This window comes from Dendrobates tinctorius, unplaced genomic scaffold (genome assembly GCF_039654945.1).
Source record: "Dendrobates tinctorius isolate UK_male_01 unplaced genomic scaffold, ASM3965494v1 ptg000063l, whole genome shotgun sequence".
Classification (NCBI taxonomy): Eukaryota; Metazoa; Chordata; class Amphibia; order Anura; family Dendrobatidae; genus Dendrobates; species Dendrobates tinctorius.
The window spans coordinates 6621142-6693230 of NW_027361731.1; the positions used below are offsets into that span (position 1 = coordinate 6621142).

General features: G+C 44.7%; 1 protein-coding gene across 2 annotated transcripts; it reads left to right on the forward strand.

The window, feature by feature from the left end:
• The first annotated feature begins 16381 nt into the window (after positions 1–16381).
• On the forward strand, positions 16382–53202 carry LOC141094258 (uncharacterized). 2 transcript variants are annotated; one of them, XM_073580079.1, is made up of 7 exons: positions 16382–16500; positions 19133–19282; positions 19412–19591; positions 19676–19799; positions 19880–19977; positions 20176–20266; positions 51676–53202. In XM_073580079.1, the coding sequence occupies exons 2-7, from the start codon at positions 19211–19213 to the stop codon at positions 53040–53042; spliced, it is 1932 nt and encodes a 643-aa protein (XP_073436180.1). In that variant the 5' UTR covers positions 16382–16500; positions 19133–19210; the 3' UTR covers positions 53043–53202. The 2 variants fall into 2 exon arrangements, with proteins under 2 accessions (XP_073436180.1, XP_073436181.1); XM_073580080.1 differs by having other exon boundaries at positions 51679–53202.
• Positions 53203–72089: the final 18887 nt, after the last annotated feature.

A 72089-nucleotide genomic window follows, 5' to 3' on the forward strand; every position in this document is an offset into this window, starting at 1 on the left:
CTGTGTGGTGTGAACAGTGACGTAACAGCAGAGGTGTAGCTAGGGTTTTGTTTCGGGGGTGAAGCTTCTGAGTGGCCCCTAACCAGGTGACCTTGATGACAACTGGGTGACGCACCGTAATAGTGGATGTAGGAGAACCTCTAAGATGACCGCGTTGTTACTGAAAATAATCTCTATATAACGACCAATATTGCTGTTACCGCCATATGGTCAGTGGTAGATACCAGTCCTATGGAACATATAAGAGGTCACAGCACAGTTACCAATAATGACTTACCGCTGACGTTCTTTCTGATGGAGTCGTTCACTTTTCCCGTCTTTTCCATCTGGCCCAGACCGATATGACAACTTCTTCCAGCCAGGACTCGTCTGCAGAGAATACAGCACAGACACATTTCACATCTCATATTCCAGCCCCGTCACCATCTATTCCCAACCTGCACAACCTCCTCAACCTGCTGATACCCCAATACTGAGCCGCTGCTGCCGTATGTGTCCCTATTACTGCACCTGATACCCCAATACTGAGCCGCTGCTGCCGTGTGTGTCCCTATTACTGCACCTGATACCCAATACTGAGCCGCTGCTGCCCTATGTGTCCCTATTACTGCACCTGAAACCCAATACTGAGCCGCTGCTGCCGTATGTGTCCCTATTACTGCACCTGCTGCGTGACCTCTAAATTCTAAAACAACCCTCTAGAATATAGTAATGCCGGGTGCAAGTGCCCTAGAAATCAGTGCCCATGTTTTGCCCCCTAGAAAGTAATAGTGCCCTCTGTGTGCCCCATTGACAGTCACAGTAACCAGAGTTCCGCTATAACAGTAAGTGCTCACTTTACATTTTATTATGTCCCGAGTCTTCCCCCGTACAGCTCCACAATACACAGTATAATGCTCTCTTATACACAGCCTAATGCCCCCTCACTGTATATATGCTGACCCCTTAGTATTCCCCAAACTGTTTGATAGCTCCAACACTATAATCTCCATACTGTACAATGGCCCCCTAGATAGCCTCCATAAAGAATAATGCACCAGACAATCCTCAATAAACTGTGTTCCAAATTATTATGCAAAAAGAGTTTAGGAGTGATAAGGTTAGAATTTTTTGTTTGTCATTTAAACTCACTGATGGTGATGTGTGTCAGGGCTCTTTATATCAATGAAAGCAATTGCAGATACCTGTGCAAATGAGTTTGGCAGGTGTGTCCAAATAAAGGCAAGACTACATAAGAAGGCTGTTCCACATTATTAAGCAGCCTACATTTTTTGCCAAAATGGGAAAGAAAAAGGATGTGTCGGCTGCTGAGAAGCAACAAATTGTGGAGTATTTAGGTCAAGGCATAACTACAATCAACATTGCCAAGACACTTCATCGTGATCATCGCACAATCAAGTATGTAGCTGATTCCCAGCACACATGTGTGCGTGCTGATAAGGAAAAATTGAGGACTCTTTCCAACAGGCAATTGCGTCAGGTTAAAAGAGCAGATGCAAAAATGCCTTGTCATAGCAGCAGACAAGTTTTTGAAGCTGCTGGTGCCTCCAACGTCCCCCGAACAACAAGATGCAGGGTCCTTCAGAGGTTTGCAGCTGTGCGGAAGCCATCCGGTCGACCACCTCTATCCACCGCACACAAGCAGAAACGGCTCCAGTGGGCCAAACGATACATGAAGACTGACTTCCAAACTGTTTTGTTCACCGATGAGTGCCGTGCAACGCTCGATGGTCCAGATGGATGGAGTGGAGGATGGCTGGTTGATGGACACCCCATGAAAACACGGCTAAGGCGCCAACAAGGAGGAGGTGGAGTAATGTTTTGGGCTGGAATCATGGGGAGAGAGATTGTCGACCCCTTTAGGATCCCTGAAGGGTTAAAGATGAACTCCATAATCTATGTGGAGTTTCTAAAACAGCACTTCCTGCCATGGTTCAAGAGGAAGAACCGTGCTTTCCACAGCAAGATCATTTTCATGCCTGATAATGCACCGTCTCATGCTGCAAATAACACATCTGCATCTCTGGCTGCTATGGGCATAAAAGAGGACAAACTTACGGTGTGGCCACCATCTTCCCCTGACCTCCACCCCATTGAGAACCTCTGGAGCATCATCAAAAGGAGTGTCTATGATGGCAGGAGGCAGCTCACATCTAAGCAACAGCTCTGGGAGGGCATTCTGTCCACATGCAAAACAATTGAAGCACAAACCATCCAAAAACTGACAAATTCAATGGACGAGAGAGTTCAGAAGCTTCTTTTGAACAAGGGGTCCTATGTGCAAATGTAACATCACCTAGAATAAAGTTTTGACTTGAAAACTGTTTGATTTCATTTTGTAATAAGCTGATAATGCTTATAATTTCACAATTGACCATTTTTTTGTTCAAAATAAAAATGAAAAGGTTGAAAACTCTGCTGTGCATAATAATTTGGAACATGCATTTTGAGTTTTTCTTATTTTTAAAAATATACTGTTTTCATAGGCAGTTTGTTCAAAAACATTGCAATTATACTAGAATAGTAGATGACTGGAAAATAACAATGACTGCAATTCATATAGGTAATTTAGAGAAAATGTGAGGAAACATTTTTTGCATAATAATTTGGAACACAGTGTATAGTCCTCATGGGGCAGTAGGGGGAAAACAGGAGACGTGGAACCTGGGCCTCTGAACTACCCCTCAGGCTAAGGGTGTTCCCTGACTCTCCTTAACTTGGGGGTACACTTGATGGTAGTGAGGCCCAAGTCCACAACCTGTCCATATCTCCTGTTTAGCCCTGAGATAAACCTCCAACCCCCTCCACAAGAGGTGAGACAGGGAAAACATGTACTGCACCAAATAACAAACAAGGAAAGATACCACAGACACCTAAGGGTAAAATAAACTAAAAAACAAGACTTAGCTTCTCTCTGCTGCTAATGCTCCGAGCAGCAGAGTAAGGCACCAGAACAAGGGGATAGCTGGAGCTCCACCACAACACAGCCTGCTCCTGAGTCCAGCTTGGTTGGTCTCCAAATGAATAATATCACAAACAGTGAGATCTCGTGGGATCGGGAGCGTGGAGAGAGGCGGGAAGGCTGCGAGGGACGTCGGAAAGTGAGAATAACAATATATTTTTTTATTATTTACATTCTATCTTCTACTATTGATGCCGCATAGGCAAGCTAATTACGCTTGCAAAATGCTAGTTTTTCCGCGGGAAAATCACGGGAATTTAAAATGTGATTTTTCCCGCGGAATGGAATTCCGGAATTCTCGCGGTATTTTCCGCGAGAGTTCTGCTTCGTGTGAACCCAGCCTAAAGGGACGTATATCCTTCCTAAGTGCCCTAGGTCCGCTGCTATTTACATTAAGTATACCCTATGATTAAGATCCGGGAGGATCGAAACGTCGGGTATTTTTGATACATTGTTGATACATTTTTGTACATATTCTCATCTTGTTTGGGCACATTCTTTGATGGATTGGACACTTTGAATGAATTTACAAATTTTTGCATACTATCAAGCTGTTGATTGCGGTGAATCATTTCTTTTATATATGTTTAGGGCCCCAGTGGTCCAATACACCAGCACCTAATTCTTCTAATACGACCTGAGTGCGCACCATTCCTAAATATTAGTCTACTTCCCTAGACCGCCAATCTATTACTGGGTTGTGTTTTTCCAACCATGGGAGGCCTAAAACGATAGGTACTGGCATTCCCTCCAAGACGTAGCATGACAGGGACTCCTCATGATGAGTCCCTATGCGCAGATGTATGTTATCAATGACTTGGGTCAATCTCCCCTGGCTAAGTAGGACAGAGTCAATGGCCTGGGCGCTTAGGGGTTTGGCTAGCGTCCTACACTTCAGGCCATGGGTCCAGACAAAGTGAGCGTCGACCAGATTGACTATTGCTCCACTGTCCACAAGCATCGGTAGACCCTCAGTCTCCCCGCCAAGCACCACCTCCTCAGGCAGGTTACACTGAGGGGAAGAAATGGAGGAAATATACACTCCCTGGCCGTCTCCCTCCACACGACCTGGGGGACATGGCTTCTTAGCTGGTACAGAAGATTTGGTGCGCATTTGGCAGACTCCGATGAAATGACCAGTCTGCCTACAGTAAAAACATGCCCCCCCAACCATGGTTAACTGCAGGTAACACCGTTTGGGTGCCTCTCACCTGCATGGGTTCATCCGTCAGCACTGATGTGTCCTCCTCCATAGCAAGGACTACAGGGGGCACATTTGGTGTATGCCTCCCTCTGAGGCGTCTATCCACCCCAATGGCAAGGGATATGGCGGCCTCCAACGACCTGGGGGTGGCGTACTGCACCAGAGTATCTTGCAACTTTGGGGACAGACCCTGCACAAAATGACTCCTAAGGGCAGGGCCATTCCACTGTGTGTCAGTGGCCCACCTCCTAAACTCTGAGCAGTACTCCTCAGCAGGCCGGCCCCCCTGCTTGATCTTACGAAGTCGGGTTTCTGCCAGGGAGACACCATCAGGATCTCCATACACCAGCGCCAATGGCGTAAAAAACTCGTCCACTGATTGTAAAGATGGTGAATCGACCGGCAGGGAGAAGGCCCAGGATTGGGGATCACCTTTAAGAAGGGACATAATGATTCCCCCCCGTTGTTCCTCTCTCCCTGATGAACGAGGACGGAGCCTGAAGTACTGTATAACTTACAGGCCTCCTGAAAAGCCAAAAACTTATCTCTCCCACCAGAAAACCTGTCAGTGAGAGATATTTTGAGTTCTGGTTGAGCCTGCACCTGTACCAAGGCCCCAAACCCCACCAACTGCTTAAGTTGCTGCACCACCTCACCACGCAGCATGCTAAGCTCATCAGTGAGGAACCGAAGCAGTGTGGCAAAGGCCTGCATTTGGGCCATTGCTCACCAGAAAAAAAAAAGTGTGGGTTGGTGATAATGTCACGGGGCAGTAGGGGGAAAACAGGAGATGTGGAACCTGGGCCCCTTAACTGCCCCTCAGGCTAAGGGGGTTCCCTGACTCTCCTTAACTTGGGGGTACACTTGATGGTAGTGAGGCCCAAATCCCTGACCTGTCCCTATCTCCTGTTTAGCCCTGAGCTAAACTCCCAACCCCCTCCCCAGGAGGTGAGACAGGGAAAACGTGTACTGCACCAAATAACAATCAAGGAAAGATACCACAGACATCTAAGGGTAAAATAAACTAAAAAGCAAGATTTAGCTTCTCTCTGCTGCTAATGCACCAAGCAGCAGAGTAAGGCACCAGAACAAGGGGATAGCCTGCTCCTGAGTCCAGCTTGGTTGGTCTCCAAATGAATAATATCACCAACAGTCAGTTGCAGCACCTGACGACCCTTTATAGGAAAGAGGGAGTGGTCATCAAGGGTTGATTAAGGGTAGCCAGGGCCCCGGGCTGTAAAGACTCTGTGGGCCCCCGGGTTATGTGAAGGGGTCATGCGATGGGGTCCTCATATACCTGAAACAGATTATTCCAGGAAAATAGTTGCTGAGTGAAACTATAACCTGTCAAACATCCATTGATCTAGTCAATTTACCCTTCAGTTAGGAAGGAAAAAAAACAAACACTTTAAGCCATACTATTGATCAGTTGAACATCTCTGCTTGCTGTCAGTGAATGGCCGCATTCCTACAGTCCAGGAGCTGATTCCTGTCACTGCTGGGGGTTTGTTACAGCAGCACCCGGTCCCACACTGCAGGGGCCTCTCCAGCCCCACACCCTGAGGCCGCCAAGTTCTCGGACTTGAGGCTGAGGGTGTCCTCGATGATGCGGTTGTTCACCTCCAGCAGCATCATTGCGGCTCCGGGATGATTCACCTCACGGAAGGATGAAGCTGCTTCTTGGTGTCCGTCAGTGACAGGCGGCCGCTCCCCACCCAGACTCTCTGCTTACCATGCTACAAGACAGGCAATATGGCGCCTCCCGCTCACTCTTCCACCGTACAACAATATGGCGTCAGTACGGAGAAAAAAAGCAAAACTGCATCCATCATGGCAGAAAAATATTGTATCATCAATACTTCCACCATGGCAGACAGAAATGACAGTTTCTAATTATATTGTTACTAAAAGAAAAACTTTATTTCCACAGTACAACAAAATGGCCCCCGGCAGAGAAGAAAGGCCCCGCGGTCAGGCAGTAGGGCTGTCTGTGAGCTGCCTGTCCAGGGTGATCTCGTCCCAAAGATTGAAATATCAGGAATTCTCAGACTGCAGGGTACACGTGAGAACATGGCCAGGATTCTGGACCAACACAGAGAACATATTTAGAACAATGAGATACTCTCTATATACTATATTCAGTCATCAGAACACCAAAGAGAGCTTATATGCCCATAAAATTAAATATAGTACCATGGTCAAAAATTCACTAATATCAATTATGCAAATAACTTTATTGTATAAACAGGGCAAGAAAAGTGCATATAGTAATCACCATGTAAACACTACAGAGTTAATAAAAACCAGTGGACAATGATGCAACATGTGTGTGGCTTACACAAACATCATTAATATGTGTCGCCTCAGGGAACCAGGACAAGTGTTACACAAAAATGCATGGAATTGCGTAACCTATAGTTCCTCTGAGACACTGCATTTTCACTGAGACACTCCAGACCAGGGCTGTGGAGTCGGAGTCGGAGTTAGTTTTGGTTGGAGTCGGAGTCGGTAGAAATGTACCGACTCCGACTCCAGCTTTAAAAAAAATGTATTAATATTTCATAATTGAACTTTCATATGAATTTTATAAATGTTACTCAAATATATATATTCTATCAAACTATGAACAACAGTGATAAGCAGTTCTGCTGGAGATAGAGACATTTCTTACTTCTTGTGTGTCACTGTTCTCCACTGCCCCTATCTAATCTTATACTTGGTTAACCTCATGCTGCCCCAACCCCCCTACTTACAATGTATGAAATTGAAAGTGAAAATGTGTTGCAAATTATTAGTAGTAAAGCTCCTCCTCTAGACTAGATCATACTAGGTGTGCGTCTTCCAAGCATCTCACAACTGCCTGCTACTCAGAAGAGGAAGACTGTAAGAAGTATTATCCTTTCAACAAACTTTGCATCAGTTAACTGTGAGTACATGAGGAATAACAACAGTATTACTGACCACTATATCAGTTGTACGACCTGGCAATAATTTTGTACAATTGTTTTTAGGAAAAACAATTGTCATTTGGATTGTGAATGCAGAATTAAAAACCTGAGAATGTCAAAGAAGCTCACATTAAATCAGCTGTATTTGATCATTTCACCATCACTCAAGATAGAAAACATTATGTCTGTCAGTGTATGACAAATGATCCAGACGAAAACAAATGCTGTGAAGCCAAGATGAGTACATATTCAGGCAAAGATAAAAATGCTCCTACCAGAGCTTCTAATCTAAAGAGACATTTACAGCGCTTTCATCCAGAAGTACTGAAAGCAGTGGATGAGAAAGACTGCATCCAAACCAATGAACCAGTGCCCAGCTCTTCCAGCCAAACAAAGGAGCAGAGAACTTTGCAGCCATCAGTTGCAAGATATTTTGTCAGTGACAAAGTTACTGTGACAATGACAGTAGATACATTTAAAAAACAGATCATAGAGCTTGTTGTAAAGGATAGTGTGCCTATTTCATTATTTTCACGACCAGCTTTTATGTGTCTGAATGGGGAAATGGCCCGCAAGCTTGGTGTTTCTCTGGAGAGAGAGAGTATTAGAAAATTAGTAATCGAAGAAGCTTTTAAACAAAAGGAAGAACTTAAAAAAACTCTCAAGGGACGCTTTCTGTTTCTTAAAATGGATGCCTGCACACGTCACAGAGTGAACTATTTTGCCATCAATGTCCGATTTGTTTTGACAAAAATGAAATAGTTACCAAGACATTGGCAGTAAAAGACACCAAAGCTCATCACACCAGTGAGTTTCTCCAGGTCTTGGTGGAAAAGGTTCTGCAAGACTATGAACTTAAAAAAGAGCAAGTTCTTTCTGTTGTAACTGACAATGCTTCAAATATGATAAGTACTATTAAGCTAATGAATGAGAGTAATGATGGTGACCAGCAGCTAGAAGAACATTCTGGGTCCACAGACACAGAAATGTTTGAAATAGAGGAACACAGTATTGTAACTGAGGAGCAAACTGAAGTTGCTTCATATGAACAGCAACATGATAGTTTAGATGATCTTGTTGAAACTGTGTCAATATGTTCTTTCATTCATCACATGCGCTGTGTTGTGCATACGCTACAGCTGGCTATAAGAGACAGTCTGCAAGAAGGACATGCTGCTGCACTGTGAGAAAATTGGCTACTGTTGCCAGAACCCCTAAAAGTTGACTCAATTTTGAAGAGACTTGCTGGAAAAGGGGCAATTATTGATCAAGCCACACGATGGGGCAGTACTTACTTAATGACTCAGCGCTTGGTTGAACTGAAAACCTTTCTTGTAGACATGGCTAACCCTCAACTGACGCTAAATGAAAGTCAGTGGAATCAGGTGACTGAGCTGGAAAAATTGCTAGAGCACCCATTTACAGTGACTAAAAAATTACAAGCAGAGGACTTAACTCCAGGTATTTTCTTAAAGGAGTGGAAGAACCTGATGTTTCGCCTGTCCCAAAGAGGAGGGTTAATTGCAAGTGGCATTGCTACATCAATGAAACGGAGAGAGGAGCTACTATTACAAAATAACATTCTTTTGGCAGCTGTTTATGTAGACCCAATGCATCAGATTCTTCTAGATTATCAACAGCTAAGTAAAGGAAAAGAAGCTCTGTTTGAAATAGCAGTAAGGATGAAAGGGTTGCAGAACAGTCAGGAGGAACAAGAAGAATTTGGTTGTCCTGCCACATCTTCACCCTCATCAACTGATGAAGAATTTAATTTCGAAAAATATTTGGATCACAAGGACCGTGCAAAGCATTCCCGCATAGAAGAAGAGTCATCCCCATCAAGGAACACAGCCAGTACATTTCAGCAGAATTTTTCATGTGCACTAAAAGAAATTGAGAAATTTGACTGTTCATCAAAAATAACAGTGCAACAAGCGATTCCTCTGTATCCTGACATTGTCAGAGATGTTGCCCGAGTGGTTACTGCTTTGCCTCCAACACAAGTTAGTGTAGAGAGGTTGTTCTCTGCTCTCAAAATAATTAGATCAGATTTGAGGGCATCCATGAAGGAGGATCTGACAGAGGCAATACTTTTTCTGAGGACAAATTTATAGATTTCTTCTTATTAACTGCATAAAAGTGTTTATTGCATATTTACTTACAGTTTAGAAAAGTTTATAAAAGTTATTTGCTATATTCTAATTGTATTCTAATAAATGTAGTTTTTGCTCTAAGTGGTCTGATTACTTATATGATGGTGAGAAACTGAATAAGCACAATGTTTAATATTTTACAACAGTAAATTTGTTGTTATGAATTGGCCATTTATGAAGGAGTCAGAGCCGGAGTCGGAGTCGGAGCCTGATAAAATCCAGGAGTCGGAGTCGCAACTGTGGCTTACCGACTCCACAGCCCTGCTCCATACCCCTGCAGCACACTTCCACTGGATGTTTTTGGTGGACACCCATACGTACTCATTCACACACAGGTCCGGACCTGAATGTTTACTGCCACGCACCCATTTGCCACAAGATGGTGAACTCTTCACAGAACCTACAACAGAGGCGTCCCCTTGTGTTGTCACACTCACACCCCCACAATGCTCAGAAGGAGTCACCACCCTCCTCTGACCTGTCCTCCCAAGAGGACTAAGACACCCAGGGTTAGCATGTGGTGAGGGTAGAGATGTGCCCCTACTCCCTGGCAGCACCTCTGCTACCCCCACTGGAGTAGAAGGGGATGGTTGTAGAATGATGGCAGAGACAGTAGCCCCCAGGCAGCAGCCCTCACACGACTGACCCCAGCCGACTACTTCCCTAGACCGCCAATCTATTACCGGGTTGTGTTTTTCCAACCACGGGAGACCTAAAACGATAGGTACTGGCATTCCCTCCAAGATGTAGCATGACCTCCACAGGCAGGTTACACTGAGAGGAAGAAATGGAGGAAATATACACTCCCTGGTCACCTCCCTGTTGTGAATTCTCTCTCTGGCTTCCTATGGTGATTACTGAAGATAGTGGAGCTTGTTATGAATGAGTCACCGGAGGAGGAAAAAACAAAAATGCAAGCTAAGTCCAGAAAACCGGAGAGGTTGGTAGCTAGCGGATTGCAGACCCCTGATCCTATTCACAACAACTAACAGTAGCCGTGGAGTGTTCATATGGTGGTCCTAGACGCCTCTTCACAGCCGGAGAACTAAATAAGCCTAAAGAAAGAAAGGGGAAATCTAAACTGCCCCAGAGCAGACCCCAAAGCAATAGACAGCCCCCAACATGTATTGTCGGTCAAAACAGATGAAAACACAAACACAGACAGAAAGACAGGCAGAGCAAATGATGGGGCCCAACTAACTAGATAGGAAAGGACAGAAAAGATGCTGGCTGCAATCCGCAAAAACCCTACCAAAAATGTCCCAACACGTCTGATAGGAAAAATGGCCCTGAAGTCACTAGACTTCAAAATCCCTATATCAGCACTCCAATATATTCTGAAGACAGAGCAAAAGAGATTTAACCGATCAGGGACAAAAATGGAAATTCAGCAGAGCCCCAGCCGGGGCTGGCAGAACACAAAGCTAAGCAAATCAGACAAAATCTCATGGAACAATAACAGAGCAAAGCTTAGCTTTAGAAGACAGGAACTGAACTGGAGGCCAAAGCTCAGAGCAGAGAAATCACCAGCAACCCTACAGGGCGTCGGTTGCCTTATATCCACTCAGAGATTCCGGATGTCCAATCGCAATCCACCTGTTCAGGTGACAGGTTTCTCCCATCCAAATCAGTTTCACCACCTCCTTTCACCAGCAGAGGGAGTTCATCGGACATCAAAGGTGAACGAGAAAATGAGCTCACAACAGTACCTCCCCCAATCAGGATGGGCCCGATGAAAAGCACGAACCAATCTTTCGGCATGAATATCAGATGCAGAGACCCAAGAATTATACTCCTGGCCATAACCCTTCTACTTACCTAAATACTGGAGTCTCCGTCTAGCCAGACGAGAATCCAGTATCTTCTCAACCTCATATTCCACATTACCTTCAACCAATACAGGGTCAGGCGGTGCCACCACAGGAACTACTGGCTCAACAAGCCTCTTCAACAGAGACTTATGAAACATGTTATGGATCTTAAATGTAACAGGAAGAGCCAATCGAAAAGAGACCGGATTAAGAATCTCCAAAATCTTGTAAGGTCCAATAAATCTAGGTTTAAACTTTGGAGAAGCCACCTTCATAGCAATATTTTTCGATGATAAGAGATATTCTTTGATGACAACCAAACCATATCACCCACCTTAAACCGGGGACCAATGGTCCTATGCCAGTTAGAAAACTGCTGGGCCTTTTCCTGGGAGAGAGACAACTTATCCAACACTTGGTCCCAAATCTGGTGCATTCTCTCCACCACAGTGTCAACACCTGGGCAGGCAGAAGACTCCACCTGCCCTGAAGAGAATCAAGGATGAAACCCAAAGTTACAAAAAAAGGTGACATCAAAGTGGCAGAACTAGCTCTATTATTTAAAGCAAATTCGGCCAAGGGCAAAAATGAGACCCAATCATCCTGATCAGCAGAGATAAAACATCTCAAATAAGACTCCAAAGTCTGGTTTGTTCTCTCCGTCTGCCCATTGGTCTGAGGGTGAAACGCAGAGGAGAAGGACAACTGAATTCCCAGCTTGGAACAAAAAGTCCTCCAAAATCTAGAGACAAACTGAACTCCTCTGTCAGATACAATGTTCTCAGGAATCCCATGCAAGCGAACCACCTGTTGCAAAAACAAGGGCACCAACTCTGAGGAAGATGGCAACTTAGGAAGTGGTACAAGATGGACCATCTTAGAGAATCTGTCACAAATCACCCAGATAACAGTCATTCTCTGAGAGACAGGCAGATCAGAAATAAAATCCTTTGAAATATGGGTCCATGGCCTCCTGGGCACCGGCAAAGGCATCAACAACCCACTAGAGCGAGAGCAAGGTTTAGACCGGGAGCAAGTCCCACAGGACTGCACAAAATTCCTGACATCACGAGATAAGGCGGGCCACCAAAAAGACCGACTCACCAAATCTCTAGTACCAAAAATACCTGGATGACCAGCCAGTGCGGAGCAATGAACTTCAGACATTACTCTCTTCCTCCACTGGTCAGGAACATACAATTTTCCAATGGGACAATGCTCAGGTTTGTCCTCCTGAAACTCTTCCAGAGCATGTCTCAAATCGGGGCGAAATGGCAGAAAGAACTACCCCCTCTCCTAAGATGGTAGCAGGCTTGGTCACAATAGGAGAATCCGCAAAGAAACTCCTAGAGAGGGTGTCTGCCTTGACATTCTTAGTGCCCGGAAGAAAAGAGACCACAAAACCAAAACGTGTGAAAAACAAGGCCCACCTAGCCTGTCTAGGATTCAAGCGTTTGGCCGACTCAAGGTAAATCAAATTCTTGTGGTTAGTGAGGACCACGACTTGATGTCTAGCTCCCTCCAACCAATGTCTCCACTCCTCAAATGCCCATTTCATCGCTAACAGGTCCTGATTCCCCACATCATAGTTGCGTTCAGATGGGGAGAACTTTCGGGAAAAGAAAGCACAGGGATTAATTTTAGATATTACCGGATCTTTTTGGGACAAAACAGCTCCTGCACCAATCTCAGAAGCGTCCACCTCTACCTGAAACGGGAGTGAGACATCAGGTTGCCGCAAAACCGGAGCAGAAGTGAACCTCCGCTTCAGCTCCTGAAAGGAAGAAACAGCCTCTGGAGACCAATTCAGCACATCAGCACCCTTCTTAGTCAAATCAGGCAATGGTTTGGCAATACCAGAAAAATTAGCTATGAATTTACGATAAAAATTAGCAAAACCCAAAAACTTCTGGAGGGCCTTCAAAAGAAGTGGGCTGAACCCAATCATAAATGGCCTGTACCTTGGCCGGGTCCATTTCAATAGTTGACGGAGACAAAATAATTCCCAAAAATGAAATCCTCTGTACACCAAAAAGGCATTTCGACCCCTTAACACACAGGGAATTCTCCCTCAAAATCCGGAACACAGTCCGAACATGTTCCACATGAGAGTCCCAATCCCTGGAAAAGATCAAAATATCATCCAGATCGATGATCAAAAACTTATCCACAAAGTCCCGGAAAATATCATTCATGAAGCACAGGAAGACAGAAGGGGCATTAGTGAGCCCAAAAGGCATCACCAGGTACTCAAAATGTCCCTCCGGAGTATTAAACGCCGTCTTCCATTCATCACCATGCTTAATGCGATTAAGATTATACGCCCCCCTGAGGTCAAGCTTGGTAAACCAACAATCACCTTTAACTCTGGAGAATAGATCAGAAATCAGGGGTAACGGATACTGATATTTAACAGTAATTTTATTGAGGGAACGATAGTCAATACAAGGCTTTAATGAACCATCTTTCTTGGCCATGAAAAAAAAAACAGCACCCAAGGGTGAAGAGGATGGTCTAATATGACCCTTCTCCAATGACTCCTTAATATAATATCGCATAGCCTCATGCTCGGGTACAGATAAATTGAAAAGTCGACCCTTGGGAAATTTACACTCAGGGCTCAGCTCAATTGCACAGTAATAACTCCTATGAGGAGGCAAAGACGCAGACTTATTCTCACTAAATACATCATAATAATCAGCCAGATAGTCAGGAACATCATGCGACTGGGGAAAGGTGGAGAACACAGGAGTGTCACTAAGAGCACACTGACAACCCCAACTCACCACAGACACAGATTTCCAATCCAAAACTGGATTATGGATTTGCAACCAGGGAAACCCCAGAACAATGATATCATGCAAATTATGCAACACCAAAAATCTGCAATTTTCTTGATGGTCTGGGGTGACCCGCATTACCACCTGGGTCCAAAACTGAGGTTTATTCTTCGCCAAAGGAGTAGCATCAATACCCCTCAAAGGGATAGGCGTCCACAGATGTGTCATAGGAAACCCACAACGTTTAGCAAACTCCAAGTCCATCAGGTTCAGAGCCGCTCCTGAATCCACAAAAGCCTTAGCGGAAAATGTGGACAGGGAGCAGATCAGAGTAATTGCCAGAAGAAACTTAGGTTGTACACCACCTACAGCAAATGTGTGTGCAAAACATTTCTCTTGTTTAGGGCAGACAGAAATATTATGAGAGGCATCTCCACAGAAAAAACACAGCTTATTACGCCTTCTGAACTCCTGACGATGCGCCCTAGACAAAACTCTATCACATTGCATAGGTTCAGACATTTGTTCAATAGGTGGCAACATTTCTCGTATAATTTTACGTTCACATAAACGCCGATCAACCTGAATGGCTAATGACATAGAATCGTCAAGACCAGAGGGAACAGGAAATCCCACCATAGTATCTTTTACGGTTTCTGACAAACCCTTCCGAAAGAGAGCTGCCAAGGCACCATCATTCCAGGTAGTAAGGACCGCCCACTTTCAGAATTTTTGACAGTACAACTCTTCAGAATCCTGACCCTGGTTCAATGCCAACAGGGCTTTTTCAGCTTGATCAATAGCATTAGGTTCATCATACAACAACCCCAAGGCTTGAAAAAATGCGTACACATTAGTTAGAATAGGATCATCAGGTGTCAAAGAAAACGCACAATCCTGGGGATCGCCGCGCAGCAAGGAGATGACAATTTCGACCTGCTGCGCAGAGCTCCCCGATGAGCTAGGCTTCAAGGCAAGAAATAATTTGCAATTATTCTTAAATTTCAAAAATTTAGACCGATCCCCAAAAAACACATCAGGAGTAGGGATCTTTGGTTCAGCAGCATGTGAATGGGCAAGATAGGCGGAAATTCCCCGCACTTCAGCAGCGAGCTGCTCCACACGATCAGACAATTGCTTAATCTCCATTAAGAAAAAAATCCTCCTATGGCCCCAGAGAAAAAGAGGAATAAATATACATTAAAAAAAAAAAATTTGTGACACTTTTTTTTTTCTTCTTTTTTTATAATTCTTTCCTGCTACTGAATACCCTAGAATCTGCGGTATGGCTGGTGATTCTGTTATGAATGAGTCACCTGAGGAGGAAAAAACAAAAATGCAAGCTAAGTCCAGAAAACCGGAGAGGTTGGTAGCTAGCGGATTGCAGACCCCTGATCCTATTTACAACAACTAACAGTAGCCGTGGAGCATTCCTACGGTGGTCCTAGACGCCTCTTCACAGCCGGAGAACTAAATAAGCCTAAAGAAAGAAAGGGGAAATCTAAACTGCCCCAGAGCAGACCCCAAAGCAATAGACAGCCCCCAACGTGTATTGTCGGTGAAAACAGATGAAAACACAAACAGACAGAAAGACAGGCAGAGCAAATGATGGGGCCCAACTAACTAGATAGGAAAGAACAGAAAAGATGCTGGCTGCAATCTGCAAAAACCCTACCAAAAATGTTCCAACACGTCTGATAGGAAAAACGGCCCTGAAGTCACTAGACTTCAAAATCCCTATATCAGCACTCCGATATATTCTGAAGACAGAGCAAAAGAGATTTAACCGATCAGGGACAAAAATGGAAATTCAGCAGAGCCCTAGCCGGGGCTGGCAGAACACAAAACTAAGCAAATCAGACAAAATCTCATGGAACAATAACAGAGCAAAACTTAGCTTTAGAAGACAGGAACTGAACTGGAGGCCAGAGCTCAGAGCAGAGAAATCACCAGCAACCCTACAGGACGTCGGCTGCCTTATATCCACTCAGAGATTCCGGATGTCCAATCGCAATCCACCTGTTCAGGTGACAGGTTTCAGCCATCCAAATCAGTTTCACTACCTCCTTTCACCAGCAGAGGGAGTTCATCGGACATCAAAGGTGAACGAGAAAATGAGCTCACAACAGGAGCTGGTTAGATTGAGAGTTCTCTTTCTGGGCTCCCTCTGGTGGTTACTGGAGGTAGTGTAGCTGATCTGATTGACAGAGGCTTGCCACCTGATAATGAGGAAGACGATTGGAGATCTGGGGTTTCTGATTGGGATTTAAGACAGCTGACTCCCTCTATCCCTGCTGGTGATTTTTTTCCTGTGCCTCCTGAGGTCTGATGTCTTCTGCTCTTTCCCTGCATGCTCAGCTGAGTGGTTCATTTGCTATTCTGCTTGCATTTGATCTGGTTTTGTTTATCTCTGCTTTGTGCGGGTTGGCTGGCTGGGGCTGTGCTGAATCACCGCCCATATGTTACTGCATGTGCCAGTTTGTTTTGTCCCCTTTTGTATTGGTCTCTTTTTGCTTTGCTTTCAGAATATACCAGAGTGCAGAGTAAGGCACCAGAACAAGGGGATAGCTGGAGCTCCACCACAACACAGCCTGCTCCTGAGTCCAGCTTGGTTGGTCTCCAAATGAATAATATCACCAACAGTGAGTTGAAGCACCTGACGACCCTTTATAGGAAGGAGGTTATGGTCACACCTGCTGACTGACTAAATATGTAGTAACACCATCGGCCACCTGAGGGGAAAAACCCAGCAGCAGACTCACTAAACTTGTAGTAACACCAGCGGCCACCGGGGGGCAAAAACCCATATTAACTCCCGAGGGCCAGAAAGAAAAAAGGTTTACATGAGACTCCACACTCTGACACAGATCCAAAAATGGACCGTGACAATAGTCCTCAATATAGTATAATGCTTTCCCCATAGGCCTCCATATAGTGTAATGCACTCCCCATAGGCAGACTCTATAGTATAATGTACCCCATAGGCAAACTCTATAGTATAATGCAGCCCCCATAAGCATCCACTGTAGTGTACTGCAGCCCTTAATAAAATGCATCCCCATAGGCAGACTCTGTAGCAGAATCCAGCCCCTAATATAATGCACCCCCCATAGGCAGCCTCTATAGTATAATGCAGCCCTTAAAGGGAACCTGTCACCAGTTTTAACCTATATAAGTTATGGCCATCACCTTTCAGAGCTGATATACAGCATTCCATAATGCTGTATATCTGCCCCGAACCCGATGTGTAAGAGAAGAAAAAGACCTTTCATTATACTCACTTGCAGGGTGATCCAGTCCCAGGGATGTCACAGGTCAAAGAGCCCCAGCACCTGCGCCCTGCAGTACTTTGCTGTACCCTCAACAGGGCAGATAAGTACACCTGCACAGGAGCGCGATGTCGGGGAGCCTGTGTGGATGACGCAGTGATGCATCATCCACATGAAGCAAGCAGGAGAACGGCGATCATCGGAAGATGGGAGGCGCTGGACGAACAAGAGCGACACCCCTCGGACTGGACCGCCTCACAGGTGAGTATAAAAAAAGTTATTTTTCTCCTCTTATTGGCTGGTTTGGGGGCAGATATACAGCATTATAGAATTCTGTATATCAGCCGTGAAAGGTGATGGCTATATCTCTTATCGGCCAAACCTGGTGACAGGTTCCCTTTAATATAATGCACCCCCATAGACAGACTCTATATTATATTGCAGCCCCTAATATTATGCACCCCTAAAGGCAGTGTAACAACCCTGCCGGCATCACTGCATGGCCTCCCATTCCCACACACCAACTTAATCACTGCTCCATGCCATACTGTGAGTTCTGTCTGCTGCCGACTCCATGCTGTGTGCCTCTTGCTTCATGCTTGCTCTCTGCATGTTTCCTGGCTGTATGCATAGGGGGGCGGCACCAGAACTCTCTGGTTCTTTTGGAATCAGGGTGCACCTGGCTAATGTGTCCCTGGCCAATTACCAAGAGGCCTCTAGTATTTAGGGCAGCTCCACCCGGTGGTAGCTGCCTGAGCAACGCCTTTACTCAATTAGTATCTTGCTGCTGAGTTGCCAGGTCCTGTTCTGTGTTTCACCTTCTCTAGAGGCTTGTTTCCTAGTCCGGTATCTGTGCCTGTCTACTGTGCCCTCCAGAAGGCAGAATATCCTGGTCTCTGTGTCCCTGTTCCTAGCCTTGCCTTGTATCCGTCCGCCCTTCAGGAGGCAGAATATCCTGGTCCCTGTGCTATTGTTCCTTGTCTTGTCTCAAACTTGTCCTCACTGCCCTCCAGGAGGTAGTATATCTGGGTCTGTGTATCTTTGTTCCTGTATGTGTGTCTTTGTTCCTGTACCTTGTCTTATACTGTTACCTTGTCTGAACTCAGTCCTACCTCCATCTGTCAGTCTCCTTGTCTGTGGCTCCTTTCCCTGCTGTGTCTATCCTTGTGTCCTCTCCATCTGCCTGTGCTCCGCACTCTTGCGGCTTTGCATGCTCTGCACTCTTGCGACTCTGCCTGTATTCCGCACTCTAGTGGCTCTGCCTGTGCTCCGTACCCTTGCAGCTCTGCTGGTGCTCCACACTCCTGCGGTTCTGCTTCGCTCTGCTTCAATGTATCCATATACTGGGTAAATACTTTCCATTTGGTGCCTCAACACTTCACTATAATTATTTTAGGAATATTTTCAAACTTTTTTTTTGTGTTTTTCATGTAATATATGGAAGCTTACATGTAGACATTGGCATCAAATAACTCCTGTCTTGATGTTCTTACAAAAAAGCTTTTATAAAAGCCTCAAACTCCTGTGTGTGACTCAGACATAAGATCTAACGTGATAGAAGATTACAGTTCGGGGAAGACGGGAAACATTCATGTACTGTAGATGGCCGGTGGTGATGGAGTCAGTGACGGACTCTGGACAAATATGTTTCTAGAGCCGTAGTAGAAGATGAAGATGTCGTCCTCATCATGAAGGAGTTATTTCTCCTGTCCCGTGTAATGAATATCTCCTGCAGTATTGCTAATGCCGATTCCAGTGTCGGTAAATGAGACGAGAATTAGCGTTATGGAAGATGAGTCTGAGAAACGTATTCAGCTGCCGACTCCGAGGAGGAAACTGCTTGTTGTCTGTGGCCTAAATATTTAGGTTTTATTAGTATATGTAAAGAAGAAAATAAAATAGTGTAAAATAATAAATCTCCTCATATGTTTCCCTTATTATCTCCAGTAATTGTATTACACAGGATTTTTATGATGTTACATCGGCTCATCTTCTTCTCATTCAGGTCTCTACAATATCAGATCCTCTCAGTGAAGATCTTCTACAAAAGAGAATTTTCCTGATTTACCCATCAAAGAAGGATATGGACAGAGACAAAATGACGGAGAGGATATTACACCTCACCCTAGAGATCCTCTTCCACCTTATTGGAGAGGTGAGAGATTCTGATGACGTCACATTACATCATTCTTATCTATGGGAATAACAGATGGACAGAACTGGAGAGGTGAAGACTCTGGAAATGTCTGTAGTGAGATTTATTAATGTGTCTCTCCATAACCAGGATTACACAGTAGTGAAGAAGACGTCTAGTGAGCGCTGCCAGGACCCTGTGTCTGAGGGATGGAGAAGAACCCTGAGCCCAATCACTGGACTTCCACCTCACTCCCTGATACATGAGGACATCAATGACCAGAAGATCCTAGAACTCATCTACAAGATGATTGAGCTGCTGACTGGAGAGGTGACACTGCTGGGAATGCTGGGACATTATATAGTAACGCTATGAAGGTATCGGGGGGGATGATGGTATCATTGTATGTGTCAGGTTCCTATAAGGTGTCAGGATGTCGCTGTCTATTTCTCCTTGGAGGAGTGGGAGTATTTAGAAGTACACAGAGATCTGTACAAGAATGTCATAATGGAGGTTCCCCAGCCCCTCGCATCTCCAGGTAATAGACAGGACTAAATATACTCAGCCTATATCTATATGAAAAGAATGAATTCAGTCCCTGTATGTGTTTCCCTACAGATCTATCCAGTAAGATGACAACACCAGAGAGATGTCCCCGTCCTCTGCTTCCACAGGACTGTAAACAAGAAGATCCTAATGTTCCTCAGGATCATCAGGTAGATGGAGAGAAGTTGTCATGAGATCTCAAGTATGATGTGTAGACGACTGTGAAGGTCTTGGGCTCAGTCTTGTTTTATCCACCAGTATTATATGGTTTGTACTTGTGTAATGAGAGCGGTGGAGATGGCAGGATTAGAGCTGATCATAGATGCGACTTCTCCATCTGTCTGTGACTTTTATAATATTTGTTTCAGGGTGAAGATCTGACCCATATTACTGCTACAGAGACATATGCGAGGGGTGATGAGTGGTGTAAAGAGGAGATTCCTACATATGACTACCCAGGTGAGTAGTAACCACTAAATGCAGAGATGTCACAGATTCTTCTCAGTCACCGGCTGTGGCCTCTTTATTGTTGGTGTAGTCCGGCCGTATTACCCTGATCACCATTTTACCTCTAGACCACAACATTCTCCCTCAGCCAAAACTGTTCAAATGACTTTGGGCATTGAAAGCTCTTTTCTATAGAACTTATCACCTGGAGGATCCACCTACCCCCTGAGATTAGAAGACGCTGACCGTTACCTGCCCAGGTCTGTAAACTACAAAGTCAAATGACAGCGTACATAGAATGTTCTGATAAATTAGAAAATCACTTGAAGAAAAGTATTATGATGGGTCTGTATCAGAAATCGGAGGGTAATGATGCTGTTGGCATCCTAGATCCTTAATATCTTATTGGATGAATCTACCTTCTCTCCCTTCTGTGCTGCTGAATGTGCTCATATGGTCCCTACAAGACCAGGTCCAGTCTTTCTGGCCAAAATTTGCTTTTATGATCGACAACATTAAATGTGCAGTGTGTGTCAAGTGTTAATTTCTGTACAATAGCAGCAGTTTCCCTTTTTCCTGACTTTCAGAGCCAGACTGGGATAAAAAAGCAACCCTGCCACACAAACCCCACCAGCCCACATACTATAACAATCCCCCCACACCCGATCAGTGGATTTTGTTATACTTTGTCCTGCCCTTCAACACTCACCTTAAAGGAGTTATTTGAAGTTCATGTGTGAATGCCACCTCAGTGCGCATGATCGACCTCTTCTTTAGATCACAGGTTCTCGGGATCATGGAGGTCCCACTGGTCGTACCCCAGCGACTACATAGGTCTCGGGATAGGGGATTACTTTGCATAATCCATTTAAATGGCTTTTCCAATATGTACACCATATTTTTCGGACTATTAGACGGACCTAGGTTTTAGAGGAGGAAATTAGGGTAAAAAAAAGACTGACGCAAAAATGTTGTCAATTCTTTACTTAATATCACCTATCCAGGTAAATATGGTCCTCTCATCTCCATCCTGAAACACATGGCCCCTCATCCCTATCCTGGTATGCATGGTTCCCTCATCCCCATCATGGTATGCATGGCCTCCTCATCCCTATCTGGCAGGAACTATCGCCCTCATCCCTATCCTGGTATGCAGGGCACCATCTCGTCCTAGAATGCATGGCTCCTCGTCCCTTTCCTGGTAGAAATGGTCCACCTCAACCTTATCCTGGCAGGAATGATCGCCCTTATCCCTATAATGGTATGCATAGCCCCATCCCTGTCCTGGTCTGCAGGGCTCCATCCTTTACTGTAAGAAAAAGTCCTGATTGGGAGAGTTTGATGAGCCGGACAAAATTGCAGACAATCTTCTAAAGCTGAGGTCGAAGTTTATTCAGAGATGCACGGCAAAATAGAACAAAAAATCAGAGAAGTTGAAATATGCGGGCAAAAACAGGAATTCAGACGGGCAGAGATTCGCTAGGAAGTCTGGCGGTGATAAGGCCCCAGCCCTGGCTATGGTGTGGCACAGCGGCATAATGGCGGTGGAATGGCCCCGAGCAACAGTAACAGGGGCTTTTTATACATTATGCAAACAAAGGAAGCTGTATACATATTATAGCAAAAGGGCGTATATGGTTACATCATATCTTTTTGGACAAAGGAAGAAGTAACACAATATTACATCATTAATTAACTCTTCACCAAACCACATTAAAAACACATAAATCCAATATTATCTCTAACTACTATCATTAATCTTATTACTGCTTTTAGACTAAACCCATAAATTCATACATTTGACAATTGTAGAAGTCTGTTTCCTACTAACACTATCATAAATACACATATTTACCATATATTCGTTGGTTCTATTTTCTCATTGCCCTGAGGCTGATACAATTTACCTATATGAACATCTGCTAAATTTGTTAATGGGCATGATCTCATTTTACATCGTCCATCTGCTTTTACAGAGTACATCGTATTAGTTCTATTGTAAAAGTTGAATATATTCTTTCCTAACTTTCACAAGATGGCTGCCAGGTTGATCATGGCAGCTCAGTATATTATAGCTGACCATTCTCTTACATATCCCCCTCTTGTACTCTGTCCAGAGTACAACATACAGTACTGTAAGGTTCTTGAGTGAATTATTGAAAATAAGAATATTGAGGTAATTCAGCGCTTCATACACGTGTGTGTGTGTGTAAGGGCAAGAGTCCCTAAAAATAGCACAAACACATAATAAAAAAAATTCAAATATTAGTCCCCCAAAAAATAAGTTGCACAATAGTTAAGTCTTTTGGTCTTTTTCTCCTCATTCTTTGGCTTCTGGATTTTCCTGATCTTCTCCCCCTCTCACACTATCAGAGTCCCACTGTATAGTGTGAAGCATCTTCTCCCGATCATCCAATAAACTCATGGTCCTAGGAGTCGAATATGCAAATCTTCGGCTGACCTGGAGAAAATAGAAAAAAAAAGTGGAGTATCAGTCCTTACCATAAATCTCAGTAAGATAATTAAGAAGTCTACACTGATCGATATGAACAATTTTAACACCTTTTGTAGCTTGATTTGTTAACCCTGTGCACTCCTAAAACTGTGGGGCCAATTTCTTATGAGTAACAACTAAAGTACCTTCTCAATTAGCTTCCCAGGGTCCTATTTTTCTTAAATTTTTAACCATGACCTGAGCTCCTATAACGAATTTAGACTCATAGGATTTGTCAGTAGGATCAGCACAACTCTTCGCCATTTGGAAAGCAGCATACTGTTGAAGGCGTGTAATGTGCTGCTGCACTTGCTGTAACCATTGATCCCTCTGTACTACGGCTTGTTGCGGGCAATGTCACTTGGCAACTGGACAGGCATCTGTCTTCCTGTCATTAATTCAAATGGGTAAATGCTGGTAGATTTGGATGCTACTGCACGGATGGCTAACAGGATAGCTGGTAGATGATTAATCCAATCATTTCCTTTTTCTTGGATCATTTTGGACAATTTGGACTTCAGGGTCCTGTTCATGCGTTCTACCATCCCTGCCGACTGCGGATGATAGGGGACATGAACCACTGCTGGATCCCCAGCAGAGCACAGAGATGCTTCGTAACCTGACCCACAAAGTGAAGGCCATTGTCACTTTCAATGATTTTATGGAAACCCCAATGTGAAAACACATTTTTCCACAAGAGTCTGGCCGTGGTAAGAGCAGTATTATTAGTGGCTGGGAGCGCCTCTACCCATTTTGAAAAGACATCTACCAGAACCAGGGCATATCGGAAACCACCTTTAGCAGGAGGGAAGGGAACAGTTAAATTAATTTAGATGGACTGCCAGGGCCCCTCTGCTACTTGTATTCTGCGGAGATGGGGCTTGCTTTTTCCTTTGGAGTTATTCTGTAAACAAATAAGGCATTCATCATGTATCTCCTGGCATAAAGCTCTTAATTGGGGATGCCACTTTTTTTGTTGGACAAGCTCTAATAGAGCCTCTGGTCCTGGATGAGCAAAGACTGAATGATTAAATTTGAGCAAAGACTTAATCATTGTTGGTGGAATATAAAGCACTAGCCTGTCATTAACCCTTTTGTAGTACAGGCACTCCCCCTCAATGGGCAGGGGATTTGAACAGGGATGAGTCTCCATCCTTCTCCTGTGCCTTTACGAGATCTTGAAGAGGAGAAAAAACAAGGGGGGGCTCTCAGGGTGTTTTAGTGACTGCAGCGATGATTTCTTGAGGATATTTGTCATCGCCTATAAGGGCAGCTTCCTTGGCTGCATGGTCTACATATGCATTGCCAAGGATGTGTGGGTCAGGAATCAACCTCTGGTGCCCCTTGGTTTTACAGAAGGACCATAAATTCAGGAATTCTTTGCCCCGCTGCTCAATTTGTTTGAGAATTTCTGCATGTTGCAAAGGCCTATTCTGTGAGTCTACCATCCCCCTCAGGGCCCATACATTGAGATACAGGGTGAGGGAGGAAACGACATATGCTCTATCACTGAAAATATTCATTGGCTCTGTGCACACAAGAATGACCTGTAAAGCTGCTTCCAATTCAGCTCTTTGAGCGGAGAAATGACCAGGGAGTTTATACTGCAGGAGCAATGGCTTAGCTGGAAGCCACACAGCGAAGCCGGTGACGTAATGCCCCTCATGCCAATATCGAGCTCCGTCGATATAGGCACAAGAAATTCCTTCTTGGAAATCTGCTTGGAAGGGGGAGGGAGTGACATTAGCCTGTTAAGTTTGACAATCGTGACTTTTTCCTGCATATTGCATCATCTGGGCTAAGTGATATTTCTCACCCACTTCAACTTGTAAGTCTTTAGTCTCAAAATCAATGATCCATTGGGCCATTCTCTGTGAATTAATACCTGAAGCTTTTCCTTTCAGCAAAGTTTTTAAAGTGATATGCAGGGTTTGTAAAATTAAAGGAGGAAACCCCACTATATGTCTCACTTGATTCATAGTCCAGTGCACGCCCAGTAGGTGCTTCATGCACTGAGTGAATCCTTTCTCCACGGGGGTAAGCAACCTAGAGTAGTAACCTAGGGCATACAACTGACTAGACACTTCTGTGCTTTCTTTGAGCCATTTCTGTAGAAGCACAGAAGAAATAGAGACATCACTGGTATGAGTCTGATTGTAAAAAGGCTGGGAAGGGTCAGGGTTAATCAATGCAGCAGCTGCCGTAAGGGCGCGCTTCAATCCCTCAAAAGCCTGTAAGGCGGCTCCCTCCACATTGACAGGAGCAAAATCATCATTAACATCTTTCAATAAATCATACAGTGGTTTAGCCAGATAAGCAAAATCTTCAATAAATTCTCTGGAAAAGTTGATAAGACCCAAAAATTTTCTGAGCTCAGTAATATTAGTTGGTATGGGGACAGCCTGAATAGCTTTAACCCTGTCATGCATGGGTTTCTTTCCTTCTGCTGAGACAGACACACCCAGAAATCTAACCTCTGATTTCATCACTTGTACTTTGTCTAGACTCATTTTGAGTCCTGCATCTTGTAAAGCCTGACAAACATTTTCAAGGGTCTCTTGGTGTTCACATTCATCGACAGTTTGAATCAATAGATCATCCACATACTGTAAGACTTTGTCTCCGTAGCCAAGGGGTTCTAATACTTGAGCCAATGCCTGATGGAAATACACAGGAGAACTGTGAAATCCCATGGGCAAATGTGTGAACAAGTATTGCACAGTCTCAAAAGTGAATGCGAAGCGGAGGGCAGATTCAGGTGTTAGGGGTACTGAGAAAAAGCCATTTGCAATGTCCAAACAAGAAAGCTCTTTACAATCACTCCTCAGCTGTGACATAACTTCAGGGGCAGATGCAACAAGGTGAGCAGCTGAGGGAGTGTACTTATTTACAAGTCTCAGGTCTACTACCATTCGAAAACTGCCATCTTCCTTTTTACAGGTAGAATAGGACTGTTACATGGGGAATTACCTTTCACAACAACACCTTGCTTCTCTAATTCACTGACTGCTACCCTTATGTAAGGGATTGCGTCCTCCGGAATACGGTACTGATGCTGGAAAGGTGGCAGTTTTTCACCATCAATTTTAACCTGAGTTTGCATTAACCCACAATCAGTTTTCTTTGAGATCCACAATTCAGGGAACCTTTGCTTCAATTCATTTTTCAAAGCATCATTGTCAGTATTTTCAACATTTTCATCAGCACCTAATCCGAAACTAGCAATGGGGAATTTGTGACTCCCCTCATCCTCCTCCACAGGTACAATTACAGAACAGATAGTGGCTTCTTTATTCCGCCACAAGACTTTGTTACATAAATCAACAACAATTCCCATTGCTCCCAAAACATCAGTTCCCAAAATAGTGGACCGTAACTGTGGGTTTACCCAGAAAGCGCATCGAAGACCCCTTTGCTTCGATCCCCCTGTGTCCTGAAATCTCAGGTTCACTGGACAACTTTTTACTACTTGAATACAGGAGCCCTCAAATCCTACCAAAGTGGTAGTCTCAGGCAGTCCAGGGGGTGACTGCAATTTGTGTCTTGTTACTGAAACTGAGGCTCCTGTATCGATGAGGATGTTTTCCCAAGGCAGCCCCTCTATTCTCCCTCTGACATAAGGTCTCCCATCGCTGCCCAAGGAAAGGTGGTCAAGGAGGGTAAGGGGAACAGGGGGAGCACTCCCATCAATCAGTGTTACCTGCCATGGGAAGCCCGAAAAATCCATCATCCCCATCTGGACACGACTTCCGTCCAACAGCTGCCACCTCCCCCCAAAGAGATCCTTAGTCAGGGTCCGGTCCTCATGTTCCTGTAGCTCCCTAATCAGCGGAGCATAGGGACGAGGAGGAGTGACCCCTCCCTGAATAGCATGGACCTCCGGGTGCAGATGAGTGAAAGCTACTGGGGAAGGAATAGGAGCAGAAGTCTCCTGTGAGACTGGGTTAACCATTTGAAGACCATTATACTGCTGATACTGCCTAGGGTCATTCACTGCTGGATACGGAGGTCTAACTCCAAAAGGTGGTCTAGAGAACTCCCGGGGCTGTTGGGGGTTAAATGGTGCCCGGGGTTCTCGGCGTACAATCCCTGGCACAAGGTTGGGACAAGAATGTCTAAAGTGTCCTAACTGTCCGCAAAAATAACACAAGGGGGACCTCTCATGGGATCCCGTGGGGGGCTCTGCCGAACGGGATCTGCCCATTCTCGGCAGCTGGCCTTATCCCCCCGGCCTCCCTGAATCAGCAGATACACCCCGAGGTGAATGGTACGCAAAAACATTAGACTCATCACCCTTCACCTCGGATTGCATCATTCTAACATTGGTTAATAAAGCCTCCACCACGTCCTCAATGGATTCAGCATTTTGCAAAACTCCTGATTTTAAAAACTCCCTCTAAGGGAACCTTTTTTACAAATTGTTCCATCATAGCAAATTTATCACCCTGGTCCATAATATCTAAGGTCTTATCAAACACAACGCACCAGGCTGCAACTCATTTATCTGCCTCTATCCTGAGATCACTCTCCTTTCTAATTTTAAAGGAATCTAACAATGCCAGAGAGGGCTTTCTCCCCCCTAACTTCTGTGAAATCACAAACTTCATTCTTCCCTGCGGCTCTGTCAGTTCACACTGAACACCCTTCGCTTGCTGGGCTCTAAGATGGGACATGAACTCAGGGGGCACAAAAGAAATGAAATAATGGGAAGCATCTTCCTTACATTTAATTTGAAATTTATCTAGCCATGACTCAAAATCAAGAACATTATGAAGCACTCCCTTACTTTCCTCCCAATTAGGCAAATTTTTAATAAATTTAAGATGGACCAGGGACATTTGGGCAGGGATTTTTCTTGAGGTCGAAGCAGTGTCAAATTTATATTCCTCCTGGGATAAATCATCTCTTTCCTCCTCCTCCACTGCCAACCCTTTACCCAACTGTGTCTGCATATGCTGAAGCTGCCAGGACAATCTATCCTGTGTATTTGTATATTCTCTTATCCAGTCTCCTAACATTGACTTCCATTCTGAGACTGTGTCTGCATCAGCCCCGCACTTCTCCACTGCAGACTCCATCTGTGCTATAAGTGCTGTCAAAGTCTCCAACTCAACCCCCTCCTTTTGTGTTTCCTCTGCTGGTCTCAATGTCTCATTCAACTGTTCTAATCTCTCCCCATACACTGTCCCTCCCCGGGTGACCCCGTACACATACTGCGGTTTAGGCTGTCTATCAAGAGCCTGATCATAAGTTATCACTGTCTTACACAAAGCCGCTACTCGGCTATTAGTCTTCCCTAGCGAATTCTTTGTATCTAGTTCTCTGTGGTAAACCAACGCATACAATTTAACCACGTGGTTTCCACATTAACCCCCTCCAGCTGGGGTGTGCCAGCATATTTCTCTGCCTGCTTCTGTAACCACTCCATATTTACAGTGGTCTACAAGGATGAATTTTACTCTGCTCTAGTATCAACAAATGCAATTTAAGCAAAGTTAGATACTCACACCTCTCTTGAATGGAAGACCTCGCTGCAGCTGTTTGGGGTCGACCAGATATCAAAAGAGGTGCAGCCGTGATTCCAGCCTCACGCGTTACGCTTGCCAAGCATCTCCCCACGCCCTTTTAAAGCTTCTTACTACCCGGCACAAAAAAGTTCTCACGTCCTTGTGGATAGCTTCTTCTTAGTTGCTCATATATTTTTTATAGTCTTTTTTTCTTCTGTACTTTTCTTATAAAAAAATCGGGCAGGCGGTCTCGGAGCAATCACGAGAGGTTCTCCTTCAGGCTGGCTTCCTTTGATCGGTTTCACATGTGGCCACATGCGTTTTTTTGTTTTTTTATTCACTCTTCCAACCTCAAACTCTCATCTGCAACTTCTTCCAAAGGTTCTTTTGGAGGCTGCTCTCCGGAGCCGCTCCTCCTGGCTGGCAATCGCCACTTGTAAGAAAAAGTCCTGATTGGGAGAGTTTGATGAGCCGGACAAAATTGCAGACAATCTTCTAAAGCTGAGGTCGAAGTTTATTCAGAGATACACGGCAAAACAGAGCAGAAAATCAGAGAAGTTGAAATATGCGGGCAAAAACAGGAATTCAGACAGGCAGAGATTCGCTAGGAAGTCTGGCGGTGATAAGGCCCCTACCCTGGCCATGGTGTGGCACAGCGGCATAATGGTGGTAGAATGGCCCCGAGCAACAGTAACAGGAGCTTTTTATACATTATGCAAACAAAGGAAGCTGTATACATATTATAGCAAAAGGCCGTATATGGTTACATCATATCTTTTTGGACAAAGGAAGAAGTAACACAATATTACATCATTAATTAACTCTTCACCAAACCACATTAAAAACACATAAATCCAATATTCTCTCTAACTACTGTGATTAATCTTATTACTGCTCTTAGACTAAACCCATAAATTCATACATTTGACAATTGTAGAAGTCTGTTTCCTACTAACACTACTAACACTATCCTAAATACACATATTTACCATATATTCGTTGGTTCTCTTTTCTCATTGCCCTGAGGCTGATCCAATTTACCTATATGCACATCTGCTAAATTTGTTAATGAGCATGATCTCATTTTAAATCCTCCATCTGCTTTTACAGAGTACATCGTATTAGTTCTATTGTAAAAGTTGAATATATTCTTTCCTACCTTTCACAAGTTGGCTGCCTGGCTGATCATGGCAGCTCAGTATATTATAGCTGACCATTCTCTTACATTTACCTGTTACGATTAGTCCCCATCCCAGTCCTTGTATGCATGGCCCCATCTTTATCCTGATATGATTGGTCCCATCCTTTCCTTATACTGGTATGCATGGCCCCATCAGAAAAGATAAAAAAAAGCGTTACACTTACCTTCCCAGCGCTCCCTTGCAGCGTCGTGTTCCTACGACAACAGCTGCTTTATACTTGTAAGCAGCGCTTGGCAGGGACGTTATGCACTGCTTTCAAGCCAAAGAGCAGCTGCCAGAATACTCACTGCTCTCTGCATGCCAGGACTGTTCATCGCAGAGAGCAGTGAGTATTTATTGCTCTTCAGTATCGCGCAGTGTCAGCTGGAGCCTTCCTGCTGCTGCCGGTGGTCATGTGTGCTGATACTTGAGAAATTATTATTCTGAATATTCATGTATTCAGTCGTCCATGATAGCACCACCTGAGAAGGGGATCCGCCCTCCAGGAACAGGAAATCCTACAGATACATAAGGGTGACACCTCTCCCACGCATCAGTTGGTTTCCTGTTCCTGGAGGACAGGATTCCCTCCAGATCATGCTATCATGGACGAAGGAATCCCCAGGCCGGCTGTCCGACTCAGGTAGTGGGGGGGGTCTCCTACCTCAGGCAGTGCGAAGCTCCCTGGAAGCGCCACGGTGACCCGCGCAGGATTTCACGGCAGTGTACGGGGCAGGTGGGAGCGGGGTCCGGTGGATGCCCGTCTCCTGGGCTGGCGCCGGCGGGTAAGTAGGGCTTTCTCCCAGAATCCCAGTCCTTACCCCAGCTGGTGCAGCTCCCCTCGCCTAGGATCGCGGTCGGGGTCGTGCGGCTGCGCTCGGCGGTGGCGTCCGGGGAGCACTATGTGTCGGCGGAGCTGGTGGCCGGCTCATCCTCATGCGTGCCGGGCCGGGGGTAGCGCGGGTGAGAGGCGGGGCCGGTGGCGCCGGTGGTCTGCGCGTCATCGCGCCCGGACAGGATGTGGCACGGCGGGGGGGCGGGGCCGGTGGTCTGCGCGTCCACGCGCGCCGGACCGGAAGTGGCACGGCGGGGGTGGGGCCGGTGGCGTTGACGGCCTGGGCGTCGGCGCGCGCCCCCGGCCGGAAGTGGCGGGGCTGGTGGCGCCGGACCGGAAGTCGCGTACCGGCCGGCTTTCTCTACCCGTGCGTCGGCGGCGTGGGCGCCGTCGACGCGATGGGGCGGGGAGGAGGCATGGCATGCGGGGGGACATCGGGGAAAATGGGGGGGCGAAAATCAGCCCCTGGCCACGTCACCTGTGAACCCGGATTTCCGGGGGGAGAAAAAGGGCACAGATGCACTGCTGAGTGGCTTCAAGCTCAGAGGCAGGATGGACGAGCCAGAAGCTCCCGTGCCACAGCTGGACAAAGAGCAGGAACGTACCTCAGAGAGGTCCCAAACCAGCTCCCAGCAAAAGAAGAAACGAACTGGACAATCCGGCCACAGAAGTTCCTCCAGGCCGATGGATCCAGCTCGCCCCCCCGTGATCCGGTACCTACGCCTTCTGATCAGGGTAAGAGATCTTCGAGAATGTGCCCTGATGCAGTGTCCCCCTTATGTTTTTCCTCCTATAGGGGAAGAAATGTACTGACAAGGCAAAAAACAGGGAATGCGCCCTTTGTAAATGCCCCTTGCCGGAAGCCTACCCTAAGAGGCTGTGCCAGTCATGCATACGGCAAATGGTAAAAAAAAAAAAAGGGGGGCGTAGTCCCAAAAAGTTACAAGCATACTTCCTTGCTCTATCCCCCCTCCTGTAGGTGGCAGAAGAGACCCCTGACTTTGCTACAAGTCTAAGGGAAATAATCAGAGCAGAGGTTAAAGCCCTAAAATCCGTACCCCAGGGGGAGTCGTCTAGGAAGAGAAAGAGGGCGTGAAGACTCCTCAGAACCCTCCACTTCCGCGTCCGCATCCTCTTCAGAGGAAGACGCCAGTCGTTTCTGCCTAGGTCTTGACCAAGTGGACAAACTAGTCAAGGCAGTTAGGGCTACCATGGGGGTAACAGACGCCAGACCTGAACGGTCAGCACAGGACCTAATGTTCGGGGGTTTAGACCCCAGGAAACGTAAGTCGTTCCCGTTAAACGATAAGGTCCAAAATTTGATTAATAAAGAATGGAGGAAGCCGGAAAGGAAAGGCTCCCTACCACGAGCCTTTAAACGGCGATATCCCTTTGAAGTTCCTGTGGTAAATAAATGGGACAAAGCCCTGAGATTGGATGCAGCAGTGGCTAAGGCGTCCAAAAAATCCACGATTCCCTTTGATGACATGGTCTCTTTGAAGGATCCGCTGGATAAAAAAGTGGACTCCTACTTAAAAGGCACATGGGAAATGTCAGCTGGGGCCCTGAGACCGGCAGTTACAGCTACCTGCATGGCCAGATCTATGATGGTCTGGCTGGACCAATTAGAAACACAGCTAGTGGACAGAGCCTCAAGGGAATCTATCCTAAAAACCCTACCTACCATCCAGGACGCGGCAGCCTTTTTAGCCGACGCTTCAGCAGACTCTGCGAGAATGGCGGCCAAGGCTGCAGGGCTATCAAATGCAGCCTGACGAGCTATATGGCTGAAATGCTGGCCCGGGGATATCCAGGCCAGATCCCAGCTTTGCTCCATCCCATGTGAAGGAGAATATCTATTCAGACCAGTCCTGGATGAACTCCTGGAGAAGGCGGGCGATGATAAAAAGAAATTCCCTTCCCTACCCACCACTTCCTATAGGCGTCCCTTTGCTAGGAAGAGATTTTTTCGGAGGAGGTCGTCCAGGGATCGGGGCAGATGGGAAGATAAGAAAAGAAAAGGTACTGGTTTTATGTTTGGAGGGGGACGTCAAGAAGCATCCCGTGAGTCCAAGAAACCTCCCCAATTACTAGAGGCCCCGGTGGGAGGTAGACTATCGGCCTTCTACCCAGCCTGGTCGCGGATCTCGAACAGTAACTGGATCCTGGGGTTGGTGGCCGCAGGCCTAAAGCTTGAATTTGCCTGTGTCCCCCAGAACAGCTTTAGAGCCACTCCGCTTAGATCTTCCTTGGCGGAACAGACTGCCCTAGAAACTGAGGTTATTGATCTATGCCAGAAGGGGGTACTGACAAAAGTACCAGAGGCAGAGAAGGGCGAAGGCTTCTACTCCCCCCTATTTTTGGTCCGTAAACCGGATAATTCCTACAGGACCATAATTAATCTGAGGGCGCTTAACAGATACCTAGTCATTCGACCTTTCAAAATGGAAACGATCAGCTCCACCATAAAGTTGCTGTTTGAAAATTGTTTTATGGTGGTGTTGGATTTAAAGGACGCTTATTACCATATACCCATCTATGCGCCTCATCAACGTTTCCTTAGAGTGGCAGTTCATTTGGAGGGGTTGTTACAGCATTTCCAATATGTCGCCCTTCCCTTTGGTATAGCAGTTGCCCCCCGGGTGTTCACTAAAGTTATAGCGGAAGTTATGGCCCATCTACGGGAGGCAGACATCCTAGTAATCCCCTACCTGGATGACTTCCTAATTGTAGGAAAAACAGCAGCCCACTGTCTCGATCAATTGCAGAAAGCAAAATTGGCTTTAGGAAGGTTAGGGTGGCTATTAAATATCAAGAAGTCCGGTCTACAGCCCATGAAGGTCTAGCAGTTCTTGGGCTTAACCCTTGATTCACAAAATCAGGAATGTCGTCTTCCTCCCAATAAATTGGTCCGCCTACGCCAGCAGGTCTTGAACACCTCTAATAGCCCTTCCATGTCTCTCAGGAAGGCAATGTCCCTCCTGGGTTCTCTCTCATCCTGCATCCCCGTGGTCCGGTGGGCCCAGTTCCACACAAGGGTGCTACAGGGCGAGGTTTTAAGCCACCAAAAAATCCTGGGCGGGTATCTAGAAGGTCGGTTGACTCTGTCCCAACACACTTTGAGATCACTTGAGTGGTGGCTAGAAGAGAACAATGTAGCCAGAGGAGTACCCTGGGAATATAACATAACCCGGGTAGTCACCACGGACGGAAGCCCTACGGTTGGGGGGCCCACATGGGGGAAACCTTAATTCAAGACCTGTGGGATAGTCATCAGTTGGAAATGTCCTCCAACCTGAAAGAGCTAACAGCCATAGAGCAGGCAGTTAAAAACCTTCTTGTGTATCTACAGGGGCACCATGTTCGTATATTCTCCGACAATCAGGTCACCGTGGCTTACATCAACCACCAAGGTGGCACTCGGTCCAAGCCCCTGATGGACGTAGCAGAATGGCTGTTCCAGTGGGCAGAGCAACATCTCCTATCTTTAACAGCTCTGCACATAAAAGGAAAGGAAAACACCACGGCAGACTTCCTCAGCCGCAACCTCCTAAAGCAGGGAGAATGGTCCTTAAAAGCGTCCATCTTCAACCAGGTAGTACAAAAATGGGGACAGCCAGAAGTGGACCTCTTCGCCACCAGAGAAAACAGGAAGGTGCCTCAGTTCTGCTCCCTGAATCCCAGGGAGAACCCCCTGGCAGTAGATGCTCTTTTAATCAAATGGGACTTCAGGCTAACATACGCCTTTCCTCCCCTGACTCTACTACCCCTAGTGATGAGGAAATTCAGGAAGGACAAAGCGAGGGTTATAGTGATCGCCCCGTTTTGGCCCAGGAGGGCATGGTTCTCATGCCTGAGGACCATGTCGGTATCCAACCCTTGGGTCCTACCAAACATCCCAGACCTCCTGTCCCAGTGCCCAGTTTACCATCCTCAGGTAGCTGGCCTACATCTGATGGCGTGGATTTTGAGTGGGCACTGCTAAGAGAGAGAGGTTTTTCCCCGGCCCTAATTAACACCCTACTTAAAAGCAGAAAGCAGGTTACAACAAAAATCTACGTCAGGATCTGGAAGAAATTCCTTCAGAGTTCAGGGGTAGTAGCTGGACAGCCCACTCCCATAGCGCAGATCTTAGAGTTCTTGCAAAAAGGTCTGGATATGGGACTCTCCACCAGCACCCTCAAGGTACAGATGTCGGCTCTTGGGGCACTGTTCAACTGCAACATTGCCAGCAACCATTGGATAGGTTTGTTAAAGCAACAGGCAGGTCCAGACCGTTAGTAAAAAATAAATTTATGCCATGGGATCTAAACCTAGTTCTTACGGCCATGACAGAGGCCCCGTTTGAACCTATATCATCAGCCTCCACAAAAAACCTATCCCTTAAAGTGGCCCTCCTGGTGGCATTGACATCTGCCCATAGAGTGAGTGACATCCAGGCACTATCTAGACTCCCTCCTTACATACAATTCAGGGATGATAGGGTAATTCTTACTCCCGATCCGGCATACCTGCCTAAAGTAGCCTCCTGTTTCAATAGATCTCAGGAGATAGTTCTTCCATCCTTCCTCCCTAATCCCACGAACGATAAAGAAAGGAAATTACACACGCTAGACGTTAGGAGATGTCTCCTAGAGTACCTGACAGTTACCGACCCCTGGAAAAAAGATAATTCCTTATTTACTTCCTATCAGGGCACTAGGAAGGGCCTTAGGGCTACAAAAAGTTCGCTAGCGAGATGGATTAGGGAGGCCATTTCTTTAGCATACACCTCAAAAGGCAAACCGGCCCCTGGCAAGCTGAGGGCGCATTCCACCAGGGCCATGTCAACCTCGTGGGCCGAGAGATCGGAGGTCTCAATCGACCAAATATGTAAGGCAGCTACTTGGTCCTCTCCGAGCACCTTTTATAACCATTATAGACTAGACCTGAGTGCTTCCTCAGACCTCTCCTTTGGTGTCAGGGTTCTGCAGGCTGTAGTCCCTCCCTAAAGTAATTATTACTCTCTGTAATTCTCTCAGGTGGTGCTGTCATGGACGACCGAATAAAGTCGTAGTTACTCACCGTTTAACGGTATTTTTCGGAGTCCATGACAGCACCCGTACATTACCTCCCTTTAGTATAATTTGGGTGTACACTTCTTCCTCTTATATGTACATGGGTAATTATTAGTCATGTAGAGTATTGTATATAAATTATGCTATTAACCATTGTGGTCCTCTTGTGCTCTGTAAACCAACTGATGCGTGGGAGAGGTGCCGCCCTTATGTATCTGTAGGATTTCCTGTTCCTGGAGGGCGGATCCCCTCTCTCAGGTGGTGCTGTCATGGACTCCGAAAAATACCGTTAACCGGTGAGTAACTATGACTTTCTCTTAATATTGGCACACATGACCACCAGCAGCAGCAGGAAAGCTCCAGCTGACACTGCGCGCTACTGAAGAGCAATAAATACTCACTGCTCTCCATGCAAACAGTTCCAGCATGCAGTTCCTTTTAACCCCCCACTTCAGGTGCAATCCCCTTTAATCCCCTCCCATCATCATCAGGTGCAGTCCCCCTTTAACCCCCCTCCCCACATCATCATGTGCGGTCCCCCTTTAACCCCCCACTCCACATCACCATGTATAGGCCCCCTTTAACCCCCTCCCTGTTATGAATGAGTCACAGAGGAGGGAAAAACAAAAAGCAAGCTAATCCCAGAAAACCGGAGAGGTTGGTAACTAGCGGATTGCAGACCCCTGATCCTATCCACACAACTAGCAGTAGCCGTGGAGCGTGCCTACGGTGGTCCTAGACTCCTCGTCACGGCTGGAGAACTAAATAAGCCTAAAGAAAGAAAGGGAAAATTTAAACTGCCCCAGAGCAGACCCCAAAGCAATAGACAGCCCCCAACATGTATTGTCGGTGAAACAAGATGAAAACACAAACACAGATCGAAAGATAGGCTGAGCAAACGATGGGGCCCTCACTAACTAGAAAGGTCAGGAAAGAAAAGCTGCTGTCTGCAATCACGCAAAAAACCCTGCCAAAAAATGTCCAACACGTCTGATAGAAAAAGGCCCTGAAGTCGCTAGACTTCAATTCCCTATATCAGCACTCAGGTATATTCTGAAGACAGAGCAAAAGAGATCAACTGATCAGAGACAAAATGGGGATTCAGCCCAGTCCCAGCCAGGGCTGGCTGAACACAAAAACTAAGTAAACCAGACAAAAACTCATATGAACAATAGCAGAGAAAATTTAGCTTTAAGAAGGCAGGAACCAAACTGGAAACCAGAAGCCACAGTCAGGAGAAATCACCAGCAAGAAACTAGGGAGTCGTCTGCCTTAAATCCGATCAGAAACTCCTGATGTCCAATCACAGTCCTCTTCCTCAGGTGGCCGATCTCTGCCATTTAGATCAGCTTCATTACCTCCCTTCACCAACAGAGGGAGTCCAGATAGAGAACTCACTACTCCTCTGTCAGCACAGCCAGCTCCATAACCCTCACCAGAAGCCAGAGGCAAACCCGAAAATGAGCTCACAACAGTACGCCCCCTTGAGGAGGGGTCACCGAACCCTCATCCACGCCACCAGGCCGATCAGGATGGGCCCGATGAAAAGCACGAACCAATCTATCGGCATGAATATCAGAGGCGGAGACCCAAGAATTGTCCTCCTGGCCATAACCCTTCCACTTGATCAAATACTGGAGTCTCCGTCTAGCCAGACGAGAATCCGGTATTTTCTCTACCTCATATTCCACATTACCTTTAACCAATACAGGATCAGGAGGTGCCGCCATAGGAACTACTGGCTCAACATATCTCTTCAACAGCGACTTATGAAACACGTTATGAATCTTAAACGTAACAGGAAGAGCCAATCGAAAAGAAACCGGATTAAGAATCTCCAAAATCTTGTAAGGTCCAATAAATCTTGGCTTGAACTTTGGAGAAGCCACCTTCATAGAGATATTCTTTGATGACAACCAAACCATATCACCCACTTTAAACCAGGGACCAATTGGCCTATGCCGGTAAGAAAACCGCTGGGCCTTTTCCTGGGAGGGAGACAACTTATCCACTACTTGGTCCAAAATCTGCTGCATTCTCTCTACCACAGTGTCAACACCTGGGCAGGCTGAAGATTCCACTTGCCCTGAAGAAAATCAAGGATGAAACCCAAAGTTACAGAAAAAGGGGGACATCAAGGTGGCAGAACTAGCTCTTTTATTTAAAGCGAATTCAGCCAAGGGCAAAAATGAAACCCAATCATCCTGATCAGCAGATATAAAACATCTCAAATAGGACTCCAAAGTCTGGTTTGTTCTCTCCGTCTGCCCATTGGTCTGAGGGTGAAACGCAAAGGAGAAGGACAACTGAATTCCCAGCTTGGAACAAAAGGCTTTCCAGAATCTGGAAACAAACTGAACTCCTCTGTCCGATACAATGCTCTCAGGAATCCCATGCAACCGAACCACCTGTTATAAAAACAAGGGTACCAACTCTGAGGAAGATGGCAACTTTGGGAGTGGTACAAGATGAACCATCTTAGAGAATCTATCACAAATCACCCAGATAACAGTCATTCTCTGAGAGACAGGAAGATCAGAAATAAAATCCATTGAAATATGGGTCCATGACCTCTTAGGCACCGGCAAGGGCATCAACAACCCACTAGAGCGAGAACAGGGTTTAGACCGGGAACAAGTCCCACAGGACTGCACAAAATTCCTGACATCACGAGATAAGGCAGGCCACCAAAAAGACCGACTCACCAAATCTCTGGTACCAAAAATACCTGGATGACCAGCCAATGTGGAGCAATGAACTTCAGACATCACTCTCTTCCTCCACTGGTCAGGAACATACCATTTTCCCATAGGACAATGCTCAGGTTTGTCCTCCTGGAATTCTTCCAGAGCACGTCTCAAATCGGGAGAGATGGCAGAAAGAACTACCCCCTCACCTAGGATGGTAGTAGGCTTGGTCACAATAGGAGAATCAGCAAAGAAACTCCTAGAAAGGGCGTCTGCCTTAACATTCTTAGTGCCTGGAAGAAAGGAGACCACAAAATCAAAACGCGTAAAAAACAAGGCCCACCTAGCCTGTCTAGGATTCAAGCATTTGGCCGACTCAAGGTAAATCAAATTCTTATGGTCTGTGAGGACCACAACTTGATGTCTAGCTCCCTCCAACCAATGTCTCCACTCCTCAAGTGCCCATTTCATGGCTAACAATTCCCGATTCCCCACATCATAGTTGCGTTCAGATGGGGAGAACTTTTGGGAAAAGAAGGCACAGGGATTCATTTTAGACGTTACCGGATCTTTTTGGGACAAAACAGCTCCTGCACCAATCTCTGAAGCGTTTACCTCCACCTGAAAAGGAAGTGAGACATCAGGTTGCCACAAAACCGGAGCAGAAGTGAACCTCCGCTTCAGCTCCTGAAAGGCAGAAACAGCCTCTGAAGACCAATTCAGCACATCAGCACCCTTCTTAGTTTAATCAGTCAGTGGTTTAGCAATACCAGAAAAATTAGCTATAAATTTACGATAAAAATTAGCAAAACCCAAAAACTTCTGGAGAGCCTTCAAAGAAGTGGGTTGAACCCAATCATAAATGGCCTGTACCTTGGCCCGGTCCATTTCAATAGTTGACGGAGACAAAATAAATCCCAAAAATGAAATCCTCTGTAAACCAAAAAGGCACTTCGATCCCTTAACATACAAGGAATTCTCCCTCAAAATCCGGAACACAGTCCGAACATGTTCCACATGAGAATCCCAATCCCTGGAAAAGATCAAAAAATCATCCAGATAGATGATCAAAAACTTATCCACAAAGTCCCGGAAAATATCATTCATGAAGGATTGGAAGGCAGAAGGGGCATTAGTGAGCCCAAAAAGCATCACCAGGTATTCAAAATGTCCCTCCGGAGTGTTAAACGCCGTCTTCCATTCATCCCCATGCTTGATGCGAATAAGATTATACGCCCCCCTGAGGTCAAGCTTAGTAAACCAGCAAGCACCTTTAACTCTGGAGAATAAATCAGAAATCAGGGGTAACGGATACTGATATTTAACCGTAATTTTGTTAAGGGAACGATGGTCAATACAAGGCCTTAATGAACCATCTTTCTTGGCCACGAAAAAAACCCCAGCACCTAAGGGCGAAGAGGATGGTCTAATATGACCCTTCTCCAATGACTCCTTAATATAAGATCGCATAGCCTCGTGTTCGGGTACAGATAAATTGAAAAGTCGACCCTTGGGAAATTTACACCCAGGTCTCAACTCAATTGCACAGTCATAACTCCTATGAGGAGGCAAAGACGCAGACTCATTCTCACTAAATACATCATAAAAATCAGCCAAATAGTCAGGAAAATCATGCGACTGGGGAGAGGTGGAGAAAACAGGAGTGTCGCCAAGAGCACACCGACAACCCCAACTCACCACAGGCACAGATTTCCAATCCAAAACCGGATTATGGATTTGCAACCAGGGAAAACCCAGAACAATGGTATCATGTAAATTATGCAATACCAAAAATCTGCAATTTTCTTGGTGGTCTGGGGCGACCCGCATTATCACCTGGGTCCAAAACTGAGGTTTATTCTTCGCCAAAGGAGTAGCATCAATACCCCTCAACGGAATAGGCATCTGCAGAGGTGTCATAGGAAAACCACAACGTTTAGCAAAATCCAAGTCCATCAGATTCAAGGCCGCTCCTGAATCCACAAAAGCCTTCGTGGAAAATGTGGACAGGGAGCAGATCAGAGTAATTGCCAAAAGAAACTTAGGTTGTACACCACCCACAGCAAATGTGTATGCAAAACGTTTGTCTCGTTTAGGGCAGACAGAAATAACATGAGAGGCATCTCCACAGAAAAAACAGCTTATTACGCCTTCTAAACTCCTGACGTTGCGCCCTAGACAAAACTCTATCACATTGCATAGGTTCAGACATTTGTTCAAAAGGTGGCAGCGCCTCCCGTGTAGTCTTGCGTTCACGTAAACGCCGATCAACTTGAATGGCTAATGACATAGAATCATCAAGACCAGAGGGAACAGGAAATCCCACCATAGTATCTTTTAAAGTTTCAGACAAACCCTTCCGAAAGAGAGCTGCCAATGCACTATCATTCCATGTAGTAAGGACTGCCCACTTTCGGAATTTCTGACAGTATAACTCTGCAGGATCCTGACGCTGGTTCAATGCCAATAGGGCTCTCTCAGCTTGATCAATAGCATTAGGTTCATCATATAACAACCCCAAGGTTTGAAAAAATGCATCCACATTAGTCAAAACAGGATCTTCAGGTGTCAAAAAAACGCCCAATCCTGGGGATCACCGTGCAGCAAGGCGATGACAATTTTAACCTGCTGCGCAGAGCTCCCCAATGAGATAGGCTTCAAGGCAAGAAATAATTTACAATTATTCTTAAAATTCAAAAATTTAGACCGATCCCCAAAAAACACATCAGGAGTAGGGATCTTTGGTTCAACAGCATGTGAATGAGTGATATAGGCGGAAATTCCCCGCACTTCAGCAGCGAGCTGCTCCACACGATCAGACAATTGCTTAATCTCCATCAAGGAGAAAGGAAAAAAAGAATCCTCCTATGGCCCCAGAGAAAGAGAGGAGAAAATATACATATAAAAAAAAAAAAATTCCGACACTTTTTTTTTACAATTCTCTCCTGCTTTTGAGTACCCTAGAATCTGCAGTATGGCTGGTGATTCTGTTATGAATGAGTCACCGAGGAGGAAAAAACAAAAAGCAAGCTAAGCCCAGAAAACCGGAGAGGTTGGTAACTAGCGGATTGCAGACCCCTGATCCTATCCACACAACTAGCAGTAGCCGTGGAGCGTGCCTATGGTGGTCCTAGATGCCTTGTCACTGCCGGAGAGCTAAATAAGCCTAAAGAAAGAAAGGGAGAATCTAAACTGCCCCAGAGCAGACCCCAAAGCAATAGACAGCCCCCAACATGTATTGTCGGTGAAACAAGATGAAAACACAGACACAGATAGAAAGAAAGGCTGAGCAAATGATGGGGCCCTCACTAACTAGAAAGGACAGGAAAGAAAAGCTGCTGTCTGCAATCACGCAAAAAACCCTGCCAAAAAATGTTCAACATGTCTGATAGAAAAAGGCCCTGAAGTCGCTAGACTTCAATTCCCTATATCAGCACTCAGGTATATTCTGAAGACAGAGCAAAAGAGATCAACTGATCAGAGACAAAATGGGGATTCAGCCCAATCCCAGCCAGGGCTGGCTGAACACAAAAACTAAGTAAACCAGACAAAAACTCATATGAACAATAGCAGAGAAAACTTAGCTTTAAGAAGGCAGGAACCAAACTGGAAACCAGAAGCCACAGTCAGGAGAAATCACCAGCAAGAAACTAGGGAGTCGGCTGCCTTAAATCCAATCACAAATTCCTGATGTCCAATCACAGTCCTCTTCCTCAGGTGGCCGGTCTCTGCCATTTAGATCAGCTTCATTACCTCCCTTCACCAACAGAGGGAGTCCAGATAGAGAACTCACTACTCCTCTGTCAGCACAGCCAGCTCCATAACCCTCACCAGAAGCCAGAGGCAAACTTGAAAATGAGCTCACAACACCTCCCCACATCATCATGTGCAGTCCACCTTTAACCCCCCTCCCCACATCATCATGTTCACACTGCACCCAGGGTTGGAGCTGCATGTGGCATCATCCATCACTTATCTCTGTCCCTGCATCTAGTAAAGATTTCCTAAACTTTCTGGGAGTGCGGTGTCGGGATCCCTCAGATATCTCTTTCATCTGAAGGACCGATGTTCTTAGGTGTGAAGCACCATATGTCTCTAATCAATTGCTCCGTCGAGAAGGATAACACAGACACGGCTGTATAATACCACTCGGGATGCCTCTCAAGACGCCTCTGGCTTATCAGTTAGGCTTCCGTCTTTTATAGTAAAGAATTTAAACATTTTACAGACATGCGCAGTACAAATGATTTTACAACTTGTTTTCGACAAAGAAAGTCATTTAGGCGAAAAAGCAGAGGTATTTGACCTTGGTTCACAAGGGAGATGTCTGAGACATCTCCTCGAAGAACAGATAAGGTTTTAAACAAGAGAATGCAACATAGACAGAACTCAATTTAACTCCTTCAGTTCCTATCATTCCCCCCTTTGACATCTTCATTTTTCATCAATCTGGAACACTGGGTCCTGCAACGACAGCTGATAGTGGCTCGTTCACCAGGTACTATCCCAGGCCGACGGGTTGCCCAAGGGAGACAGGTCTTCTACCTTCTCCATCCCCCAGATACTGAAGCCACGTCCATCATTGCAAGAGTACGCTCCTTCATGCCAGAAATGAGATGTCAATCTAGGACTCAAAGGAATAATAGTTAAATTCTTGTTGTTTACAGTCAAACTTCCTTATCTATTTCTACATCTTTTCTTGCATACAGAGATACACCAAAAAACAAGTTTCAATAGCACATATATTACGAAGATACAGACAACAATACGTAATAGACTTAGTATAATCCCAGTTATCCAGCCTCCAATACCCTTAAACCAATTAGCTGGATTAAGAAAGGAGAATGTATCTGACCACCAACTATCCTTAGTACGATCATTGTCTTTATCGTACTGATCTCTAAGTCTTTGAACATCCTCTATTTTTGATCTTAACTTTAAACTACTGTTGGGATCTATATAATGACAGCAACGGTGGTGTTCAATATCTCCAATATATCCCATATTTGGTCATCTAAGTAATCTGTAGCCCTGACTAATTTATCCCACATTTGAGTAATCATAGGATAAATAAAAATAGAACTGACAATTTTATTGGTCACACTCATCTGCACTATATGTGGTCTCCCAGAGAGGCGAGGTGTATTGTCAGCAGCTCTTTTGTACAACGTGTGTTTAGGTATGCTCTGAGTATTCAACTGGTCATTCGGAATAACAAAGGTAGCTGGAGTCAAACGACCCAGAGTACAAGCACCTTTTACCCCTACTGGCAACCATTTATATGCATTGTCTCCACATACCAGTACATGTCACTAGGTAGGTCCCATAGGGCTGAATGTTGTAATACCAGTCTATGAACTAAATCTATGAACGCAGATACATTCTGAAGCATACACCAATTTGGAAGTTGTCCTAAAGGGCTACACTACCCTACATCGGGATTTCTACAGGTGGGAGTTCCTTTCTCATATCCAGATGACTCGTTGCAAGGTATATTACCTGAAATATTAAAACAAGTTTCATTATTGCCCTGGGGAAATAAATTGGAATACTCCCAGGACGTATTATGCAACCTTCTTTCTAGCAGTATTGGTTTGAAGGCATCAGTAGAGTGGGAAGTTACATTAAAACTAACTTGTAGGCCATACATTGGAATTTGCCCCAGGTAGGTTAATCGAGTTCTATTCCTGGGTACCCAAGCCCCCCTTTATATGCCAGATATTGAAGGTATGTATTACTTCCTGAAAGATTACCCTGCCACCAAGGGTATCCTACCCATCCCACAATAGGTATACCAACAGTTGTGTTCCATAACTTCACATTATTTGTGGCATTATTAGCGAGTGTATCAGAACAACTGGTCCAGGCAAATAATTCCTCGGGTGGCATAGGAATAACAAGGAACGGAATACTAGTGGCCGATATTGGTGAATGTGTGCAGATCCAGCAAATGATTTGACCAATCATTTAGTATTTTTTCATGATGTTGTATAAACTTATTATTCAAGGACATTGGAGAATTTAGATTGTCCCACGCAGCTACCATTATTACAGATAATGCAACAAAACCAAACCAAAACATTATGCACTCTTATGCTTTGTTAATTCCTGTGGCTAGTTTGCAATGCGATGCGTGGATCCAGGTTGGTCGTCCTTCCAACTTAACAGAAGTAGGCGTTGTTAGGAGTACTTGGTAAGGTCCTTGATATCGGGGTTCAAGGGTCTTTCTGGAGTGTTTCTTGACATATACGTAATCACCAGGTTGTAGACAGTGAGTTCCTTCCACACTATCTGGATCTCTGTCTGATTCAATTGTTTCAGGGACACCGAATCGTGGTACTAGTTCCATCACCAGTTTCTTTGCAGTGGCTCGAGCTGTAGCCGTTTTCACCGGGTAGGCCTCTGGCCATCCAGAGAAGAGATCTACACATACTAGGATATTTGCATACACTCCTACCTTGGTAGCTGTATGTCGTCAATCTGCCGTCTCTGAAACGGGTAGAGAGGCCTAGGTGTCGCTTTCTTAGGGACTTTTACTGTTTTACCTGGGTTGTGCTGTGCACAGATGAGGCATGATTGTACAAGTTTCGCGGCTGCGCAACTGAAGCCAGGAGCAATCCAGAAGGCATCTACCATGCAACACATGTGACTTTTTGAGGTGTGATTGGGGCCATGTGCTGCTTGCGCCATGATTGGGAACAGGGACTTTGGTGGGCACATTTTATCCTTATTCTCCCATACTCCATTTGAGTTCAGCTCAGCTCCCAGTCTCCCTCGGTGTACCTTCTCTGTTTGGGCAGCCTTTTGCTGGAGGGATTTCAGGACATCTAGACCCAATGTGGCTGGAATACGCTGACTCCCCGCCACCATCCACTGCTCTCTCTAGGCCGCCTTGTGCTATTTTAGCAGCCTCGTTCGCCCTTCTATTGCCCTCTACCTCCACGGAGTCACCTTTGTGTGTGCTTTTACCTTGACAATGCCAACCTGGACTGGTAACATCAATGCCTCCATCAATTGTTTCACCAGCTCTGCATTTTTAATGGGCTTCGAATCTGTGAAAATATTAGCGACTTTACCTGCAGCGGCTCTACACGCCTCAGTGAGTGCCTTCAACTCTGCCTCCTGCGCCGACATGTGAGGAGAGAGTGGTTCCGCTCGGATTACCTCATGTGAGGATACTACTGCATATCCAGTGTAGAATCGTCCATCCTGGTGGTATCTGGGGCCATCTACAAAAAAGAAACTCAAAGTCTGCATTAGGAACAGGTTTTTCATGAATGTGTGCAAACCCAACTGTCTCCTGACTCATCAGTTCTATGCAGACATGTTCATGCGTCATGTCAAAGTATCCTTCCTCACTTGCCAATACGGTCACCAATTCCCCCTTTTCTGAATCCATAGGCAGGAGGGTGGCTGGATTCAGAACGTTACATCTTTTGAGGAGTGACATACTCAGGAATTAGTAGAGCACACTCAAGTCGGAGCTGTCTGGCCATAGACAGATGTTTTGGTTGAACTTGTAGGAGTATGGCATGGATCGTCAGTGTCATCTCACATGCCTTTCCTATTACGTCTCCACTTTTTTCCTTGTGCTCCAGCATACATGACAGGTCGTTTTATTGTCCTTGTTTGCTCAATTTCTTTAGCTACCTTAAGGAGGTCTTTCGGATCTACATGTCTCCATTCAGGTCTGGCTGTCTGTACTGCGTCTCGTAAGTCTTTGTTCATACCGTCAATGAATGCATTCACCAGTATTCTAACATCAAGTGGGTTTATGCAAATGTACCCCATGTCTGCCCATTTCAGCTGTAACCGTCCAAGGTATATCTCTACTCTCTCTCCTCTTTGCTGTGTCACATTAGTCAGGAGTACAGACTGCTCTGATTGTTCCACTGCAGCCCATTGTCTTAGTGACTCACAGTACGTCTCCCCAGATTGTGCAGATTTATCATCCATGCCCCAAGCCTGATCCTTTGTCACATCTGTGTGTCTTAATTATATGATCTAGTGCGTCACCTGCCTTTAAACTCACCAACCTCTCTAGGTCTGCCCAGGTACACTTATATGTCTGCTGTACTTCCTTTATGTGTCTGTAAAACGGGAATGGTTGGTCTTCAGGGGCAGGCAGCTGCTTCAGCAAAGCTAGCTGGTCAGAGGGGCTCCAGGGATAATACACCTGCATCTTTCTTATTCTAGTCACACTTCTAGGTCCTGATGGGGTTGGCCGTCTGATGTCTACTGTCAGCTTACTCCTCAAGGGCCAATGTCCCTACTACCCACTATCCACACTATTATTATGTCAGCTTCTTATGATCTAGTCTGGATAGGATTTAGTGCAATTCTCTTAGGTCAGTAGCACAGGTCACACAAGTAGCTATTCAGTCTGGGTTTGTCTGAGTCTGACCACAGTGTTTACAAGTCCATCTGTTTTGTCTGGGTCTCTGGTTACACTTTGTCAATCAAACATTCATAATACACCTTCCACACTGCTGCACATTCTCAAGCATCATTTATTCACTTGCTATTTTCTTCCCTTGTCTGTGCCTTTTTGTACATCCAAACATTCACACTCTGGTATTTTTGCCTTTTTCAATATTTGTCCCACTTGTTTTACTGCTTCCTTCCTTCTCTGTCTTTTGTAATTTGACACAATTTGCTATACAAATCAATCACACAACTAGAAGCAGGTTCAAACACATTAATGACCAAGCAATCACTTACAATTCCCTTCTAAATTAGGCACCATATCTTACTTTTAACTTCCAATCTTCAATTAAGTACTGTTGCTTTAAAATGCACAAATCTTTCAGCGCGTACCTTACGGATAGAATTACAGAGAATTTTGAGCACAACTCACACTCAGCAGAGATAAGAGCGAAGGGAGAAGAAACTACGCAGCTCCATCCTTCACCCCTCCCGTCAGAATGCAGCGTCGTCCTTCACAGAATTCTGTAGTTCTTTAGACTTATCAAAATCAATTTCTACAAAGAAACTCAAAATCACGGGATTTCACTGTAAGGGCAGATAACTGTATAATGAGATTAACCATGTCTTGCCCTTTTTCTGGCCAAATGCATTCAGGAAACTTTACAATGTAATGTCACATATAACACGAACTATATCATTACTCAATTCATTCAGTCTCAGATGTAGATTTGAAATATCTATAACGCATCTGTCCGGGATTCCACCACAACTAGAAAGGTCACAAATCTCTTGACACAAAAATGATGTGTGATGATTCATTCATACGTGCTCATTCACTGATTTTTTTTTTTTTTTTTACTCAATTACTCATCTCTCATCTTATTCAGAGGTTCTCATAGACATATATACAAGGATTCACACAGCCTGCCTATCTTGCACTTTGGATTTGATTAATACTTTTTCCAGGTTCTTTGCTGCACTACTTCCATATCTATCCTCAATTATATCACATAACCGATTTCCTTCTTCAGGTGTCTTTCCCTGACTGTTCCCCATCTTATCTTTTATTCTTATCCTGTCTCTCTTGTTGTCTTCCTGTTAGTCCCCTGCCTTAGGTGGTGTATTGGGTAAGCTCAAGACTAGGCTCTACTATACCTCGTTACCTTCTTCCTAAGGTGCTAACAGGCTAAATGGAGTGTCTGTTCCTCGGTGTACTACGTGTTTCGTGTACTTATATGCTATGTAGCATCCGAACAGAAATACTCCCACAACACACAGGATTGTAAATAAAGTGTCCATCTACTGGGGTTCTTCAGTCATATCCTGTCACAGGCTCATTTCACGGTCCTGTGCTCATTCGGTCACACTCTTATCTGTCACAAGGTTTATTCGTAAAGGGTGTTGATTTAAGCTTAGGCGGTGACCTCCCCGAAAGGACGCTGTCACATGGCCCAGTTAGGCAATATCACCACTCTTTGAACGAATACCTACTGTGCAGCTTATTTGTCTACTTTCCACAACCTTTCAAATCAAAGTAGCCATTCAACAACCTCCTCTATTCCTAGTGCGGAACCGTCTATTGTGAAAAACTTGTCCGTCCGGGCTGCGCAGTATGAACTGTTCACCCAGCCTTATCTTCCGTAATGTCAGACCTCTCCCATTTTGATTTGCATCAGCTCTTTTTCTAAAAATAGCTGTGCACAGACAGAACCTACAGTAACCTCTCATTCGAGCAGAAATTACATATGCGTGTCACACCCGATTTCCTCAGAGTTCTTATATGGACCTGATTTTACGGCCCCCTCCTCTACTAGATTCCCCTTTATACGGACCTTAGTTATAATGATAGATTATGAAGAGCAGAGAAGAGAAAAATTGATCTCTTACCTGGCCAGGTGTTTAGGTCTGCTGTTCACAATTTCATCAGTAACTGGAGTGGTCTGTAGATCGGGTAGTCTTGGAGAGGTGCCTATATCAGGTCCCTGTTTCGGGCGCCAGGAAACTGTCGGGATCCCTCAGATATCTCTTTCATCTGAAGGACCGATGTTCTTAGGTGTGAAGCACCATATGTCTCTAATCAATTGCTCCTTCGAGAAGGATAACACAGACACGGCTGTATAATACCACTCGGGATGCCTCTCAAGACGCCTCTGGCTTATCAGTTAGGCTTCCGTCTTTTATAGTAAAGAATTTAAACATTTTACAGACATGCGCAGTACAAATGATTTTACAACTTGTTTTCGACAAAGAAAGTCATTTAGGCGAAAAAGCAGAGGTATTTGACCTTGGTTCACAAGGGAGATGTCTGAGACATCTCCTCGAAGAACAGATAAGGTTTTAAACAAGAGAATGCAACATAGACAGAACTCAATTTAACTCCTTCAGTTCCTATCAGCGGTAAGGGGGCAGACTCACCTGGTGCTGGCTGCTGACATTGGCCGTGCTGGCAGGACTCCCTCGCAGCACAGTGATGTGCAGTGTGAGCACCACAAGTCCCAGCAGCAGCAGGAGCTCCGCTGCCAGCCGTACCATCCTCTTGATGCATCCAAGTTTCAGTGCCTGCTCAGCTGCACCCCTGTTCTCCAGGATCGGAGGGACGGCTCGGTGGAGGAGCCGCCTCCAGCACGACCACCACCGCAGCAGCAGCACTTTGGAGCCACTATGGGACAGGAAAGAACAAAGCCCCTGGGAAAGCTTCAGGAGAGGGCAGCAGCGGCGGGCTGTTCAAACTTCTGCACAGGCCCTGATGTGCACTCTCCTGCTTCTCCGCACTGACGAGGGCTGTGATCATGGGCTAACGTAAGCCGCCGTGGCCCTGGTCAGCATGTGCACTAAGAGAGTACGCGCGCACCAGGGCCTGTGCAGAAGATTTAAAGGGCCAGCGGCCCATTTTGAAGCTCAGAGCCGCCGGCCCAGCAGGCATCTGCCCGCCTGGGCAGATTATCAATCTGGGCCTGCTGAGTTTTCAGTATGTATTAAAACTAATTTCATGGAGGATTGTGATAAACTACAGGAAAACCATTACACCTGTGCCATGATATATCTCTAAGATGTGCGTGGCTGATGGCTGTGATATACATTTATTCACCCCTGCAGGAGATGTGTTGGCATGGCTCAAGCCCTGGTTTCATGGATTCACTCCATGTCATAAATTATATTGTTTTCGATCCTAAGAAATTCAGATTACTGCACAATCTCTCCTGAAATGGGGAGCAATGTTATTTTCTCTAATCTTCAGGTCAGGAGTCATAGTAGCTCCAATGTTCCACCATTAATGAATGTATCTCCGGTTTACTGTTGGAGTTCTCCCCTCATACATACTGTACGTTGTTGTTGAGGATCTAACATATTTTTTTATCTATGTCTTTTTTTACCTGTTCATTCTGTTTGATAGTTTGATTGTGGTGGGATTGTCCTGCCTCACTTATGTGAGAAGGACATAATACAGATTCAGAAGACACAAGAGTAGTCAGTAAACGGGCCACGGTCACAACAGGAGTCAAATGCACAAGCCGCGAGCTGAGCACAGAGGACTGAACCAGAGGAGAACAACGCTGTGTCTGGCAGATTCCGGCCATATGCTTTGAGCTTTAGTAGGGTGTGGTACTTTCCATTTGGCTGAAGTAGGGAGCAGATTACTCCAACTGGACACCAGGAACAGATCCCAGATGAGATTGGACAAACCTTATGCATGAGCCCTAATATAACTAAATGACAGGAAACCAGAATAGTCAAAATCCCCATAAAGTGATTCTATTTTATAAATTAATTCACTGAGGGTTATAATCTATAGGAGGACTGAATATTTTCACTCCACAGCCACTTTCCGGAAATTAACACGCAGTGGATGTTGGAGAGTGAAAATCACACTTTTGCCATTTTCTTACCCAACACATAGTGCCCAGATTGTGCTCCAGGAGACACACACCATAAATTAAGTGGGTTCTTCTCACTATAATATTGCTAAATACAGGGATCCTAAATGTTGTGTGAGCACACTGCAAGGCTCAGAAGTGAGAGCGGATTTTGCAGGGTTGCTTTATAGAAACCCTTTTGCTTTTTAACAGCCTTTCAGCCACTAGTAGTGTGGGAACCTCTGTTTTTCCATTGAGAGATGATGGACCTAACTGAGTACTTGTTTTTTGTGACATGAGAATTGGTATTATTTTTGCCTACTGTGGTGTAATGACTACTGTGTCCGCTAGGGGGCGCTGTGTGGATGTCCCAAGAGAGAGGATGAGTGGCAGAATACTGAGTGGCCATTGTGTATCTCAAAGTGGGTGGCTTTGAGATGAAGGCTTGGTTATGTGCTGATTAGCAGAGCTGATCTTTCGTGCCTATGTGTTAGGGAGAAGCCTTCAGGCAGCTGGAGAGATGGACGGGTTCTAGCTGCCTACAAACCCACCCAGGGGTGTGTCCGAAAACGCCTGTATTAAAAGGCTATGTGAGTGTGTGAAGGACCTGTGATGAGGTCATAGTCACGTGACCCGGTGGGCATGGCTATAGACCATATAATGTGGCTAAGGTAGGTAACATGTGTTGAATGCTGGGACCTGATTGGTCCAGTTTGGAAGGTCCTGTGAGAAGGATCTCCTCACTAACAGGCTGTGGAGCGGCTGTGTGTGTAATGGCAGCCAGCATCTGAGAGTCCCTGAGGAGTGAGTGGATTTCTGCAGCCTGGAGAAACAGCCTTGTGGGAACCCTGACGTGGGTGAGATAAGGATGAGGCTGAATAGCCTGTATAATGGACACTGTCCTGTAAGGCTGTTTATATTGCTGTGGTTTATGATGACAAATCTCATGGACTATGTTATGGCTTATGAAAACCCGAGCTGGATCTGATTGTGTGGCTGCCAAGCGAGTGTCCCCCAACCTTGAATGACAGCGCTACCTCACACTACATAACATTGATTGGTTTCTTTTTATTTGATATTTGGGAGGCAGAATGAATAAAAAGTTGAACTCAGACTCAAATAGGCTTTATTGGCAGGACCAAAATACATTTAGTGTTGCCAAAGCAAGGAAAGTAAATGTGACAGGGGAGTGGATCGGGATCACCACACACTACTGGTTCATCCAGCAAGGTTTTCTATTAGACTGTGAACTGTCATTGTCTTGGTATATAACGTTTTTTTACATAGCTTCCCATTTTTATGAACAGTTTAAGTAGAAATATTCAAAAATATAAAACTTAAGGATATTTTATTAAAAAATAATTGTTTTTTTATCTTAGCAGATGACTGTACCAGGAGATCAGAAGGACAGATGACATCTTCAGTTTTTAAATCTGATGATCTTGAGATCCTACAAGATACAACTGGAGTGATTGCTGTTAGTCTAGACATACCATCATCCATTCACAACAAAGATCTATCATCTGATCCTATGGAACAGGTCCCATCTTCTGACTCATTACCAACTACTAAGGAAAATCAAAGTCACAAAAGAGGCATTAAAAAACCTACTGCTCTTAAAGCAAAGAAGTCATTTTCATGTTCAGAATGTGGGAAATGTTTTAACCACAAAATACATCTTGTTACACACCAGAGAGCTCACACAGGGGAGAAGCCTTTTTCCTGTTCAAAATGTGGAAAATGTTTTAACCAGAAATGTAATCTTGTTGCACACCAAATAACTCACACAGGGGAGAAGCCTTTTTCCTGTTCAGAATGTGGGAAATGTTTTAACCAGAAAATACATCTTGTTACACACCAAATAACTCACACAGGGGTGAAGCCTTTTTCATGTTCAGAATGTGAGAAATGTTTTAACCGGAAAGCACATCTTGTTATTCACCAGAGAACTCACACAGGGGAGAAGCCTTTTTCATGTTCAGAATGTGGGAAATATTTTAGCAATCAATCAGATTGTGTTAAGCACCAGAGAGCTCACACAGGAGAGAAGCCTTTTTCATGTTCAGAATGTGAGAAATGTTTTAAACAGAAAGCACATCTTGTTAGTCACCAGAGAACTCACACAGGGGAGAAGCCTTTTTTTTCCTGTTCAGAATGTGGGAAATATTTTCACAGTAAATCAGGGCTTGTTATTCACCAGAGAACTCACACAGGGGAGAAGCCTTTTTCATGTTCAGAATGTGAGAAATGTTTTAACCAGAAAGCATATCTGGTTATTCACCAGAGAGCTCACACAGGGGAGAAGCCTTTTTTTTCTTGTTCAGAATGTGGGAAATATTTTTACAGTAAATCAGCGCTTGTTATTCACCAGAGAACTCACACAGGGGAGAAGCCTTTTTCCTGTTCAGAATGTGGGAAATGTTTTAGCAATAAATCAGATTGTGTAAAGCACCAGAAAGCTCACACAGGGGAGAAGCCTTTTTCCTGTTCAGAGTGTGGGAAATGTTTTAACCGGAAATCGGTTCTTGATAACCACCAGAGAACTCACACAGGGGAGAAGCCTTTTTCCTGTTCAGAATGTGGGAAATGTTTTAGCAATAAATCAGATTGTGTGAAGCACCAGAAAGCTCACACAGGGGAGAAGCCTTTTTCCTGTTCAGAGTGTGGGAAATGTTTTACCCTGAAAGAGAGTTTTGTTAAACATCAGATCAGTCACACAGAGGAGAAGACTTTTTTATTTTCTTAATGTGGGAAATATTTTACTTGGAAATCAACTGTTAATAAACATCAGAGAAGTCACAATGTTGGGATAGTTTTAACCAAAATTGGATCTTCTTAAATGGGTTGTCTCTTGTCTTTCCTCATATTTGCTGACAAAAGGATAAAACTAAACTTTATTAATTCCAAATGTAAAACTCTACACATAATTCACCCCCTGAAGGTTAGTCAGAAGGTGACTAATAGAAAAAACATATACCCCACACAGTTTGTATGGTGAGGTGACGTATTCACACTAAGTCTCCAAGCCTCTCATTTCTACGGGTTTCATCGTCCTCACCAAAGGAGAATCATCAGGAGACTATTTAATATTGACCTATACTCAAGTGAGACTAGACAACAGAAAAAAAAAACTAAAATCATGCATCATGTTTTCCGAAACAGTCAGAAAACTAACCACATATATGCAGATCCCAGACTTCAAATTATATACATTGTAAGTATATAAACCACTCCAGTGGTGGTCAGTCAGGAATAGAAAGTAGGTGAAAATCCAGTATAATTATTGTGTGTTTCCTCCTATAGGGACTGCCCTAGTTTGGTATTGTAAGACCAGTCAATTAGCAGTACCGACAAATTGTCCTAGACTAAACTCAGTTTTCAGACCACCCAATATCTACCACTCAGGGAAAACTTACCTGCTCCAAAGATCATTAGCAGCTTGTAACTAATGGCCATGCTGTGGTCTGCAGGGAATGAGTGCAATATCATTATAAAGGCTAGGGATATGTGCCACCATAATGTCTGGGAGATCTGTGCCATTATTTAGTGTGAATCTGGAAATGATCTCTGGAAGTTATGTCTTCCCTGAGCGGTATATACTGTATTTTCACATACTATCTATTCCTCACACTGGAGTGGCTTATAAACTTATGAAGTATATAGTTTGAAGTCTGGGATCTGCTAATATGTGGCTCGTTTTCTGACTGCTTCGTATAACATGATACAGGATTTTAGGGTTTTCTTTGTCTTTGACTTGAATATAGGTCGATAGTAAATAGTCTCCTGATGAGTCGCCTTTGGTGAGGACGACGAAACCCGTAGAAATGAGAGGCCTGGAGAGCAAGTGTGGATACGTCACCTCACCCTATATACTGAGATGTGGGGTATAGGATTTTCTATTAGTCACCTTCTGACTAACCTTCAGGGGTGAATTGTGGGTATAGTTTTACATTTGGAATTAATAAAGTTTAGTTTTATCCTCTTGTCAGTGAATCTTCTAATCAGAGGATAAATATATATAAATATGACTATTGATGGACCCATATGTATCTGTATATTTTCTTTCTATATCTCTTTAATATGTCTATGATATCCTTGATGTGTAATTATGACTGCATTTTGGATGGAGCCTTTCGCACTCTTTGGGTGCACTATTGAGATACACATAAATATACACACATTTGTGTGTTCTCCTTCGGTGCCTGTATCTGCAGGCAGAGTGTTTTGATGTGGCTACACTTGGAATGTGTGGTTATTTTTCTGTCTATTATATACCATACAATATACATGTCCATGTAATACTAATGTGATGTCTATACAGCTTAGTATTGTTTGGGAAATCGCTATATGTTGCTATATGTCCAGATATTGGTGCAGAACAGGATTCTTTAGATAGAATTCATCTGATTCAATCATGTTGCTGAATACATGCCAGTCATAATAATTGTATAAGTATTCCCCTTTATAACCCGTGTGACCATCCCATAGTTTCAGGATGTGGCTCCATGATATAACTATGCCAGATGTATAAACTATTTAACGATCTAATTATATACGGCGACCGTTTTTTGTAGGTATCTCGTCTTTCAATGACTGGTGATTCAGACACCATTCGTGGTGTCTGCGGACTTGTACGCATTTGGAAACCACACAGAACACGACACACGGGTCCAATATTTAAGCGCAATTAATACTTTATCGATAAGCAGACATGGGGGAAGACGTGGGGGACAGATATGTGGAAACATAAAGTGCAACAGTGCAAACGAAGACGCGCCTGGCCAGACAAAATTGTATCACCAATGTAAATGCATATAGCTGAAACAGCAGTTGAAATTGAATAACAGGTGCCTAAGAGAAATACTACTTATTAATAATATATACTCCTCATGTATATACAGTCATGCCCCATACTCTATAAAGGGCCTAAGAGGCCAAAGAGTAGTTAATCAAGTTAACCAATTAACCCCTGATGTCAACACCAAGGGGCAGGTGACATACAAAATACCAACTCCCATCGGTCATAATTCCCTGCAAATGCCTTCACACTGATAGGGAGAAGAGACATGTGAACAAGGAGTAGTTGTGACGGGGAACAAACCCCATTAATTACCTGTTTAGGCACATATGCTGCGTCTGGCTACCGATGCGTCTCCCCGACGCGCGTTTCGGAGCAAGGCTCCTTCGTCAGGGGGTGTGTCAAGGGACAAGGAAGGGAGATGCCCACGTGATATAGAGCTAAACCGGATGTTCCATGACGTGTACCGGATGTGACACGTGCTTTACCATGACGACCCAAGACGCAAGGTGAAAGCCGCGTCATGCAAAGGAAAGCCCCGGAGAACTCCGGAGACCGCCCCGTGCATGAAGACGCAACGGCCACCATACACGCCTGGGGCATGGTGTGCACGCGTCAAGGAACACTGTCCTGGACAAAGGTATAAATCACCTTGGATGATCGACCTATTACATGGAAGGAAAGATAGAAAATATCTTCGCCCCTTGTATGTACAATGGTGGGAAACACTATCACATATAAACTCATAATATATTAATAATAGGCCTTAAAGTATATATACTTAGAGTTAATTAACCCCTTCAGCACATATTAGCGAGAGATCCATGTATATGGACTCAGAATATCTATTAAGAAGAAATTAACTCATTAAGTACACATTAGTAGTACATTTACATATACTTAAGCCATATTAACCCTTTGGAGGCTCAATAATATGGACCCCTACATAATTTCAGATAGTATATCCAGGGCAATTTAGCCCATTATTTGATCACTTATTACAACATGAATATACCAGAAGTATAAAACTCCTTAAGTATTCAATATTGAGAAACTTATAAACGAATGTTATAAGATGTAAAGTTAAATCAAATGTGGCAACCATACATAATATACATTATGCATAGTTATTAGTGACATATGCCGTAAGGCGGAAGATGTGTCCACAAGTCATCAGCTATAAAACCGATAACCTATGTTCATCGAATGAATGGAGTAAGTATGTCATATTTAATATTTTTGACAGTAAGTCCCTGTTTTCAATCCACAATATTATTCAAATCCCATCAGATCATAGACACAAAGTCCCCAAGCAGGCAATATGTCACTCCACATAGAAAGAGAATTATTAGGCCATCAGTAGACCAAAAATTCTTCTACCATGGCTAATCGAAAAAAACAATAGCTATGTCTATCGGAAATAAATCCCCATTACTAGTCACCAAACTGGTAAACTAAAAATTCAGGTGAACAATAGACATCGTTTGTTTATAACATTCGTCAAGGGAAACCAAAATTACAAATCCAAGTGTGTGGTTACCAACACTGAAGCACACAGTTCCAAACAGAATATTAAAACATTCTACATAAAAATGAATCATATAAGAGTCCTCCACAGTCTCAGCCAAGGATTCTCTATCCCATCCAATTAGGAAGACTCTGTCAAGGAATCCAAAGGGCTTCTTCCAAGTCAAGTAGATGAACCGAAAACGCAGGCACCAATTCTCCTCTCAAGAAAAGATCTAAAATCAAAAAGTGAAAAACAAGTTACATTTTTTTTAAAAACACTAGACAGCACTGCGGCACAATCGGCCACCACAACACTATCCAGTAGAGAGAAAAAGAAAGGTTTCACAGGAATGGAGCATATGATAAATTTTCATTTAGTCCCTGTGGGTGGACCGTGTTCAGGGCCCAAATCCACCGTGTTTCCTTCTGGGCGAGACGCTGGGATATTCTCCCTCCCCGTATTCCCAAATCCACCATATCGATTCCTCTTACCCTAAGGCCTTTAATGTTACAATTGTGAAAGACCTTAAAGTGTTTTGGAATCGTCTTTAAAAGGTGTACATCCGTTTCCATGGCCGCGGCCTCTATGCCCAGTACATGCTCCCTAACCCTGATCTTAAGCTGTCGGGTAGTTAACCCAACATAGATCAGGGAGCATGGACATGTGGCATAGTAGACTACATTCCGAGATGTGCAAGTAATGGATTTCAAGACTTTATATGTCTTACTACCCGAAGAATTGGTAAACGTGTCCATCCTCTCCATATTGGCACATGCCACACAATGGCCACAGGCGGTACTACCGCCACCTTTTTTATGCACCATTGTATCTAAGAATGTCCTAGGGGGATCCCCAACATAGTGGCTATGTACCAAATAACCTCCCAGATTTTTTGCCCTCCTAAATGTTATCTGGGGTGTATCTGGGATAATTTTGGCAATCACTGGGTCCGTTTGCAGGATAGGCCATGATTTTTGTAAGATGGTACGCATCTGCTCCGATCGAGCATTGAAGTTTGTAATGAACCTTACCACATCAGACTTAGGCTAGTTTCACACTTGCTTTTTTTTGCAGCGCGTTTTTCCCGCAAAAAAACGCATTAAAAAAACGCATACAAATGCATACAAACGCTGCGTTTTTTTCCAGCATTTTAATGCGCATGCAGGAAAAAAACGCAGCGTTTTTGCGCGTTTGTATGCGTTTTTTGTGCGTTTGCGTTTTTTTACAGATTTTGGAAAAACCCCACAAAAAAGAAAATACAACCATTCAACAACACACAAGACCAATGGGACTTCATTGTGGGTGTGGTATGTTAATATATATAGACCTTGTCTACAGTATTCTTCACATTTGCTTGATTCTTCTCGTGACCATGGATCTGCGCTGGAAGAGTTTTCACTTCAACTTGGATTTGGACATCGCGATGGCTCAGGCGTATGCAGTTGCTTGCCATGAACAAAGGAAGAGAGAGAGGCAGCGAAGACGGCGGCGTATGTGGATACATCCGATTGTTGAACTCCGGGAGAGCCGTGGGGCATACCACACCCTCTACAGCGAGCTACGTGCAAACCCGGAGAAATTTAATGATTATATCCGGATGTCCCACGAAAGTTTCATGGATTTGCTTGCTCGTGTCCAACAATCCATCCGGAGACAGGACACACAGCTCCGTCTTGCGATTCCTCCTGAAGAACGGCTACTGGTGACATTACGGTATGTTTTAAAAACAAAGGGGTGTGGTCTGATGTTTTTTTTTGGAAATTTAGTATTCAAAACCTTGGGTAATTAGTTTTCGTGAATGTACTAATATCTTATTTTATAGTTTTTAAAAATAATATACATAAATATTAATTTTACTTCTTTGTCTGTTCACAGATTCCTGGCGACTGGAGAAACCCTATCCTCACTACACTTCCAGTACCGTATTGGAATCTCTACCTTGTCTGGAATTGTTGCTGACACCTGCCGGGCTCTCTGGAATGTTCTTTGCCCAGAATTTATGCCCCTGCCCACCGCTGAAAAGTGGATGGAAATTGCTGACAAATTCTGGACAGTATGCAATTTTCCCAACTGTTTGGGAGCTGTTGATGGGAAACACATACGGATCATCAAACCCCAAAGAACGGGATCTGAGTACTATAATTACAAAAAGTACTTTTCAATAGTACTCATTGCAATTGCGGATGCCGGATGTATGTTTGTAGCAGTGGACATTGGAGCATTTGGCCGTGGTAATGACTCGCAGGCTTTTAAAAACTCAGACATGGGCCGGAGGTTGTATGGCAACCAATTTAATTTCCCTATGCCACGGCCTCTTCCTCACACCGAAGCTCCGCCACTGCCCTTTGTAATGGTTGGCGATGAGGCTTTTCAAATGTGCGGAAACTTACTGAAACCCTACTCCAGCCGGGACTTGGACCACACCAAAAAAATATTTAATTACAGGCTGACCAGGGCCAGAAGAACTGTCGAGTGTGCTTTTGGGATTCTTGTTTCCAGATGGCGAATTCTGGGCACGGCCATTAATCTTAAACTTGAAACAGTCGATGAGGTGGTGAAGGCCTGTGTGGTTCTACATAACTTTGTGATGGCTAAAGAGCACCCGACCTTTGAACTGGACGATGATGCTCCTAACCCATTGCCTGAATTCACTCAGCACACTCTCAGGTCATCCGTTGAAGTTGGCCAAATGAGGGACAAATTTGCGGCCTACTTTATTTCTGATGTAGGACGGGTGCACTGGCAAGATGAAATGGTGTAATGTTGTTGTTTATGGTAATAAAAATCCTTATTTGATACCATTACTGAGTGCACTATATTTTTTAAACTCCAATTAATTAAAAAACTTCCCATGTATAACTGAATTTTTTTATGTTCACACACCTGGGAAGGTAAATACACATATGAGTTAAAATTCAGCATTGCTAGTCTGCGTGAAATATATTGGAATGAGCAAAGCTGCAGGCCATGAATCATGAAACCATTTTTTTTTCAATCGAAAATTGTGCAACTAGTTTAAAACAAAGTATGTGATTTTCTCAAAACACAACCCTCAAAACCCAACCCCAATGAAAGTCCATGGGGAATACAAGTAAGTTACACTAGGCCTTGGAATGACTATACTAGGCCGTGGTATTTCAAATATGAGTATATTAGGCCTTGTGCCTACTAGTATATTCATATGTGAAATACCACGGCCTAGTATAGTCATAACAAGGCCACAAGGCCTACTCGATTTTGGCAAACTAGTATCTTGTTTCACAAAACTTGACAAGTTTCAACAGTTTGAAAATAGATTCTAGTTGGTAAAACTAGAGTTATTACACTAGGCCTTGTAATGACTATACTAGGCCGTGGTATTTCAAATATGAGTATAGTAGGCCTTGGTGCTAGTAGTATAGTAATATGTGAAATACCACGGCCTAGTATAGTCATACCAAGGCCTACTGTAATAACTCGATTTTTAACAACTAGCATCTTGTTTCACAAAAAACAAACTGGTGAAACTAGAAATAAACTTATTTTTTAGACAAGTTTCAACATTTTGTTTTTCATGAAACCAGATTATATTTGGTAAAACTAGAGTTATTACACTAGGCCTTGTAATGACTATACTAGGCCGTGGTATTTCAAATATGAGTATAGTAGGCCTTGGTGCTAGTAGTATAGTAATATGTGAAATACCACGGCCTAGTATAGTCATACCAAGGCCTACTGTAATAACTCGATTTTTAACAACTAGCATCTTGTTTCACAAAAAACAAACTGGTGAAACTAGAAATAAACTTATTTTTTAGACAAGTTTCAACATTTTGTTTTTCATGAAACCAGATTATATTTGGTAAAACTAGAGTTATTACACTAGGCCTTGTAATGACTATACTAGGCCGTGGTATTTCAAATATGAGTATAGTAGGCCTTGGGGCTAGTAGTATAGTAATATGTGAAATACCACGGCCTAGTATAGTCATACCAAGGCCTACTGTAATAACTCGATTTTTAACAACTAGCATCTTGTTTCACAAAAAACAAACTGGTGAAACTAGAAAGAAACTTATTTTTTAGACAAGTTTCCACAGTTTGTTTTTCATGAAACCAGATTCTATTTGGTAAAACTAGAGTTATTACACTAGGCCTTGGAATGACTATACTAGTCCATGTTATTTCACATATGACTATACTAGCCCTTGGGTTTGTTTTTAACATGTATTTACCCATCAGTGTGTGTGAGCGGCGCAAACAACATTAATGAAACTTATTAATGGTGAACCACAAATGTAAATTTATTTTTTATCACAAAAATAAAACTAAAAATTATTTTTTACGGCGTTTGGGGGCAGATGGTTTCAATTTGGGGGTGTGCAGGGAATATGCAACACTTGCAGTTGAAGACGGTGTTTGAGGGGAAGGGGCAACAAAACTTGTGGGGGAAGGTAGTCCAGTTAAGGGAATTAAAGTAGGAACACTTGTAGGAGAGGAAATCTGTTCAGGTACATTAGTTGTAATGGCATGTCGCCGTAGGCTTGTGTGCCTGGACCGACTTTGGCCCAATGCCCGCCTTGATTGATTTCGCCTTGAACTAGGGGCAAATATGGAATGCAGGTCCCCCGTCTGCTGGTATGGCTGCTGCTGCTGAGGTGGCGGCTGCTGCTGAGGTGGCGGCTGCTGCTGAGGTGGCGGCTGCTGCTGAGGTGGCGGCTGCTGCTGAGGTGGCTGCTGCTGCTGAGGTGGTTGCTGCTGCTGCTGAGGTGGCGGCTGCTGCTGAGGTGGCTGCTGCTGAGGTGGCTGCTGCTGCTGAGGTGGCTGCTGCTGCTCTTCGTTGTCAGTGCTCGTCCTTGCAGGAGGACTGGTGGCGGCAGTGATGGTCCAGGTTTGCAGAGTGGTGGTGGCAGGGCTACTACATGTTGTTGTAGCGGCAGGGCTGTTCCATGTTTGCCTAGTGGTGGCTGAGCTCCACGCATGCATGGGATTGGCGGTGGTGCTCCAGACAGGAGCAGCGCTTGCCATGGTGGTGTCGGTGAAGTGACCAGCTGCACTCAGACTTGTGGTGGTGTAACGGTGGGTGTCCTGGCTTTGAAGAGAGGTGTCCGTGCAGTGGTATGCAGCACAAGTCGGTAGTGAGGTGAAGCGAGTCAATGGTGGCACAGGTGGAAAGGACACCACTGACTGCTGACCGTACCGATTATGCTGCATAGCCTGCAAGAAAGCATTGTTGCAGGCCTGCAGCACATTCAGCTGTTGATCAGGACTAAGGTGTTCCGCCATGCCCTTTTCAATCTTACTAAAAAAATGGTGTGCTGGTCTGTTGAGGTCGGCCTCCAGACGGTCAAGGCGCTGTTCTACAGAATTGAAGCGGTGTTCAAAGTGGTTAAAACCACGTTCCATCAGTGCAAAACCGCTTTCAACTCTGTCGGACAGTGACTTGAGGCTGGAATTAAATGTCTCGCTCAAATGCATAAACTCGGGCAAGACATTCCTGTCCAAGGCCCTCTGCCGCTGGCGGGTAGTGCCCGCATAACCAGTGGCAGAGACCTGGGACAGGGGAACACCTGATGGCCCAGCTTCCTGGTCACCAGCTGTGTGTGTGTGGGACCTGCAAGGTGCTTCCTGGCTGTCGGATGGCTGGGACGGGTCAGAGGACGTCCGAGGAAGGACCGCTCCAGGGCCAGGTTGCAGGGTGCTGCTCCAGGTGCTGTGGAAGAAAGGAAAATCATTACTACCATGCCTTTACAAGAAGCATCAGCTGTGGATTAGAAAAACACAGATTAATAAAAATAAAAACCCAAAATGTATAATACTTACGATCTTGTGGCAAGGACCGGTCTTAGGAACTGCAACGCGTGATAGTGACGGTATCTAGTTCTGGTCCTTGACGCAGATCCACTGCGAACCTGGCCCTCAGCACGAACATCACTGTTGAAGCGGTCCTTGATCGAACGCCAACGTGTTCGGACTTTGTCCACTGTTGATAAAAAAAAACAGTGCCGTCAAGGACAACAGTCTCTGCGTCACAATGTAGCAATACAATACTCAAAGCAGTCACTGTAGACCCCGATGACACTGTTGGGTTTCCTGCTAGAATACGCCTAGCACGAAACCCAACAGTGCCGTCAAGGACAACAGTCACTGCGTCACAATGTAGCAATACAATACTCAAAGCAGTCACTGTAGACCACGATGACACTGTTGGGTTTCCTGCTAGAATACGCCTAGCACGAAACCCAACAGTGCCGTCAAGGACAACAGTCACTGCGGCACAATGTAGCAATACAATACTCAAAGCAGTCACTGTAGACCCCGATGACACTGTTGGGTTTCCTGCTCGAATACACCTAGCAAGAAACCCAACAGTGCCGTCAAGGACAACAGTCACTGCGGCACAATGTAGCAATACAATACTCAAAGCAGTCACTGTAGACCCCGATTACACTGTTGGGTTTCCTGCTAGAATACGCCTAGCACGAAACCCAACAGTGCCGTCAAGGACAACAGTCACTGCGGCACAATGTAGCAATACAATACTCAAAGCAGTCACTGTAGACCCCGATGACACTGTTGGGTTTCCTGCTCGAATACACCTAGCACGAAACCCAACAGTGCCGTCAAGGACAACAGTCACTGCGTCACAATGTAGCAATACAATACTCAAAGCAGTCACTGTAGACCACGATGACACTGTTGGGTTTCCTGCTAGAATACGCCTAGCACGAAACCCAACAGTGCCGTCAAGGACAACAGTCACTGCGGCACAATGTAGCAATACAATACTCAAAGCAGTCACTGTAGACCCCGATTACACTGTTGGGTTTCCTGCTAGAATACGCCTAGCACGAAACCCAACAGTGCCGTCAAGGACAACAGTCACTGCGGCACAATGTAGCAATACAATACTCAAAGCAGTCACTGTAGACCCCGATGACACTGTTGGGTTTCCTGCTCGAATACACCTAGCACGAAACCCAACAGTGCCGTCAAGGACAACAGTCACTGCGGCACAATGTAGCAATACAATACTCAAAGCAGTCACTGTAGACCCCGATGACACTGTTGGGTTTCCTGCTAGAATACACCTAGCACGAAACCCAACAGTGCCGTCAAGGACAACAGTCACTGCGGCACAATGTAGCAATACAATACTCAAAGCAGTCACTGTAGACCACGATGACACTGTTGGGTTTCCTGCTAGAATACGCCTAGCACGAAACCCAACAGTGCCGTCAAGGACAACAGTCACTGCGGCACAATGTAGCAATACAATACTCAAAGCAGTCACTGTAGACCCCGATGACACTGTTGGGTTTCCTGCTAGAATACGCCTAGCACGAAACCCAACAGTGCCGTCAAGGACAACAGTCACTGCGGCACAATACAGAGCAGGGAAATACTCACTAAACGCCTTTTTGGCGGATGCTGTGGCGCTGTCCCAGCCATCCATCAACGCTGCGGCCACCTCATTCCATAGCCGCCGGGTCACCACATTGTCCTTGTACAGCCGGTCACGGCTGTCCCACAACGGCGAACGCTCCTGGACCAGGCTGATGAGCTGCTCATTATCCAGGTAGACGTCTTCATCCCGTTGTGGAACCTAGACAAAACACATTCATTAGAATAATCAAATTTAAATTGACTAAAAAGTTACAAAAAAAGAAACAAAAAAAAGAGTAAAAATAGAAGATAAAAAAAAAATAAAGAACATTACAAATCATTTGATACTTACATTCCGTATCACCACCGGGACTTGGCTTCGCTGCTCCTGCTCTTCGCCCTCACTATTCCCGTCCACAGATGATGATGACGATGTCTGAAAGTTGAAAAAAACGTAAGAGATTTGGAGAAGCAGCAGATATACTTACCAGATGCACGAAAATAATCACCTCACGGTCTGCTTGCGCCAATTCCTGCCGCGATGGGGAATACTCAGATTCTGAAGACATACTGCATGTAAAAATAATAAAAATCATTAGTACATACATAATTTAAAAGGACAGGCATATAATGTAATATACTCACATTCTTTGCTGATATAATGGGTTCTTGGTTGAATGTCTGCTCTTCAATCTGTCTAGTGTAGTAGTGGCAGAGTTTTGGCAGGCACCCCCTTTATATAGACTTTTTTTTTTTGACTTTAGAAGATTCTAACTAGGATAAAAAGTGGACACCACCCAAAAAACGCAGCGCTAAAAAATCGCATACCTGCGCATGCCAGTGCGCACGTATGCGCATCCATAGGCTATAATGGCCATTTTTAGCGCAAAACGTGCGCATACGTGCGCATGCGATTTTTTCAAGGGCCAAAAAATGCAACATGCAGCGTCTGGAAAATACCAACGCACACCCCAAAAAAACGCAGCGCATGAAAATCGCATACATGCGCTTACAAGCGCGCAGGTATGCGCACCCATGTTAAATATAGGGGAAAAATCGCATGCGCACGTATGCGTTTTTTTCCAGCGCTAAAAAACGCAAATGTGAAACCAGCCTTAGCTGTTGTGTCTCTGGATTTGTATAAAAGAGCATTTCTATCACTCGTTTTAGCCCGTAAATAAGCTCTTTTAATAGAGCGGTTGCTGTAACCTCGCTCAGAGAAACGAATCCTCATATCCCTAGCTTGGTCCTCAAAATCTTCCATCATTGAGCAGATGCGTCGAAGCTGCAGAAATTGCCCAACGGGTACCGACCGTATCATATGTGATGGATGGGAGGAAGATGCGTGCAAGAGCATGTTAGTAGAAGTCGGTTTTCTGAAGATAGTAGTTTGCACAACCCCCTCTTGATCTTTACTTATTAGGACATCCAGAAATTCAACCCTAGATTTATCAATAGTAGCAGTCAAATGTATGTTACGATCCCCATCATTTAGGTGTTCAATAAATTGCTCCAAAGATCCTCTATCTCCTTGCCAGATCAAGAGAATGTCATCTATGTAGCGCGTCCATAAAAGGACGCCCTCCATAGATGCCAGTCGATCTGACACCAGGAGGTCCCTCTCCCACAGCCCCAGGAAGAGATTAGCGTATGAGGGCGCATATGCCGCCCCCATCGCTGTCCCCTGAAGCTGTAGGAAGAAGGACCTCCTGAAGAGGAAGAAGCTATGAGTCAGGGCAAATTCCAAAATCTCCAGGACCAGTGTCCGAAGTCCTACCGAAATACTAGACATAGATAGAAAAAATTCGGTGGCACGTAGGCCATCCTCATGTCGGATGTTCGTGTATAATGATTCCACGTCCATGGTACAGAGGAACGTGTCATCATCAAGGATAAGGCCATCAGTTCTGCGTAGGAGTTGGTTCGTATCCTTTAGGTATGAAGGAAGATCTTCAACTAGTGGTTGGAGTATAGAGTCCAACCACTTGTTCACACATTCTAGATAGCCACCTCGTCCCGACACTATGGGTCTTCCTGGAGGGATTTTGATATTTTTGCATCTTTGGGAGGAGGTATTAAGTGGGGATGGCGGGTTCTGTCACCCAAAGTGCAGACCCCAGTTTTCCTTGGTAATAATTGCAGCCTCCATTCCCCTATTTAAAATCGACCTGAACTGTGAGCAGAAGGCAGACAAGGGGTTATATGTCAGTCTTTTGTAACATGTACTGTTGCTTAATTGGCGCATTGCTTCTTTTTCATAGGCCGGTTTAGGCCATATAACAATGTTACCCCCCTTGTCCGCCGGCTTGATCACAGCATCAGGAAGATCAATTAAAAATGTTAGACGATTTCTCTCCTCCACAGACAAATTGTCTCTCTGGACATATTGTGAAACACTTAGGAATTCATTGGTCACAACTTTTACGAAGAGATCTATTGCACTGCAATTAGTAAGGGGGGAAATTTCTTTGAGCGTGTCCTCAAAGAGGGAGGCAGGGGTTAGATGTTCCTCAGACAAATCCTCCAGTGTTCTCAGTGCCGTCTGCTCCTCTGCTGTAGGAAACAATGCTTTAAGATTACCATCAAAGAAGAATCATTTGAGGAGGAGAGACCTTGCAAAAATATTCAAATCCGTGATAGCTGTAAATCTATCAAATCCTGCCACTGGAGAAAACGATAGACCTTTATGTAACAAGGTGCAGTCTGCTTGTGTAAGTATATGACTACTAAGATTGATTACCTTGTTTGTACTGGCAGGACCTTCAGTAGAACGATTCTTCTTTCTCTTTTGCAGATTAATAATTATGATTTCTCATCCTCCCATAGTTAATACCAGAACGGGTAACGAAGGAGGAGGTGGAAGCATCTGACTGTACACTAAGAGAAGACACTGAAGTATTTGATGTGCTCCGATGAATGGATGGTGTCTGGGTAGTGTTGAGCATTCCGATACCGCAAGTATCGGGTATCGGCCGATACTTGCTGTATCGGAATTCCGATACCGACTTCCGATATTTTTTCAATATCGGAATTCGGCATCGGAATCGGAAGTTCAGTTGATTGACGGCCTGACGTCATCATGATGCGCGGTGTGTGCGCATCATGATGCGCCGTCATTTCGGGCCTTCCGGGGGTCTCTGCCGGCCTGCCGGGGGGCTGTGCCGGCCTGCCGGGGGGCTGTGTGGACTGCCCGGGGTCTCTGCCGGCCTGCCGGGGGGCTGTGCCGGCCTGCCGGGGGGCTGTGCACCCTGTGGGGGTCTGTACCGGCCTGCCGGGGGGCTGTGCCGGCCTGCTGGGGGGCTGTGCTGATGTCCGGGGGTCTGTGCAAGCATCGTCCGATGGGACTACAAGTCCCATCGGGCGATGCCTGCTACCATGACAGTGATTGACACATTAGCCAATGATGGGACAGTAGTAGTCCCATCATCCGGCTAATGTGTTAAATGTTAAAAAAAAAAAAAAAAAAAAAATACTACATACATACTACATGCTACATACATACTACATATATACTACATACATACTACATACATGCTACATACATACTACATGCATGCTACATACATACTACATATATACTACATACATACTACATACATACTGCATGCTACATACATACTACATACATACTACATACATACTACATATATACTACATGCATGCTACATATATACTACATGCTACATACATACCACATACATACTACATACATGCTACATATATACTACATGCATGCTACATACATACTACATATATACTACATGCATGCTACATACATACTACATGCTACATGCATGCTACATACATACTACATACATACTACATGCTACATACATACCACATATATACTACATACATACAATACATTCATACAATACATACATAGACATACAGTACATATAACATAGAGTAACATACTTACCAATACTTGTCACATTGTTCCCCGAAGCCATTGTCTTTCCGGAATAAATATTAACATAACAAACCACAAAAATACTCACCCACGATCCGAAGCAGTCCACGAGTGTGTCCCACGACGATCTTGGGTAGAGAACTGCAGCATCAGATGATGCTGCCGTTCTCTACGGGCTGCAGGAATCCAATGACGGAAGGTAGGTATCCTTCCGCACTGTATTCCTCCGCCACTTAAAAAAAAAAAAGTCCCTAGTCTCACTTTATGCCATTGCTGTGTGGGAAATTCCCACACAGCAATGGCATAAAGTGAGACTAGGGACTTTTTTTTTTTTTAAGTGGCGGAGGAATACAGTGCGGAAGGATACCTACCTTCCGTCATTGGATTCCTGCAGCCCGTAGAGAACGGCAGCATCAGCTGATGCTGCAGTTCTCTACCCAAGATCGTCGTGGGACACACTCGTGGACTGCTTCGGATCGTGGGTGAGTATTTTTGTGGTTTGTTATGTTAATATTTATTCCGTAGACGACAATGGCTTCGGGGAACAATGTGACAAGTATTGGTAAGTATGTTACTCTATGTTATATGTACTGTATGTCTATGTATGTATTGTATGAATGTATTGTATGTATGTAGTATATATGTGGTATGTATGTAGCATGTAGTATGTATGTAGTATGTATGTAGCATGCATGTAGCATGTAGTATGTATGTAGCATGCATGTAGTATATATGTAGTATGTATGTAGCATGCATGTAGTATATATGTAGCATGTATGTAGTATGTATGTGGTATGTATGTAGCATGCATGTAGTATATATGTAGTATGTATGTAGTATATATGTAGCATGCATGTAGTATATATGTAGTATGTATGTAGTATATATGTAGCATGTATGTAGTATGTATGTAGCATGCATGTAGCATGTAGTATGTATGTAGCATGCATGTAGTATATATGTAGTATGTATGTAGCATGCATGTAGTATATATGTAGCATGCATGTAGTATGTATGTGGTATGTATGTAGTATATATGTAGTATGTATGTAGTATATATGTAGCATGTATGTAGTATGTATGTAGCATGCATGTAGCATGTAGTATGTATGTAGCATGCATGTAGTATATATGTAGTATGTATGTAGCATGCATGTAGTATATATGTAGCATGCATGTAGTATATATGTAGTATGTATGTAGTATATATGTAGCATGTATGTAGTATGTATGTAGCATGCATGTAGCATGTAGTATGTATGTAGCATGCATGTAGTATATATGTAGTATGTATGTAGCATGCATGTAGTATATATGTAGCATGTATGTAGTATGTAGTATGAATGTAGCATGTATGTAGTATGTAGTATGAATGTAGCATGTATGTAGTATGTAGTATGAATGTAGCATGTAATTTTTTTTTTTTTTTACATTTAACACATTAACCGGATGATGGGACTACTACTGTCCCATCATTGGCTAATGTGTCAATCACTGTCATGGTAGCAGGCATCGCCCGATGGGACTTGTAGTCCCATCGGACGATGCCTGCACAGACCCCCGGAGCCTGCACAGCCCCCCGGCAGGCCGGCACAGCCCCCCGGCAGGCCGGCACAGCCCCCCGGAGCCTGCACAGACCACCGGCAGGCCGGCACAGACCACCGGAGCCTGCACAGACCCCCTGGCAGGCCGGCACAGCCCCCCGAAAGGCCCGTACAGACCCCAGAGAGGCTGTACAAGGGCAGGAAAGGGTTTTTCTTATTCCGATACCGGAAGTCCCATAGACTTGAATGGGACTTCCGGTATCGGAATCGGCGATACCGATACTTTTTTTAAAGATCGGCCGATACCATCCGATACGATACTTTGAAGTATCGGACGGTATCGCTCAACTCTATGTCTGGGTCATAGACTTTCTCCAAAAATAGACACTATTATTTTGATAGTCCCTGAGATCTCTATTAAATTTAGACGTCTGTGTCTCATTAATCTTTTTCACCACCATATCGATATCTTTTTCAAGGATATCCTCATACGATTTTATTTGTTCAGTTGAACAATTAGTCCTCAGCTCAGTCAATGTTTGATCAATATCTTTGTCTAGGCCATCGATTGTTTTAGTATTCAAACCGACTAATAATTTCATAAGAGTTGTAGAACAAGCTCCACACGCTTCCTCCCATCCAGATATGAAGTCGGCATCCTCAACGGGAAAGGTAGGAAGGACCCGAACACGGAGTCCCCTGGGTATCATCTTTTTATCAATATACTTTTCAAGAAAAATTCTATTCCACCATATATTTGTTCTCTTAATTTTTTGAAGAGATTCAAGGGTGGCATCACTCCTGTGTACACCAACTCTCATACCAGTGTCTCCATCATGTCCGAAAATGGCATCTGCTTGTCCGAGCCAAGATTTCTCTCTGGCTCTGTAATCCATGTTACCGAGGCAACACCCTGTGCATAACACAGAAAATAGATATACTGTCACAGCGAGGGTAAAAAACAGCATGCTATATAAATCTTTCAAATCTATGCTGTTATGTAAATAATGGACCATGAAGGACCCATCGCTACAAGAGAGAACAATAGTGTGGAAACCACACAGAACTCGACACACGGGTCCAATATTTAAGAGCAATTAATATTTTATTGATAAGCAGACATGGGGGAAGACGTGGGGGACAGATATGTGGAAACATAAAGTGCAACAGTGCAAACAGATGCGCCTGGTCAGACAGAATTGTATCACCAATGTAAATGCATATAGCTGAAACAGCAGTTGAAATTGAATAACAGGTGCCTTAGAGAAATACTACTTATTAATAATATATACTCCTCAGTCATGCCCCATACTCTATAAAGGGCCTAATAGGTCAAAAAGTAGTTAATCAAGTTAACCAATTAACCCCTGATGTCAACACCAGGGGGCAGGTAACATACAAAATACCAACTCCCATCGGTCATAATTCCCTGCAAATGTCTTCACACTGATAGGGAGAAGAGACATGTGAACAAGAAGTAGTTGTCATGGGGAACAAACCCCATTAATTTCCTGTTTAGGCCCATATGCTGCATCTGGCTACCGGCGCGTCTCCCCGACGCGCGTTTCGGAGCGAGATTCCTTCGTCAGGGGGTGTGTCAAGGGAGGGCGATGCCCGCGTGATATAGAGCTAAACCGGATGCTCCATGATGTGTACCGGATGTGACACGTGCTTCACCATGACAACCCAAGACGCAAGGTGAACGCTGCGTCATGCAAAGGAAAGCCCTGGAGAACGCGGTATGCTCCGGGGTGTCGCGCGGCTTCCGGTGTCTCTCTGCGGCTGGTTGCCATGGCATCATGGACAGCATACTTCCTGCTTTTAGATGCTGGCGCCCCCCGGCATTCCCGGTTGTCATGACTGAGAATGTGTCACTTCTGGTCCACGCCTTCCATCTTCCGGGCTGACCTCTTTTTAAAGATCCCGGTTTTCACTCTGTACACGCCCCCTGACAAAGGACGAGCATCCGAAACGCGCGTCGGGGCAGACGCGCAGACCCCTGTAACCTTCACCGTGCTGCACACATGAGGCAACTCTTTATAACAGCGCATAGTGATTATGGCGATTCATAATATTTGACACTTGTCATATTTTTACATAGCCTTGTAGGCATCATGGTCCTGTCTGGCAGCTAGTGGTTTAATATGATGTCCATTAGGTGGTTGTCTTTAACCCCTTTGTTGATGTATTTGTGGCTTGTCCACTAGTTAATTATGGACTTACATTAATATACATGGTACCATGACCCTACTGTTACACCATCTCATGTCCCACGCTTAGGCTTTTAGGGGTCTTAGTGTTTTCTCCCATGAGCTGCACGGGTTGTCCGTGCCTGCGCTTTAATTTGTCACTGTCTTTACCTGCATAATATTTCATAAAGATTTATACTATTTTATGGTTGGATCTGTAGTCATGCATTTGTGGTTTTTCCACCCCCTTTGTTGATGGTCTTGTACCTTGTATGGACTCAATGGACTGTCATCTTCCTACGCTTGTCATTACCTCCTCTCTGTGTGTGTGCCACAGGTGGGACAGCAACCCTGGGAGCTCTGAAGTCATGGCTCCTCTTATCCCGATGCATCAGCGGAAGGGTGAGACTCTGTAACGTGCCCCATCTTGGGTATTTTGCTGGGACTGTTCTATGTGTTATCTGCCTGTTTTCT

Excerpts from the sequence above, each read along its gene's own strand:
- LOC141094258 (XM_073580079.1), top strand. The coding sequence starts at position 19,211 with ATGGACAGAGACAAAATGACGGAGAGGATATTACACCTCACCCTAGAG. Across the intron at positions 19,592-19,675 it reads TTGAGCTGCTGACTGGAGAG|GTTCCTATAAGGTGTCAGGA; the intron begins GTGACACTGCTG and ends TGTATGTGTCAG. Across the intron at positions 19,800-19,879 it reads CCAGCCCCTCGCATCTCCAG|ATCTATCCAGTAAGATGACA; the intron begins GTAATAGACAGG and ends GTTTCCCTACAG.